The following is a 72,089-nucleotide window of genomic DNA, read 5'->3' as shown; positions in this document are numbered from 1 at the left end:
TTTACTTTTTAAATTGTTATTTGTATGGAGAGTTGTCTCATTGGCACTCACACCACATCTTCCTATATCAATAATGTTGTGACCAATTTTTTCGATGTTGCGTACTTCATTGATAAAGAAAGATCATGGTTAGGCAGATTAAAATGGTCATAAAGAACACTGAACAGCGAAACCTATTTTATCAGAACGGTGTTGTTTCATCTTTTTACGCAAAGTATTACCAACATAAAGAAGTCCACTCAAAATACATTCATTTCCTTAAACGACATTGTTCGTGGAACAGTCCAGAGGCTCAAATGATATAGTATGATAAGTTTTTCCTAAGCTTTTAATGAAATCAGGAGCCGTGACTAACATATAACTAGTCTTGCACATGCTACTTTTTCCTTCATTATGTTAACAAGAAAAACAAACAATGAAAAACGATTGAAGTTAATTCACTAAAAGCAGGTGTCTTTCAATAGTTGAAAATATTTATGGAACGTATCTGAATTTCAAAGCAGTAATTATCTTCTAGCTATAAGATCAATAAGTCAATCAGTGGTATCCCGAAGGATATTCCGTGAAATACACAAATCAAATGCACTGAGCTGTTTATCAAAAGATTACCTTGGTCACCTGAGCGACGTCTAAGCCGGTTTGTTCTTTGTATTCTTTGTATTCATCATGAATTAAGCTATCTAGTTCACAATGCCCTCGGGGAATAATTCAACAGCAGTAAAGTATCATCTAGGGAAGAAACATGACATCAACTTGGTTGTAGTTAAAAGTTAAATCACAAAAATGCCGAACTACGAGGAACATTCTAAATGGTTAGACCCTAAAGAAATGGCAAAATCAGATCTTCAAGCATATCAATGGAAATGATAACAACTGTCATATTTCTGACCATGTACATGTATATTCTGATGTATAAAAATGGTGGGTTAAAACTGGATTAAATACTAGTAGCTAGCTGAATCTTTCACTTGTATGACAGTTTCTAACAATTCCATTATATTGACAACGATGTGTGAACAAAATAAACAGACCCAGTAGGTCAAATGTCTAGGTACAGCAGTCAACATTGTATTATTGTCTTTATCATGAAAAACCAAACAAATATGTCAACAAAAACAGTCAAAAAGGCATACCGACAAGGCACGTTTACATACAAGACAAAAATAGAATACAAAAACATATCATGCAATACAGTAATGGCGGGGTGTATAAGGACAATGGTGATGTTAATTGATGTGATAGAATGTACACAGACTATCGTCCAGGAACAAATTTCGCAAAATATGAACACGGTTAAAATATTATCCTCTGTTGATTTGCATTTGTTGTTCCTATTTTCAGCTTTATCAAAGAAAAAAGACAAAAATATCAATTATTCCTTACAATATTTCCAACCTGCAAACAATCAACCGTTGGACTACTTATTATATCAAATGGTTGGAAACAACTAAATGTTATTTTTGTCATTTTAACCAAAGAATATATACATGAAACACGATTGAAAATAAGATTGGTAAAAATTCAATTGTCAGCTTTTGTTGTTTTATACTTTGAAAAAACGTCAGTTAAATCTTTCAAATTCAATCATTGTCTATTTTGAGTTCACAAAAATTGCTGAATTTCAAGTAATTTGACATAGTCAACTGCATTACGTTCGTACACATATATATACATATTTGTATTCCAGTAGCTTCAACATGTTCTATTGGATACAAAATCGAAGTGCAAGTTCAAATATACGTGCTTTATTTATGATAATACTTTATATATCTATTTAAATATTTTACTTTGTTGTGTAGTTGTTCGCACTCAAACTTTTATATAAGGCAAATCGGCTCACCAACTCAGTTGTCAATACCTTGGTACCGTCATGATTAATCATAAACAAATGGAATTTCTGTTCATAAATTAAGAAAACTAATGTTCTAAATTCCTCAGGCGAAGTCGACCGTACCAACATTAACAAATTCGATCCTCCCTTTGTTGGTTGATATATGACCAGTCCCTATAAAACATTGTTGTGACGTCATTCTATTATTCTACCTCTTCTTTATTTCAGTGATTGGTTTATCATTTACCTGTAAGAAACCATTATGTTACCTTTAGCTGTCCAATATCTTTAAGAATAGCCCTGAGGGCTCTTTCTTTAAAATATTGGACAGCTGAAGGTAGCATAACTGATTATTACAGGTAAATGATAGTCCAATGACTGAAAAAAAAATAGTTTCGCCAACTGTTTTTAACACGTGAATAGAAAAATACAATCAAATAACAAATGACTTTTACAAATAACATTTATTAAAGTCACCTTCCAATACAATAGTTTTGTCACTCGTCAAAACAGTTTCTTGAGAAAAAAAATCACTTTCAAATTGATTGTAACACTACCAAAATATTTATTCTCGTCCGTCTTTGGTTATCAAAATTGACCTCTGGTGTTGCTCTTATTCTTCCCAACATCATTTTCATCTATAGTTAAAAAAACAAACAATTAAGTAATGCTTCTAACGTTTGATACATTGTAGATCACGCCGCAATACAAGGACCATAAACAACATAAACCTCACCCTGTGTAAAAGTGCAAATCTAGAAACTTACATCATGAACTACGGGACTACAACAGTTGTTATAATCTTCTGATTTCTGCTTTGATTTACAACTTGTTGTTTTTCAAGTCTGATATTATTGCTTGAATATGAATATAATGCAACATTTCGCTTATGAACGACGATGGATATGGGAACCTAAGCAGAATTGAGGAAATTTTACTGCATGTTATCTGTTAAACAAATCAACCGTGTGTTCGATTCGCACTTTGTTAGTAGTGATTGGTGTGTGAAAGAGGGAGGGTTTTTTTTTGCAAAAGGAAATCGAGAGACAGAAATACACAAGGGAAAACAATTCACAAATAAACGAAAAAAGAGGTGGCACGACCTTACAGGAACATAATCGATACAAAAAGATGGATTATCAGATGGTACCGTTTAGGTAAACAATCACGTTCTTTTGAAAATTCTGATGAACAACAAACGAATGTAAAATGATAGCACGTTGTTATCTCTTCATTTGTTCCTATAAATTATATATTTGAAACAAAATCGACTGCGGTGCACTTAATATGGTTCAACGTGAACAGTCTCCACATGTGTTTTTTCTTTTCTTTTTTTCATTTACCTAGTAATAAATGAAACCCGAGAAGAAACAAGAAACTGAAAGAAGAGGACTACATTCTGAAATATAATATATATAAAACTTGCCTTTATCAGCTGCTAAAACTATATCCTCTTTGTAATCCACACTTAAATCAAATATATCTAAATACACATTTGATTTTAATCCAAAGTTTGAAACAGCACAATCACTAATCATCAATTTCTTCGTTTTTTTATGCATTAGGAATATACTTTCAACGTCTTAACCATTCTGGAACACAAAACGCATGTAAAGGTATTCACGGAGCTCATTTAGAATAGTCCTTTCGCACGCAAAAATCCTGATACACATACCCTGAATCTTAATCTACATCTAGTAATACATGTTGACAATGTTTACCTTCAACTGTACTTTCTTTTTTTCTATTGTTTAATTTGAGCTACTGTTTAAAAGGGGCAACATGTAGGATAAATTTCAATGTAAAGAAAGTTTATTCACAAAAAAAATTTCACAGTTGATGAAAATAAATCTTTTTTATTTGATTGTAATTTTTCGCCTTTTTGACGTGTTGACCAATGTTTTTAGTAAAATATAAGCCTCTAACAGTCCATTCTGTCCAATATTGTACGGAATGGACTGTTATCGGCTTATATCCTTTACTTAGTAACGTTTTAATACACCAAATTCTAATAAAGACAATATTCTATCATATCATCAAAGGGGACAAGTATAGCTAATGTCCAGAAAATACCTGCTGTCCACCTTATGATGTTAGAAGACTATTTGATGAAATAAATACCACGGGAATCCACTTTAATTAATGCAAAGGTCAATAACAAAAACTTGGAATATTGCATTTGTAGAAGTTGTTCAGTGTGAAATTGTTTTTACTGAATTTATAGACTTTTAAGTATTTGACACACCATATTAATTTTCTTAATTACGGTGTTGACTATTTTATTTTTCAGTCTTGTTTTATAAATATTTTAAATTTCAAATGGAATGTCAATGCTCGTGTTATTAGACATGTAATACCCTGCAGCGATGACAATTGAATAAACAGCAGTATCATTGATCGTATGCACAAGTGTGTCATCATTTACAGACATCTGCATACACACTTAATATAAATAATTGCAGACATTCTGTATGCAACAAGTTGAATTCACGACGTTATTTTTATTTATAGTTGATTTTGTCAATAATTAGATTATACAATACGTGGTTGTACTGTGCTTTAGTGCAAGTTGAGGTGTATAGGTTGAAATATGTAAATGAAGATCTAGAGATTTTAGCAATTCTGTTTTTTTCCTCAATTTACAAAAAAAGAAGTATAATGCCCAATCAACCAACTTCTAAATATTGGCCAAATTAAGTGAAAGATAACAACTTAATATCAACTTTTATAATTATGGACTATAGCAAAACTTTTACTGCATAGCTACAAATGGTTCAAATTGCCAGCTGTTAAGCAAATCAAAGGATCAAACTACCAGCATTATAGTTTGTAAAACAATTTCAGAAAAAATAATTATGATTAACAACAAACGAAATACACAGAAATACAGGCTCCAGATTTTGGATGAATATACAGAATGTGTCTGTGTTTTATATGTTTTCTGACGCCAAAAACTCCCATACCTCGGTTACTTGGTCTAAAAGTACAACATTAGAACACACTATAAACATTTGGTGGAAAGTGGCATAACTCATCAGATCGATACAAAGGACTATAACTAACAATTACACAAAAGACACAAAATACGAATCTGAAAGTATGATGTCTAATTTGGGCATGCAATATCATTTTTTACTGTACTGTTTGTGCGTATCATTTGTAATTGAGTTCATATATCAGTGGGTGTTTCAAAATCATCAGTAATTATAATTAAATGGCATAACGAACTGCATGTTTCAATATGGTTTCTGCTCTGGGCTGAAATAGGAATTAAACCTGAAATCTAACATGAATGTTGATTGTAATCGAGTTTTATGACTATCAGCTGTAAGGTAAACTCATACAACAAAGTTCATTGATATCATTTTCAGATACATTAATGAAGTTTCTCAATACCCATTATTTTAGTAAGTTCTATATATCATTTATCCCAGCGAACAATCGTATGGCTTTTGCAAATTTAATACATTACGCACGTGTATATTCACAATATACGGACCTCGTTAATAAGTGTGCTTCTGTAACAAAAACTGCGCCACATTGTACGTGACTGTCCCAAGTCAGGAGCCTGAAATTCAGTGGTTGTCGTTTGTTTATGTGTTACATATTTGTTTTTTCGTTCAATTTTTGTACATAAATATATTTTTATATCCAATAGAGTAATGCAGAAATACGACAAATCGACACTACATAATATTTTACAGTCACCATAACAAATGCGTAGACCGATACGATACGTTCATTTGTCAACTCAAAGGCGACATGCTTTAGCTGTTTCGGGTCTGTTAGTACAATAAAAGTCGTCTTGTAAGTAAATTACCGATAACATGTATATTTTATTCTTGGTAGTGACATGGAATTGATTCACATAACGGGTGATGCATGCATTGCAGGCAACACTCACTCTGTTAAAATATGAAAATTAATTGATCAAAATCAGCAATATGGAAATGGTTTACAATGAATGCTTTCTGATTGAGAAATTATTCTAACCATCGTCAGTTTATTTCAAAACAATATGAATGTTAAAGGCGCTATTTTAGAAATGCAAAGACAAGCATTAATCGTACATATTCTTACGTTATGTCGATGTCTGAACGCTGGTAAGTGTTATTTGAAATATTTCTGTTATATCACATGATAAGCTTTGATAACCCTAAGTATATTAACCTTTTTTTAAATCATATCGAACGAACTATATCACAAAAGTGTTTTCTTTATTGTCTAAATTTTATTTATTATGCTCAAAGTTAATATATTTGATATAATGTGTAAATACATATAAGTTCTCAGGCTCATCTGCATGTTCTTCAAGGATTTTGTGTATTTGCTTGACAACATTCTGTCCGCAGTAAAAAAAAAAAAAGAAGAAAAAAAAAGAAAGGGGGGGGGGTCTTCAAATACACTGTGAAAATATTTATTTGCGTAAAGTATTAACCATATGTGAATTCTAAAAACAAGTGAACCAGGATCATGTCAAGAACTTCGCGTCCTTTTTCTAAAATCGGAAAATACCAAGACCTTTGTACTGACGTTGTTTATCATCTGAATTGTTTTATGTGTTATAGTGTTCTTCTATTTGTCTATTATTAACCTTTAATGTTCAGAACATTTTTATAATTTCATTTTTGGCGATAATCGAATTGAGTGTTTGTGATATGGTCAGGTTTAAATAGCTGTAAAACCAGGTTCAATCAATGTTTTTCTACATATGGAATGCCTGTATAAAGTCAGGTAAATAACATGTTTTCCATTCGTTTGATTTGTATATATAAATTTATATATAATTGTATATGCTGTCCGTATAGTAAACATATATGAACATGCACAAGCATAACATATCAACTGAAATATATTAGCACCTTACGAGGGGGCAGAGGGTATGTTACTGTTGAGAAATGGGAAATTGATAATTGGGAACTTTGAACCGTATTGTTATTCATAGATTTTAGTGTGAAGTCGTCCATCTGTGTTCATATTAGAGAAGATATCAAGGTGCGAAGCAGTCCTTCTAGCAAGGTGCTTTTTCTTTTTGTCTTTTAGAAGGTTATGAATGAATTTTGCTTCATACGAGGACAAAAACAAATCGGCCAGTTGGGTTAGCAATTTTAGTTCCCATTGAAATACCGACTGTCTGTTGAAATATCAATCCTCCAAACTCAAGAAATATATTGTTCATCAAAAAGTCCAGCATTTTTATAATATCATCTTCAGTATATTTTCTGATAGAATCAAACTAAGAATTGTTATAACCCAAAACAAAGCGATTCCCAGTAACTCAGTCTTAACAAGACCTCAAAAACAAATTGCATTTTAAATAATCCCTTTCGGAAACATAGATTTTAAAAACAATATATAAATTTATAGTGAAAGAAAAATATCAAATAATTTTTATTTATTTTAATTTATATATATTCACTTTTTTCCACAGAGGCATCTTTGCTTTACAGACCAAGTTTTGTAAGTTCCTGGTACGAAGCCACAGCTCAAAATGTCAATTTGTCAAATCTAGTCATTAACCATAACCTTGGAGAATATCCCGTCAAGGTTGATGTGCAAGTTAAAATAAATGAAGGGGGGCTAGATTACATCTTCACAGGATTAGGATCTTCACAAAGAGATGACGATCTTTTCAAAGACTATGGTGGAGTTATATACAAGTACAATGACCAACATATCAAATTGTCTTTTCCGTATTCATCTAACGGTGCTGATACTGGAGGCTTAGCATATACCGGTAACTTAAGCTAACACTTAGATAAACCAACAGTAAAACACAAAATTCAGATATGTTGATTCTTTTTCGTTAACAATCCATACTTTGCTGATTGGGTTCCATTAATAAATCCTACATAACTAGAAATTAAAGAAGCGTAAGACACGACTTCCTCTGACTACTTTGAAACTTAAAACTCGAATTTGATATAAGCAGTCAGCCTCAGTAACAGGATCTGTGAGAAACGAGACGTTTTTTTTTTTAATTTTGAAGTTACCACCTTAGCAGCAATATACCAATATCATCTTTATATGTGATATACATCTCGTACTCTTTCGGTTATTTAGAGCTTGCATCTCTACACGGACTTTATAATACGTCACTTATGTCTGAGTAGAAAATTGACGAGCCATGGTTATGTCAAAGAACGTCTCGTTGATTTTCTAAAAGATAACTTCATTAGAAGATAACAAGACCTTTTTGAAAAAAATATTTGGTATCAACTTCACGAATAATACTTTGTATAATTGAAGTATAGAGTCTAGGTACAGTCGTGTTTTATCATCTTAATTATATTTCTTCTTTGTTGTGCTTGTATATGTTTATCCTTTACAGTTGATCCATTGTTTGCTTCTGTAGTCGATCGGTACTTATACGTCTCGCCACTGTTTTATCAATGTTAAGTTTATGCTATGTACAGTTGTGTGTCCTTGCCTTTCATTTTTGCTTATGTTGTTTGTAAATATGCCATTTTGTGTTGATTTGTTGAAACATCTATTTGTTTTTGTATTGATTAAGATTATATTATTTTGTTGACTGATGAACCCCAAATTTTGTTAATTTTATCTATTATGTCTGCTTGCTGAAAATAATTGAATTCTATGCATCTGTCATACAAGTGAGAAGTTAAACAAGCTATAAAATATGTTGTAATCTACCCTTTCAAGTAAATGCATGTATTTATTAAGTCAAGAATAAGACAGTTGTTTTACATTCGTTAGATGTTTTTGATCCCTTTATTTTGCTATTTAAAAAAGGAATTCCATTTTGAATTTCCATTGGTGTTCGATATTTTTTGTTATTTATTTTGGCTACTTATGGTTTTCCCCCTTAAATGCTCATCTAGCCTAAAAGGTCAAGTGAGCTTTTCTCATCCCTTGGCGCCCGTCGTCCACCGTACGTCGTGGTCGTTCGTCGTCGTCGTTAACTTTTACAAAAATCTATTCCTCTGAAACTACTTGGGCAAATTTAACCGACTTTTGCCACAACCATTATTGGGGTATGTAGTTTATAAAATTTGTCCGACGACCCTGTTTGCCTACTAACATGGCTGCCATGACTAAAAATAGAATAAAGGGGTTAATTGCAGTTTTTGGCTTTTATCCCTGAAAATAATGCTTTTATAGAAACATTGACCTGGGGACAAACATTCTCATCAGGTTGAGATCTATCTGCTTTCTAATTTACAGACGAATCAGACAACATTTTATTGGATTGCCGCCCCTAAATAAGTAATTTTAAGGAACTTTTGCAGTTTTTGGTTATTATTTTGCATATTATCAGATATGGAGAAAACTGTACACAGCAATAATGTTCAGTAAAGAAAGATCTACAAATAAGTCAACATGACCAACATTGGTAATTGACTCCTTCAGAAGTTATTGCCCTTTATAGTCATCTTTTAACAATTTTTCGTAAATTTTTGTAATCTTTACAAAAACTTCTCCTCTGAAACTAATGAGACAAATTTGATCAAACTTGGCCACAATCATCATTAGGGTATCTAGTTTTAAAACAAATGTGTCGGATGACCTCGCCTGTCAAACAACACGGCAAACGTGACTAAAAATAGAACATAGGATAAAATACAGTTTTTGCTTATATCTTTGAAACTACAGTAAAAGTGTAAAAGTTGCATTATATAATGCATCAATTATAACCAAAAATATCAGATGAGCGACACATGCTCATTGTAGCCTCTATATGTGTCTAGTCGTCGCTGTTTTTAAACCATAGACTTTAAATTCCTTTATGATTTTAACGTCTTTCCACCTTTTCATTAAAATACCTTTTGATCTTGTACCAACTACACATTCAGAAACTACCCTTTCTCAGTTGATTTTCTCAGGTCTTTTGGCACTTCATAGATTAACCATTTCATGTGTTAGTGCTAGAAATTTATCAAACATGTTTCACACCAGTGTGTCCTATACACATTACAGTCATATGAATTTCAAATATTATACAAATCTTGTCAAATGTATCTTTATTGAATTATTGGTTTCCAAGACGATAATTCGCTGATATTTTCCAGTATGCAGTAACCTTATCTACGAGTCATCTCGTTATAGCTTCTACCACCGAACAGCACCAGCACGAGGGGGGACCTGTGATGAAAAAGTGCAAATAGTGATAACAGATTCTTAAAGAACCAATTTTAATACAGCAAAACATTTTACATCTGTTAATGAATAATTTCATTAATAAATTGGAACGCATAGAAAATATAAGACAAATGTCGTGGATCTTTCAATTCACTTATCTGTCCTGTTGTGTACGTGCTGATCTAATACTTATCGATGTCCCGTTAAACTTTCGAAACACATTCGAAAGTTAATTAGCTTCAGATCAACACCCCTGAAAGAAATATGAAATGTCTATGATATGTTATAGTTGTGTAATAAATATTAAAAAAAATCATGTAAGACTTCATTTTGTATATATGCATACATTGGTTCAATAATTTTGATTAAATTAAATTTCCTAGAGACTCGTTTAACATGACTTTCTGTAAGAATAATTACAACATTACCTATTCATTATACAAAATCGATTTAGAAGATACAAAGGAAGAGTCCAAATCAAGGCAACAGTAGTATACCGTTGTTCGAAATTCATAAATCGATTTAGAAAAATAACAAATCCGGGTTACAAACTAAAACTGAGGAAAACACATCAAATATAAGAGGAGAACTACGACACAACAGAAACACAACACTAAAATGTAACACACACAGAAACGAACTATAAAATAACAATGGCCATTTTCCAGACTTGGTACAGGATATTTTAAGATCAAAAACGGTGGGTTGTACCTGGGTTTGTGGCTAGCCAAACCTCCCACTTTTATGGCAATGTTAAATATAACATTAAAATGACAACATTACATTGCAGGAATACAATACAAATAAATGGAAAAACATATAAGACAAAGAATCACACTAATTATAGCTATCAAAAGGTACCAGGTTTATCCAAAAGGGACCAAAATATGTATGTTAAAAGAATGATATAAAAATTACTAAAACACAAACAGCAAACTAAAAAAAACTCGACATTAACACTACAGAGGCCATCTAAGGTGATTTGACTTATCCACTTTATTTCACTTTAATTCAAAATTCCGTCTTATATGTTTACGTATTTACATGTCCATGGCTTGATAAGGTTTGGGTGCTCATTGATGATTAAATTAACACGAAAAGTGCCGCGGAAGCACGATATTTATAAACTATTTAGTGATTTTTTTCTCAATGTCATGCTTTTCAATGTGTACTTTTCTAAGTATCAAGTATAACGCTCTTATATCTTCATTGACTATTCTTTAATATTTTCATTTTTTGTTTTTGGCAGGATCAGATAACCTATATGTTGGACCAACAAATCTGTTAGGTCCTTACAAAGAGGGACATGTGAGGGCAAGAGTTTGGCTAGCTTCCGATATGCCATATAATGTTCTGAATACATCAGTGTATATGAATGGTATGTATTGTTATGCTACATATTGTTCTTATTCACCAGTTTATGTGAATAAACTCATCATAGATACCAGGATTGAAATTTTATTAGGATATGTAAACACTTCAAACTGTTGTTGAGTTAGACAGAACTGACACATCATAACAGGACACATTTCTAACGTGCATTTTTGCAATACGTTTGAAAGCATACATAGCAGTTAGCTGGAGTTGATTACTCTGTATCTGCCTTATCAATTGATCTGATTTTGACGTTGAAAAACAACAGATTTTCTGGAACTTAAATTTTGCCATTTTACAAAAATTAGTCGACAGATATCAAAGGGACTATCAAAATTTATAGGCCGAGGAGAAACAATGACATGACAAAAACCAAAAAGCCGAAAAACTAAGGATAAATTCTATGAACCACTTAGAAAACTGGAGACGGAACAACACGAAACCTTTCAAAATGATAATATGATTATATGTTAAATGTAAATTGTTTTATAGAGAAGGTTAATTACAAAGAGATTACCCATGAATTAGGATATTATCCAGATCTTGTAACTGTACAGACCCTGTTGTCAGATGGGTATATGTCAGACGGAGTCGGTAAGTCTTTAGCTCATACTTAAGGTAAGGTTTGCACGATACCTTGATTTTCTTCTTAACGATATTATACCAATATAATATATAATTTTCTTCTAGGAGGAGTGCCCGATCATTTGATGAAAAAACCGAACATCGGCCGTCCAGTTTTTTTTAGGTGAAAAGCTCCTAATTGCGCTTTTTGAAGTTTTTGTGAAAATTGTATTTGAACTCTTCTTAATTTATGATGTATGCAAGTGTCAATAAAAAAATCAAACTTAATAAAACATATACAAACAATTGTGGTCCATTTAAGGAATGACTGTAATATTTTGTTTCTGTCTATGAAGAAAAAACATGAATAACATGGTGCATATTGAATAACCCGCGCATTTCAACTCTGCATTTGTTTTGGCTTTCAACCGTTTTGTATCTAGGCGTCACTGGTTAGTCTTGTGTGGACGAGACGCACTTCTGGCGTATTAAAGTTTAAACCTGGTGCCTTTTCTTAGCTATTGTTCGAGTGTTTCTCTGTACAATATGTTCTCCTATTTATGTGTATTGTTGTCATTTTGATGTTATATTTAACATTGCCATTAAGGCGGAAGGTTTTGTATATGCCACAGAACCAGGTTCAACCAACCATTTTTTTCTTTAAATAAATGTCCTGTACCAAGTCAGGAATATGGCCATTGTTATATTATAGTTCGTTTCTGTGTGTGTTACATTTTAACGTTGTGTTTCTGTTGTGTCGTTTGTTTCCTCTTATATTTGAGTGTGTATTCTCATTGCTATAAGACGTGTCACGGTACTTTTCTATCCCAAATGCATGTATTTAGTTTTGATGTTATATGTGTTATTCTCATCGGATTTTGGCTAATGCTGTGTTCTTTTCTATGTGTGTTATATTTTAATGTTGAGTCGTTGTTCTCCTCTTATATTTAATGTATTTCCCTTAGTTTTAGTTTGTAACCCGGGTTTTTTCTATCGATTTATAAGTTTTAAACAGCGGTGTACTACTGTTGGCTTTATTCATAGTTTGCACCACATTTTTATTTCGAATAAATTTTAAAAATGTTGCAGTCATTTCTAATAATTTAATTCTAAATTCCATCTGAAACCGGAGTTGAAAATAAAAATACGTTGGTAACGTCACGGTCACATAATAAAATTATATCTATGAGCTGATGGACAAAACACTGTCAACCAATCAGAAGACGCGTCACATCTAAAATTAATTATTCATAATGATCAAAAGCTAATATTTTATTTTTTTTAAACATGATCTTAAAATTTTTTGATTAAAATAAAATTGTTCCTATGGCAAACAAAAAGCCGAAATTATTCTGTTTCCGGTTCGACCGTTTCTGTAAAAAAAAAATTGGAACTAAAGGATTTAATTCTTTTTTTTTTTTTATTATTATAATGAGCTAATAAAATTGATGTCCTTGAACTTGTTTTTACAGAATTGGTCGTTATATATGCATCGTGTCATTTCTGAAAACACAAAATAAAACAAGTTTCAGGTTGCAACACTTTAGGATTTATCATAATTAACCTGTATGCCCACATCTATCAGTCGGAAGAAAAGCATATACAAGTATGATCAAATATCTTTGACTAAGCGGGAGAAAGATAGATTACTGGTATGATTTGTACAATTGTTACATTATGTTTCGATTTTGAGGCTTCGATCAATCAAACAAACTGCATGCTCCTATACATGAAAATAGACGAAACAGAAAATGAACAGGCAATACAAATCAACAGTTTTATATGTATTTTTCATATATAATATAAGTCATTTAGTTATGTAGACCTATAACTCTATGATATGAAAATCTTTCACATACTTTCATTAAATCAAAATCAGTGCAATGCACGAGGTTCACAGGAATACCAGTAATGTAGCTGAGGAGTCACCACCGTCAATTGGAGGTTTGATGGTCGCAAACGCAGTTTCACTGTCGACGCGGTCCGGAAACAGTAAAACAGAAATTTGCGATCGTAAAATCAAAATTGACGGTCGCTTGTCTTTAACCACAATACTGTAATTCAAATTATAATGCATAACAAAAAGATATGATACGTTAGATATTGAAATAATGGTGAATGTGTCTATGGGACATAGATGATGCCCCCGCTTGCATAAAACATTATACAGCATTACGTAAGTTTTATAACATTTGCATTGAAATAAACTAAGTAGACTTTTTCAATTCTAAACGTGGTCATTACTTGATCATGATATATAGCGCTAATGCTCTCACTTGTACAGAACGGAAAACGTGACGACACCAAAGTTCAAATTTGATTTGTGTTTTGTGCTGATAAGTATTGTATACAAGTTTCATGACATTTGATTGATGCAAATTAAAGTGAATGAAAACCAATGTTGGACGAACGGACTAGTTCAATAACATATGACCTCGGGGGCATTGCTTTCTATTTCGATTTATTTCTGAAGTTTTCTTTTTCTAATTTCTATTTTATTTTATTTATTTTTATTTTTTTTACTCTCAATATATATGCAACCCGCATTAAAAACAAACAGAAAAAAAGATATAGGAAGATGTGGTATGAGTGCCAATGAGACAACTCTCCATACAAGTAACATTTTTTTTAAGTAAGCCATAATATGGCAAAGTACGGTCTTCAAAATAGAAACTTAGCTTAAACCACTTTACATCAGATTCATGACTTAGAACAAATCTATCAGTATTTAACGTTGAAAATTGAATAAGAATGTGAAGTTTTATGTTTAAAGACTTACGTACGGACGAACGGTCCAACAAGGATAAAACTGAATTGCCCATCTGTTTTCAAGCCAATGACAGGATTGTTGAACAAATGTCGGTATAAATCATAAAATTAAGACAGGATTCAACGCGTCACACAATTAACCAACAATCGTGCAAACAAATAATTTATTATTGTCAAGGATAAGCAATCTTTCTCGTATCCGTTCTAAAGTTTTATTTTTATTCTATCAGAATATTTTTATTTTTCAGGAGCCGTGTTTATGGCATCCACACCTTCTATGTATAACAGTTTATCGGGAGTGCTTTATGGCTATGATGAAAGTAAAATTAGATTGTGGGTTCCTTCAGACTATGTTGGCACGACAATGGGTAAGATAATAATTGGGATGTCTAATTATACAAACATAAATAAAAACATGGTGTACGTTTAAATGTTTGATAGAGTTGATAGTTGTAAAACAACAATTGAACGCCAAAATGTGTGAATGGCCTTTCCTTATATAGGTTTCAAAGAAGTCGCATTTCCACACATTTGGTGATTTTGAACTTTTGTTACTATTTGTGTTGAATATGCTTGAATGAAAACTCAAAGTTTATAGATACCAATTAATCGTAATTTAAAAGATACAAAAGACTATCCTATTTATTTAACATCAAGGTGCCCCTTCATACACAAACATGGTAGTATAAACTCATAAAAGATACAAGTCTTATCATTTTGTATGTCGAATTGATGAATCAATGGTAATGGTTCTAATTTAATCTATTTGTAATTTGAGAATTTCGATGGATGATTTTTGTCATATAAATCTACCCAATATTCCTTTCTTTTCCCAATTAAAATATCACATCAAATTGTACAAACAGCCACAAAACAAAACCAACTAAGCGAATACAAAAAACATATATAAAAATACTAAGATTAATATATGCAATAAATAAACAGTTTAAAGGACCTGTTTCATCCATAAACCAACAAGCCAATCTAATTAAGTTTCCAAATTCCTAAATCACACGTTTGTATAGATATACAAATGTCTAGACAAAAGCTACATATTAGATTACCACTCACGTAAGTTAACTCGTGTTTATGGTAGGGATCCCGTCTTCTAGTATACGTACCTTTTTTTGTTATATATTTCATTATTTTTGTTTCAGGTGGCGGAGTATTTATAGCGAATGACGGATACCAACTCGGAAACTTCAAATCTGGTGATGTCAAAATCCTAGCATGGAATATTCAGTGTTCACAGCAGGTTTTTTACAAAGCATTTGAAGTTGGAGATATAATTGATCATGACGATAAGATTAACTTTCCATGTTTATATGATTGGACGAGTTTTCTTGTGTCAGTTCAGGTACACATGTTAATGTGACTTCAGTGTATAAATCAAAAGGGGTGCCAGTGTTAGGATGGGGTCAATAAGACAAATGTCAGTCACTCTCTTTCTTTCGCATTCGTTTATAATATTTTTCACGATAAAGACTTAGTCTCGGAATTTTTAAACTGGTTGATTTGTCAAATTCGTTTTATAAAATGCACGAAGACAGAAAAGGTTAATTGAGAATATTTTCATCAGGTTGGATAAAAATGATTTTATCACCTTTTAAAAATTGTACTTTTCATATTTTGCTTTTCTATATTTCATTCTTGAATGCTAGTCAATGAGACAGATATTCACAAGGACAAGCACTAAACAGTCATTAGCAATAAGAAAGATTAATGACGTAAGCGGTTATTTTAATCAATATTCCTGATATACACTTAACTAAATACAACAAAAGTTTAAGTATTCCGGCAATCATGATAAGAGCCTCGAAATTAAAACTTGACAGCATGACAAATAATTTCTTTTTTACAACATTTAGATATGATGCATTCTATCTGAGGTAAATAAGTCGGCTACTTCATCAGTTTCTCGAATTAATACTGAACTATTAAAACTAAAAATAGTTTTCTTGACAAAAAGGTGTGTTTCTTTTGTTGATAAATAAGGTCATGCATTAAGACACACATTTTTTTAAACGAAAATATGGTACTATCATCAGATACACAAAATTAGAACAACTGACGAATTGTACTTAATGGTCTTAAGGAAAACTAAAATAACTCTTCACTGACATGTTGTACGACTTTGCCCCCCGCGGAGCTATAGAAAAACAGTACATTAACGGGTGTTACACGGACTCTTTTTAGATGATACACGGACTCATTTTAGTTGTTACACGGACACTTTTAAGAATAGAATCACTCGTGCAGTGAGTTCATGGGCACTTTAACTTTCAATTAGATTTGAACTTTTTGGTTCACCGACTTATTTCCTGTCTTTTTCTTGAACAAAATATTTACGTTAGCATCAATATCTTTTTCCAAACATTTCCAGTAAAATACTATTTATATCAGTACACTAAGGGATTAGACATTTAAATTCAAAAGGGGGGGGGGGGTATGGCTATCTCCTAAAAAAAATATTTTGATCCCAAATTTTATGAGAAAAAAATTATAATGGTCAATCAGATGACAAATTAATGTTTTGCATGATTCCTAATTTTCCGAATACCGTATATAGTGCTAATTTAAACAAAAACATTTGGGTGATGGCGTTGAAAAGGAAATAGTTAATATTCTCAAAATAGAACATACCGCCCCCTTTATGAAGCAAAATATTCGGTCAATAAATGTTTTCTTCAATATATGGATATGAATAGTATTTTGGACAATGCTGAAAGTAAAGAAATGATGATACTGACGTGTATGTTTTAATAAAAATAAGACAGGAATGAGTAAATAAAAATCAAATCTTTTCAAAAGATCAAATCCCTATCAACTCACCAATGCACGATTGAAGGAAATTCATTTTTTTGATACATTTATATTGTAATCGAATTTATATCAGTGGCGGATCCAGGTCCAAATCCAGGACAAAACAGGGGGAAGGGGGGGGCCAAATTTATGTCCCCATTTATATGCATTGATCATCCAAAAAAGGGGTGTTCCAACCCCAGGACCCACCACCACTGAATATTAAATTCATGTATTTGGCAACAAACGCGCGATTTTTACGAAAGTTTTTTAAGGGGGGTGGGGGAATGGAATGGAATGGCACATCCTGCATTTTTTCATAAAAGAAAAGATCACAGCCTGTTATTTTTAAAATTGACTTTTCTGTTTATACAGGGTAACATATCTAACCAAAACCCTCAATTTTCTTTTCACAGAAGTTTTCAATCGTTCTTAAAAAAAATTATGCCAAAATTCATGCAGAATCTTGGATTTGTTACTAACGATTTGATACAGCCTTTTCCTGCCAATTTTCGAAAATCAAATATCGCAAAAACGAGTTTTATTACTGAGAAATATTTTATTCCTTGACTAATGCTCTTCCGAATTATAGTATCGATTTTTGATTCTGTATTTTTTTTTTGTATCTACTTATATCCTTTAAAATATTTGATTGATATTTGTTGCACTTTGTTTACCATTGTCTACGTACATATCCATGTATAGGCGACCACACATTTATCCTTGGTCTTAATTACATCAATCATGGAAGTTCTTATCCTAAGTATGAAATTGTTCAAATTATTATGGCATATTGTTATTCTAAACTATTTCCCAAAATTGATCGCCCTGAAGGTCATAAAAAACATTTTCTTAAAATAAAGTATGTCAATAAAGGTTTTGATTTTGTAAATATTGCCGGTATATTTAACGACCATTCTGTTAAAAAACAAATTCCTGGATATTTTGACAATACTGAACTACCTCTTATTTGTTATATTTACAAGAAATCTACCCGGAAATTTGTGTTTAATTAAAGTCAATTGTGTAAAGATGTTAATATCAGTGAAAATACACCTACTTCATGTAATTGTAGTACCTCCGAATATATTTATGGACCCATTTCCCATGTTATAACAGGAGATCTTAACATCGTTCAAGACCGAGAGTTAAAATCATTCCTCAGTAAAGGACCTAAATATCGTCCCCCGTCAATTATTAATTGGAATGAGTGTCGTAATATCATCCACGACTCACTCCATACCTACTGTATAAAATGGATAAAACGGGAAAAAGCTGACAAAAAATATTTGGACTCTTTTTTTAATTCAGTAATGAAGATAGTTGATATACGTATTCAACATTTTAAAGAACATTTTACTATTAACAATAACCACAATAAACCTATTTCTCGTATCAAACATAAACTAAAAGAACTAGCCAAGAAATTTGTTTTTGTCCCGGCCGATAAAGCTGCTAATAATATTATTATTGTTTGACGTAAATTTTACATTGAGGTTCTGAAAAAAAAAATCACCAATTCACCAACATTCCAACTGACTCCATTTTCAGAAAACGACATCTGTAACAAACATAAACTTTTAGCAACCGCTTTACAAGCAGAGCCAAATACAATGAAAGTCCCAACTATGTATTGGCTTCTGAAGCTACACAAAACACCTTACAAATATAGATTTATTTCGTCCTCAAGTCATTGTTCCACTACTAAATTGTCTATTCTTCTTACCAGCACACTTGTTACTATTAAAAACCTGATAATAAATTGTTCAAATAAGGCCTTCGAAAATAGTGGAATTAATTACTTTTGGAGTGTCAAGAACTCGTTGGAAGTACTTGATAAATTGCATGCTTATATTGGTGATTTTGAATCTGTTCAAAGTTTTGATTTTTCTACCCTGTATACCACATTGCCTCATATTCTCATTAAAAAAAATCACACACCTAATTAAAGTCAGAATGTGAATATATATGTTCAAACTCTTTGAGGTCATTTTTTAGTAGCAATAAACAAAAAAAACTATGTCAATTGGACATGCTTTAATACTATATATGCCCTTGAATTTTAACTAGATAACATTTTTGTTCGCTTTGGGAATTCCGTATATTGTCAGATTATCGGAATTCCAATGGGGACTAACTGTGCACCACTTATTGCGGACCTGTTTTTGTATTGCATGAGTTACAATTTATGACAAAAATAAGCAAAGACCCATCGAAACAACATCTGATAAACAAATTTAATAATACTTTTAGATATTTGGATGATATTTTGGCTCTCAATAATGACGACTTCAGTATGTATATTTAAGAAATTTATCCTGTTGAACTTACTTTAAATAAAGCTAATACTAACAATGACCACTGCCCTTTCCTCTATCTTGATATCTATATCACTAACGGAAAGCTTAATACTAAAATTTATGATAACAGAGATGATTTTCATTTCCTATCGTTAATTATCCATTTTTAGATGGTGACGTTCCCTTGTCACCATCTTACGGTGTTTATATATCTCAACTTGTACAATTCGCTCGTGTATGTAACAATGTTTTAGATTTTAACGAGAGAAATTTATGTATTCCTGAAAAATTATTACACCAGGGTTTTCGATATCACAAACTAGTCAAAACATTTACTAAATTTTATCATCGGTATAAGGACATCATTCTTAAATATAGCTCAACATGCAGACTTCTTATACGTTCAGGTATTTCACATCCAATTTTTTATGGAAATATTCTTTATAAAGCACAAAGGTGTCAGTATTCACCTCAAAAACTAACAAAACCTTTGAATAGACTTATTAAGAAGGGATATAGTTACGATACTGTTGTCAGGTCATTAAAGATTGCATATTTTGGCGTTAATATTGATTCACTTATAGGGTCTTTGCATCGGAACTAAACACATTTATTCAAAAACCAGTTGTTGGCATGACACGGGTTATGTTCTTCTCATATATGTTATGATGGTATGATACTAAACCCCTAACGGGAAGGATTGTGCCTGATGTTCATATGATGAAATCATAATCTTTCAGTCAGTTTAATTGAAGTCTGGAGCTGGCATGTCAGTTAACTGCTAGTAGTCTGTTGTTATTTATGTATTATTGTCATTTTGTTTATTTTCTTTGGTTACATCTTCTGACATCAGACTCGGACTTCTCTTGAACTGAATTTTAATGTGCATATTGTTATGCGTTTACTTTTCTACATTGGCTAGAGATATAGGGGGAGGGTTGAGATCTCACAAACATATTTAACCCCGCCGCAATTTTGCGCCTGTCCCAAGTCAGGAGCCTCTGGCCTTTGTTAGTCTTGTATTATTTTAATTTTAGTTTCTTGTGTACAATTTGGAAATTAGTATGGCGTTCATTATCACTGAACTAGTATATTTTTGTTAAGTGGCCAGCTGAAGGACGCCTCCGTGTGCGGGAATTTCTCGCTACATTTAAGACCTGTTGGTGACCTTCTGCTGTTGTTTTTTTTTTCTATGGTCGGGTTGTTGTCTCTTTGGCACATTCCACAGTTCCATTCCCAATTTTAAGATCTATAGAATTCAGTTTGTTCATTTATTTTTAATATTTATCTTGATGAATTTATTCGTAAATACGTTCATATTCTAATATTTAGAGATTTTTAGGGCAGTTGTTATCTCATAGTTCGTTTTTGTGTATGTTTCATTGTCGTTTGCTTTTGTTGCACGTCAGTGTTCTGTTGTTTCGTTCTTTTCCTCTTATAGATGATGTGTTTTATTTAGGTTTAAGTTTGTACACCGGATTTATTTTTCACTCAATCGATTTATGACTTTTGAGCAGCGGCATACTACTGTTGACTTTATTTACACTGAAGTATATCAGTACATGCACACTTTGGCAAAGCTAGTTCGTTTTCATTATAGACGCTGTCAGCATAGAAATGCATGTGAAGATCCTTGGTTTTAACGAAAGCAACATCCCGGTATATGTGTTAGTCACGTACAAAAAAGTAAAACAACAAGATTACCGATTGCCGAGTAAAGAATTATAAACAAAAAGTGCAAAACAAAAGGTTTAAACACAGCAAACGAATGGATAACAACTGTGTAAAACGACGATATAGGTTTTAATAATCCCGCCATGTAATGTTGTCATTTTAATGTTATATTTAACATTGCCATAAAAACGGGAAGTTTGGCACGCTGCAAAACCAGGTTCAATACACATTTTTTTGTACCAAGTTAGCAAAATGTTAGTATAAATTTCATCATATGTTTGTTAACAGAAATTACATTATATCATACAGATTTGATTATAATCCGAGAGATTTATCATATCAAGATACATATGAATGTTGATATGTAAATCTTTAAACTGTTTTAAACTATAGATCAGTTTTAAAAACAGTCTAAAATTTTTGCCCTTTGACTTTTATTTTGGTACAATTACGTATCTCATGAATAGACACAATGCTTGTCTATTTTGCTCGTCTTGGTTATTCATGAAATAATTACCACTTGACATTAAGCAATCATCAAGATTTTTGTTCTCAGGTGTATGCTTTTAATGAGTTATTGAAACATATTGAAATATGCGTCACAAAGTGACATTATCAAATAATGACATGATGTATAGCAAAGCAACTCCAATTATGGATGATAAGTCAAATCAATATAGCAATTTGTAAATTCCTCATGTTCCATAATACATACTCTAGCTGAAGGACGACTCCGGGTGCGGGAAGACCGGTTGGTGACCTTCTGCTGTTGTTTGTTTCATGGTCGGGTTGTTGTCTATTTGCCACATTCCCCAATTTCCATTCTCAATTTTATTCGTCAAAAAATCAGATCATCAATTTTAAACAATATCAACACATGCTTCTGTAACATTATGACAACACCGTCTAAACTGTGTCTAACAATCTGGACCACTCTGAAAGTTAAATGATATTAAAATACAGACCTCATTGGTCGATCAAAATCCTCCCTTATCGGGTCTATCTAATGTTGTTACACTGAACATGATGCATAAAGATGATACCTTACACAGGTTACAGGGAGGCTGTTTTGTCCGTCGTAATGCATTATCTTACTTTGTATGAAGTTATTTTGATATATTTCTCAGTATGTGATAATTTTACGTCTATATCCCCATTGATTATAGGGCTAAAACGAGGAATACATTTTTTTTTAACAATTAACCCTACAGTGTAAGACCACAAATTTGAAGATATAACATTAGTGTGCTAAACTTCAGACGAATCATCATCTGGCTTCTAAAACATGCTGTGTTGATGATTGTTAACTTTACGTGTGTTTATCAAGTGCTTCTATGATTCATTCAGGTCTCATATTAAGGATCCGACACGACATTAGTTGCAGTTGTTTTTCAATATTGCTAGATTAAGTGAAAACATTGATATATGTTCTACGATGCCAGTAATAAGTGAATGAACAACAAAAAAACGTGAACGGTATTGTTAAGTTACTAGATTTGAAAAAGATGTAGTTGTCTATGGATATTTCTACAAATACAATTTGTTGCATGCAGTATTACACGTTTATTCTGTTATGTATTCCATAGTTGTATAATTTTCATTGTTTTTCTTTAAAAAAAGAAAGAAAGCATATATGAACTACAGGTAATTCCAATAATTCGAAACCTCATACATTATTTTGGTTTAATGTGTCCTATGATATTCGTAAAAAATTAACTATTGAACTTAGTTTAGACTGGTTCTTGAAAATTGAATGGATAGCTTCATTGTTATCATAGCAAAATTTGTGAAAAAATGTAGTATGCATTTTGTTTCAGATCACTGTCTATACCACACAAAAAGTCATGTGGTATAGTTTTTGTTCAAATTAGTAAATATAAACAAGGAGCATATCAGTATTCAGACTATTCTTGGAAACCTACTTAAATTGTATTATGCTCCTTACTTTCAATGAATTTTTATTCAACATTATCTAAGTTTATATGATTAAATGTGGTCAGTTCGAATTCGAATATATTATCAATTATTTTTTAACCAGTATAGAGTACCCAATGAAAGTAGTCCCAATAGAGGAATGGTATTCAATGCTGCAGGTACAACTCAAGCAAATGTTCTATCCAAGTATGGAGGAGTGATCTATGCTTACACTGAAAAGGAGGTTTTGTTATGGCGTCCCACTAACGGACCTGTAGTTTATATCGGTGACAGATGGGGGAATGGAAATTCAAACCAAATCGCTAATACGGCTCATTTCATCATAAGGGTATACCATCTTCGTGAAGCAGGTATTTAAGATTTATACAATTAAAAATATATTTTTAACAACGAAAACATAAAATAACTATGTCAAAGATCTGTAAAATAAGTACAAATTTAAATGTGATCATTATGATAATATAGTATATCCACCAACAGTAAATAGCTTTATATTACTAGAAATAAGTATATCCAGAAAAAATACTAATCTCCAAGGAAAATTCAAAACTGGAATTCCCTAATCAATTGGCAAAATCAAAAGCTCGAACACATCAAACGAATGGATAACAACTGTCATATTCCTGACTTAATACAGGCATTTTTTTATGTAGAAAATGGTGGATTGAACCTGGTTATAGAGCTAGCTTTACCTCTCACTTGCATGACAGTCGCATCAATCTCCATTTTATAATATTTTTGCATAAAATATTTTTTCTATTTTTTTTAGAAAAAATTAAAACAACGAAATAACCAAATGGTTTTTGTATGATGTCTGTATATCTGGATGTCGTCTTGTATACTTCCCTTACTCTTTCATACTTTATATATTTACATAATGATCCGTCTAATTATTTCATATTATTTATATTATTTTTAATTGTTTGCTTTCATTTGGATACTATGTTTTAATTAAATTCGGTTTGTATAACCACATTTTTGTTTTGATTTTCACTTGTTAACCCTGTCTATTTTGAGTGTAAATGTACTCAGGGTTTTTTTCAGATGTTAAGAAATCATAATCTGATTTGAAATGTAATAAATTCTGGATAACTAAACTCATCATAGATGACAGGGATAAATGTTGTACTTACTACACCGACGCACGTTTCGTCTACAAAAGATTAACCAGTGACGCTCCAATCAATGTGAATCAAAACTCTAGGAATTACTGTTCTTCCTTTGTTTTGAGAAAAACCTAGTTATGTCATATTTTTGTTTTTCGGTTGTTAAAAAAAGTCGACCAGTTGGCGTAACAAATTAGGGATAACCGAATTTAAATTAATCATCGAATAGCCATATCCCAACTGTTTTGCAATTGATAATATGATTTAAAGAGCTTTTTTTCGAAATCGATAAAAATGATGTATACATATTTTATATATGTATATTATTCGTATGCATTTTCATTTTTATGAGTTATAACTAGAGCATCGTTCAGAGAAAACGTAAACGACACCTACTATGTGATAGGTAACTAAATGAATAGCTTGTAAAGAATTAAAGTAATAACGTTATGTATATTGTATTTGAAGTTTGTCTTTTAAAATGGTTGATTACAAATATATTTTAATCGTCTAACAATACAAAATAGTACATTAGATCTTCTTAATGTGTTGAAGAATGTCCATACCCAGAAACAATCGGAAATGCAACTTTTAACGTCACTGGTGTGATGAATGGAGATCAAACAGTTTATTTATGTATATCCGGGTACTCCAATGTTGGCGGAGATTTAACGAGGATTTGTGAAAGCAACCGACAATGGAGTGGTAGTGTTCCAGCTTGCATAGGTAAGTCCGTATATTCTTTACGGTAGACATGTATTGAGGATTAATGTACGTATTTTATTATCAAATGTCAAAATCAAACGCTCAAACACATCAAACGAATGTACAACGACTGTTATATTCCTGACGACTAGGTATACGCACTTTTTAAGGTAAACAATGGTGGATTTAACCTGGCTTTATAACCACTTTGTACGTACATAATTCCATCATACCGAAAACGATGTGCGAACAAAACAAACAGAAACAATAGACAAAATGTCCACAAAAAAAGGCACAGACGTCAACATTGTATTATGATCTTAATCACAATGAAAACAAACGAATTTTTTTTAAAAGACATTTACCATGGCACAATAACACAATGATGTGATGTTTAACTACAGAGGCAACAAAAAAAAAACGACAAAGCATATTGGCAATACAAGTTTTCTGACCAGATGCACATTTCGACAATAAATGTCTCTTCAGTATGACTGGAGGCCAAAAAATAGAAAAATCCACAATAAATTATACGAAGGGCAAAGATATTTAGTTTAGATATTTAAAATTTGTTATATATTTATATTTAACTTGTGAATGTAGCATTATTTACCATATTGCATACGTATTGAAAATCATAAATACATATGTTATTAGAGATTCATTTTAGAACAATTTGAATCTTATTCAGTTTTTTAAGAAAAATATGCACATTATTTAACTTTGTCCAGTTAACAAAGTCACATTACTTGAGAAGTCACTAGTATCATTCTCAAAATTAATCAGTCAGGGTTCTACTTTGTCAAAATTATCTCCCCATTACGCCAGTTCATTTTCACAATCGTAGAAATGGAAGCCATTGTAGGGATGACGCGCTGCCAATTTATCTCTTGAAAACCGATAAATTTATCCATATAGCACCATTACGATCCTTATGTGTCAGTTGTATTTTAAAACAAATGTATCTACTAGCTAATGAGCATCAGTTAATTATCTTGTCTGCATTGATTCAACTTAAAACAATTGTCTGATCGGTTGTAAGGTGGAATTTTCAAAAATTCTTAAACATTAAAGAAATTCTAATTAAATATTTTGTGGAAGGGCAGACTACAAATGTTCAGTGGTTTAAGATTATAAACCCTAGTTATCACACACAAAAATTTATATCGAAGATATTTTCATCATCCAAATTAAAAGACTGTCGTCAAGTACTTTTAGTAAAAAAAAATAGCTATTCGAACACACCTACTCTGTTTTTGTGATTCATTAGATAGGTATTTCACTTGACCTATATATTTCATCTTTTCGTACTGTGATTTTTTTCATGTTATAAAGTCAACCTGTAGCTTTGATTTATAAAAATGATAGAATCTGAAGCGAAATGATATGTCAAATACTCTTGTTTTGTACGTTTTAAAGACAAAATATACACCTCAAACACGCAAAAAAACATAAAAAAAGTGCACTTGTTTTTCTCTTTTTGATACAATTGTTACTCATTTTTGGAATTTTTTCTTGAGTCACATAATGGAAGGGCAGACACGAAAATTACTGAACTAATAGATTGATATGTTCTTCGTCCGTGGTAAAAAAAAAATAAAAAATCGGAGGTTATGCATTTTCTACATCCAACTTGATAGATACCCATGTCGTCGACTTGATATCTAATTGTTCTGCATTACTATGTAAAAGATAAATTAAAAACTAATGCAAATGGTGTTTTTGAAATAAAACACTTCGTAATTGAGAAGAAAATTGTCGTTTTATTTGTTTCTATTAACTTTTAAAAATTTTGTTACTATAGTAAACATTACAGTAAGCATTTATCGCCTTCTCTAACAAAGAACTTCAAATCGTTTGTTCTATTTCAACTGGGTTGCCGCCTGTAATGTTATTGTTCGTATTCATATTATATTGTAAATCTGTTCTACACCTTAATCTTAAAAAGTAATATCACAAAAGTACTGAACTCTTAGGAAAATTCAAAACGAAAGTCCCTAACCAAATGGCAAAATCAAATAATATTCTTTACAGAATTGTCCAAATGTCCATACCCAGAAACAGTCGGAAATGCTACTTTTTACGTTTCCGGTTTGAGGTATGGAGATTACTGGAGAGTACTGTTTATACATGTAAATCCGGGTACTTTCATGGAGGTGGGGATTTGACGAGGGTCTGTAGTCATAACGGCCAATGGAGTGGAATTGTGCCCGCTTGTATAAGTCTTTCAACACTTTAAAATTGCAAACTGTTTTTGGTTTGGCTTGAATTTAACTTGTAAAGGACAAAGAGCAATAATATTATTTTATTTGTGTTTGTTTACATTTAAACCAAAAAATTACATTTATGAACTAGTAATATATTCGAGAATTTATAGATACGACGCAGTATTATTAAGCGTATAGCAAACGTAATGATAATCTAAAAAGGCATTTGTATTATGGATATCCATTTGAAATGTCTTCTACTGTTAATAAACATACACGTCACCTAAAGTTTGCCAGATAACCCAGAATCTACTCAAGAGTACATTATTATCAATTTAAATTTTTGCATGACAGGTGTTCCATGTATTGTAAAATGATGGCTGTTTTTTGCAATTTATAAAAAATTTGAATTAAAAATGAAAACATATTTCAGAACATACGTAATGCAAATTATTACATACATTTGAAATTGGAATCTATTTTAGAATCGTTTGAAAAGTTTTCTTTCTGTTAGTAAAAATATATATGTCTTCTAACCTTTTTCGAGTAACAAAGTAGCTACTTATGAATTCCTTATTATGAATTTTAAATTTTGCCGGATAGGTCTTGCTCCTATCTAAAAATGATAGTTGATATCTTACAATTTTGTGGATATATTACAGATGTTTCTGAATGTCCTTACCCAGAAACGGTCGGAAATTCTACTTTTAAGGTTACAGGTTTGAGGTATGGAGATAGTATTGTTTATACATGTAACTCCGGGTACTCACATGGTGGCGGGAATTTGACGAGGGTCTGTAGTCAGAAGAGCCAATGGAGTGGAATAGTTCCCGCTTGTATTGGTAAATTCATAAACATTTGTTGAGAATACTTGTATCGATTGTGGGTTTTTTTATTTTGTGGGCATTACGTTCAGAGCATAATTTGTAATGTATTATCATAAACAATCAAAGTAAAATATATTTATCAAAGGTACCAGGCTTATAATTTGATACGCCCGACGCACGTTTCGTCTACGTAGGACTCATCAGTGACGCTGGTATATGATATTAATTAAATATCGCATTTCTTCATTTAGCGAAACTATAAATAACTATCAATCAAGAAGGAGGTTAATTTAACCATAAAACCTTTTCTTCGGAGAATGCATGTACCAAGTTAGGAGTCTAAAAGTTGTTTACCACACGTTTCGCTGGTTGATAACATTTCATTATATTAGTGATTAATCTTAAGGTCGAATTCTGTACATTAGTTATTCTTTTTAACATACGTTTATATAATATGATATTTTATAAAGGTATATATATATATATATATATATATAATCGACGATCCAATCTTGAACTATTCGAATCTTTTCTGTTGGCAAAACCCGTCAAAATATATATTAAACATCACTTGAAATTTTTTAAGTAGCGACGTAGCTTTTTTAACAGTTCATTTATAAGCAAGTCACAACTTTTGCAAATGTTGCATTGGGAGTTAAGCTTCTTCTTACTTTTCAATTGTTAATTGCAACTCCATTTTCCTTTTTATTATAAAGATGATTCAGAATGTCCATACCCAGAAACAGTTGGAAATGCTACTTTTAATGTTACTGGTTTGAGGTATGGAGATAGTACTGTCTATACATGTAAACCCGGGTACTCCCATAGTAGCGGGGACTTGACGATGATATGTTGTAGGAACGGCCAATGGAGTGGATTTGTTCCCACTTGTAAAGGTAAAGCTTAAAATAAAGACGAGTTTTTATGGATTTACATTGTAACTATACGTGCATTACATAATGATCATAGATGTTCATTGAATGTTGTTTCAAATTTAAAATGTAATATTTATGTAAATATATGATATTTCTTGGATAGAGACACAGCATTACAATCATAACTTTATACATGTAAATCGTAAGCTTGCGATAGCCAATCGAGGCAAATGTATTCAAAGATCCCAATCTTGCCCATTCGAAGTTCTTCGCTTGACCAAAAGAAAGTATACGTTACCCCATGTGAAGGTTTGTACTAACAGGAGCAACACGATTAGCGCAACATGTGGAGAAGGATCTGCCAACACTTCGCGAGCACCTGATGTGACCCCTAGTATTTGTGTGGTTTGCGTTGCTCAGTCTAAAACTTTCTTTGATGTGTTTTGCGTAAAGCCGTTTGTTTGTTTGTCTTATTCCTTTTTAGCCAGGATGTGATCAGTTAATTTTCGACTTATAATTTGGATGTCCTTTTGGTGTTTTTCGCCTCTCTTTGATTTTGCATGAATAGTATACGTACATTACATCAACATAATAATATCAAAATATGTATTAAACGTAATTATAAAATTTCAAAAATATTAATTGAAATATGCTAAAAACTGATTTTTAAAACATCTTTTCCGAAACTAAAATGGTAGCTTAAATAAAACATTACTACCTGACAGTTTTGGACTTCTTCATTTTGCATTTGAAACGTTATTTCAACTCATAACATATATATAGTAAGAAGTCAATATTCATAACATATCAATCAAGTAGACATATTAAGGTGATATCTGCGATCATCAAATCCCTAAATGATGCTGTCGGAGCTTAAAATACAATATTGTTATCTCCATTCTAATGAGACTGACAGAAATCAACGTTAAAACAAGTATTTAAAATTTGTCATATGCCGTCTGCGCTTGCGTTTACGTCCCATAGCATCAATTGTCAATTGATCTCATGTAAATAAGTGACGTTATCTAATCAAAATGAACGTTACAAACGTTGTTGCATTAGAATTAGGAGATAACTGTATTGTATTTTGGCATGGTAGGGAACGTTTCTTAAAATGTGTAGGATTAACTTTTATTTGTGCTGTTTATGAGCTATCATTCTAGTGTTCCCTATATATGGATTCTACATTCATATACGTTTTATCACAACACTATGTATGTGTTTTATATTGAAAAGAATTTAGTTTTACTGTCCTTATTGTTGTGTGTTTGTTTAAATTACATTGGCTAGAAGAATAGGGGAGGGTTTAGATCTCACAAAACATGTTTAACCCTGTCGCATTTTTGCGCCTGTCCTTAGTCAGGAGACTCTGGCCTCTGTAAGTCTAGTGAGTGTGTTTTTTATTATTTTAATTCATTTTATTGAACTAGTACACATTTGTGTTTAGGGACCAGCTGAATCTCGGGTCCGAGTGAGGATTTTTCTCGCTGTGTTTAAGACCCTTTGGTGGCATTTGGCTGTTTTTTTGTTTGTTTTGATCTTTGATATGGTTTTTAGTTTTAGTTTTAAACATATTTATTTATAGTGGATTGGGAAACAAGTTATTGGAACTTATATTAATCCCTTTCCACTTCGAGGGTGCGAGTGCTGCCTTGTTGCGGCACTAGCCTGCTCTTTTTCAAAATCTACAAGGGTGTTTTTTACGTGCAAGAGATATGTCTCTCCCTTAACACGGGTCAGCCATTTATTGTCCCCTTCCAACGGACTATCATCGTTTCCTCAAGACCATACTCGAAAATGGTTCCAAGGGAGAGCCAAAAGTTTAGTCCCTGAAATTATCATCCCGGAACGGGAATCGAACCAGGAACCTTTGTGTTAGTAGTCCGATGCACTAACCACTACACCGCGGCTCTCTTTTGTAGGGCTGTTGTCTCTTTGACACATTCAACATTTTTGTTCTCTATTTTATGAAATAAAGGTAATACACTGATTGCATACGTTTTACATTATTTGTATATTATTTGATTCAACTTTTTAGAATCAAAACAACAAACAAAAGGAAGTTACGAAGATATTGAAGAAGTATTAAACAACATACGAGTTCAACGGAAGGACACATCAGCATACAGAAGATCCTTAATAAGTGTGAAAGACAAGAGGCTATCTTCCAAAGTTATAGGTATTACTGGCGTAATATGTGTTACTGTATTTATAGGAATAATTACTTTACCGGATCTGATGACGTTGCTTAAACACCTATGCTGTTCCAGAAGTATCAACAAATGAAAGGCTCTCCGTAATGATATTAAACAAGATTGACAAAAACAAACAGCCAATGCCACTTAGAACTGTAATATGAATGCATTGTGTATGTGTTGATAGTTGGTGTGGTCCAATAGTTTTGCTGTTATTGCTGACACAATTTTCTTAATTAAAGAAATCCTCTAAAGTTTACTTTGAAAATTTTATGAAAAAGTTTTGTTTTTAATCATGTGAATTTCGGGAAATAAACCACAGGTAGATGGGAAAATATGAAAGGACGCAAAAGGCTATGCATACTTTCTACAAAAATGAAATAAGCAATCAAGTTCATTTCCAATTACAATGTAAATACTTTGAAGAACAAACACATTTTGTATGCCGAATAATACTTTTTATATACATTTACTACTAGAAAATACCAGATACTGGCATCAAAATATAACTTTATCAAGCTTAACAAAAAAGAATTCGAGAAGAAATTGAGATTTTCACATTTTGTATAAGCGTTCTTTTTTTTTCTTTCTTTTTTTTTTCTTTGTGCTTCTTGAAAGTTCATGTATTATTGTATATTGAAAACCTTTTTTATCTATAATTGTACTGTATTAGAATTCATGTAAACTTTGTAATTTTATAACATAAAAACTTCATAAAACATCTATATTATCATCATTGTTGTTTGGTGATACTATATTAAACTATTTTCAGGTTTAAGAGATCTATTTTTTCATGTGTATTGATCAAACTTGGACATATTATTTTTCTTTAATTTATGATGCTACTGTTAACGTAGTTTCGAATTTCAAAATTTGGGATATAATTTGAACCGACATGTGACACAAATCTTAATGAAAGTACCGCTGATTGTGATTATCATGATAGAACATAAATGATATGGTTGCTCCACTTGTAATATACAGGAGTTGAGCAAAGAAACAATTAAGCTTTCTAGATATTTGCCATTTGCGCTCAAATCATAGGTTTTCAACGTATATACTATATTTTACTTTGTTTAATATTTTCGCTTATTTTCGTTCACATTTTCAACGCGTGTTTATATCTATATGATATTAGTGTGTCTTTTAGTGTACTGTAGCATAAAAATACAGAAAAGTCCATTTTCCTAGACTCTCACTCCTCTATTGAATAAGCCAGTAATTCAAATGTGCATTCACACGTAACCAATAGTTATAACTTTGTTTAAATCATCGATCTATGATAATTACATTACGTCTAACAAGTCATTCATTAGTGATATTTTTTTTTTTTTGTAAATTGAGGGAAAATTTATGCAACATGTATTAGGATAAAGACGAATAATTAAACTTCAACTTCATTATAACAGGTCAGAGTGCTTTGTAAACATGTTTGTTCCTGCCATATGTTATAATTCAGTTGTTGTCATTGTTTGATGCGGATAATATTTGTTTTTCGTTTATCGTTTTGTACAAAAACTAGGTGTGTTGGTCTTTTGATTGTTTCACATTTTGTCATGTCTGATTTATGAGGGTTTTTTTAAGTGGAGGCCCTATGTAGATCGAATCTTTCATCTGGTAATAAATACCATAGCGATACGAAGATACACACTTAGACAAAAAATAGTTACAAAATTTGCCATTAATTTTCAGACCTTAAGCTGTCGATAATTTTTGGTGTTACAAATTATATCATGTATAAAAATGTTCAAGACAAGGTTGATAAAGATAAAATTCACGATTTAAGGGAAGCTGCTTTTCGATGCATATAATATCTTAGAATTTCAGTCATAACGGCATTTAGTAAATATTTTGTTGTTGAAGCTTTCCTCACTACTAATAAAGTATTTGACATAAGTAAATATATATTTATATTTAATCAGCCGAAATTAGAGTGTTATCTTTTTTTGCAAAGGCTGTCCCCATATAGGGGAGTACTGTTCTCGACATTTTGGCCCCAAATTTAATAAATAAGTGTGAATGAGTACTTGATAATGTCGGTAAAGTTTGAAAATTGTCCCAAAAAATGCATTAAGCATATCCAGTTCCATAAATGACTTGAATTTTCACCTTTCACATTTGTACACAAATATATGGGGACAGCCTTTGCAAAAAAAGATAACATTCTAATTTCGGCTGATTAAATATATATATGGCATAAATGTGGAATACCAATGTCCTCAATTACAAAATAACACATGTAAGCTCATGATTTGGTAGAAATGCAACTCATAAACCTTATAATCCTATGGTATGCTGTATGAATAATATTTCTATTAAAGACAATATTGTTAGTTTGTTTTCCTTAAATTTACAAAGTGGCTGATTTTTTATTAATGTCAGTCAGAGGATTTTTGATTTTGCGATTACCAATTTAAAATACATATTCAATAGTAACATGTATTATTGACAGTGTTAGTTCTGAGCTCTGAGATTTTTTGGCCTAAAAGGCAGGATTTAACTAATGAATATTCCTGAAACTTCGGTAGGAGTTGTTTTATTTATCAAAGAATACATTTTCGTAGTTTAAAAAACAATATAGATTGTGTGAAGATGATTTTCATAAGTCAATAAGACCCTGTTTATTTTTCAACTGAGTAATGCTCATTGTGACCTCAGGCCATACAGATTTTTAAACCTATGTGTATCATCTGTAGTAAGGTATTCACGAATATTGATTATGCAAATTGACCTTTAAACTTGCATATAATTACCGTATCCGTTAGCTACAGTAAAAATGTCATTAAGTGAGACTTCCAAACTCCTTAAAGAGAGTAGAACTATTTTTGGAGTCGGACCATGGGCAGGAATATGTTAAATCTCCTCATCGGGCTTGTGACAAGCATATATAAAAAGCTACAAAAAAGTGAGAACGGTGTCGAAGGTATTGAAGAACTAAAATCTAGTATACTCTCCCACGGTTACAAAGTTCGTACAGTATAAAACGACGTAACATAAATCCGACAAACATGTGGTCAACTTGAAACAGACGTTGAAGGCATAAGTAACATTTTTGACGAAACGAAAAAAAAGTGTGAAATAAACACCAAGGAAATAACCAAAGTAACAAAAACTATCCAAGCTATAGATGAGAAAGTTAAGTCAAAAACAAACACAAATGAGCAACATATATCGCACGAAATAAAGGCATTGCAACAATCTGTACAATCCTACAGTGCTGGTCGATGAAAAAAAACCTTATTTTCACAGGTTTATACTCTGAGAAGTATGAAACACTATGGAAAAGTTACGCGTGTTTAAGGAGAAGAAAAACTCATACAACAAAGTTCATTCATATCATTTTCAGATATATTAATGATGTTTCTCAATACCCTATATTATAGTAAGTTCTATACATCATTTATCCCAGCGAACAATCGTATGGCATTCTCAAATTTAATACATTACGCAAGTGTATATTCACAATATACGGACCTCGTCAATAAGTGTGCTTCTGTAACAAAAACTGCGTCACATTGTACGTGCCTGTCCCAAATCAGGAGCCTGAAATTCAGTGGTTGTCGTTTGTTTATGTGTTACATATTTGTTTTTCGTTCAATTTTTGTACATAAATTAGGCCGTTGGTTTTCTCGTTTAAATTGTTTTACATTGTCATTTCGGGGCCTTTTATAGCTGACTATGCGGTATGGGCTTTTCTCATGGTTGAAGGCCGTACGGTGGCCTATAGTTGTTAATTGCTGCGTTATTTTGGTCTCTTGTGTAGAGTTGTCTCATTGGCAATCATACCACATCTGCTTTTTTTTATATCCAATAGAGTTATGCAGAAATACGACAAATCGACACTACATAATGTTTTACAGTCACCATAACAAATGCGTAGACCGATACGATACGTTCTTTTGTCAATTCAAAGGCGACATGTTTTCATTGTTCCGGGTCTGTTAGTACAATAAAAATCGTCTTTTAAGGATGTACACCTCTGAGGAGCCAAAAATTTCTAGAATTAAACTTTTTTTCTTAACCTGATTTTTGGGTTTATAAGACTGTAACAAAATAATTGATGAAGAAAAAATCATATGGTGGTGCACTTCTTTTTTTGCTACGGCCCTTTGAAAATGCCCAATTTTGATGATTTTCCCAGTTTTCATCGATTTTTACCTATTTTTGGGCTATTATCATGAAAAAAATCACAGTTCCACAATTAAACTTTTTCTCATACTTTCTATAAAGATGAAGTGGATCAATCTGAATAAATTTTACTTACAAAATCTATAGGTAGGTGTTAATATAAGAAAGTTTTATCATATTTTGACGCTTTTTTGTGTGAAATTTACTATGCTGTCAATTTTGTATTTTTGTGATTTTTCTCAGTTTTAAGAACAAAATGCATATTATTTCAACTTTTTTGTTATAAATGAATGAAAAAAGACATATCTAAGAAATTTGAAAAGACCAAAATGATATGGGATGTACATGATTCTTGTAAAATCCTTTTTTGTATCCCTCACCCATTTTCTCAAAATTTTGGCTAAAAATACTGACTTGATTGGTCGTAAAATTTGAAAACTAGATTACGCAAAAACCATTAATTGTAAATACACAATTTTTTCACAGATTTATGTTTGCTTATAATATTTTTAAAATTCATTGATATTTTCCACTTCTATCACATGCTTTGGAAATAATTCAAGAACGAGATTTCAACGAGACTGAACGAGACTGAAAAGTCAGAAGAATACATCCTTAAGTAAACTACCGATTATATGTATATTTTGTTCTTATTTGTGTCATTTTCACCCGAAATGGATTCACATAACGTGTGATGCAGGCAACCCTTACTCTGTGAACGCTTCTTGTCTTGTACGTTTTGAAGTTAATGTGTTTCTTTCGGCTTTTCGTATTTAACTTCATTTGTAACTTAATGGATTGGTAAAATTTTAACATAAATGAAATACAAACTAAAATATATATATTACTTGTTACTGTGAGTTTTAGTATCGACAAAAGTCGTTTGTTTTCTTTAAAGCAGCATTAATTATTCAGTGCTTGTGCAAATCATCTTCTTTATTACACAAACTTGATATAATTTACGAGAAATGTGACGATTTATTTCGTTTCCTTTTGTTGTCTTTTTCTTTTTCTTTTGAAGGATGATGCTCGTTTTGATCCATCTTACGTTGTTTAAAAATTCTTAATCAATCGCTATAGTATTTTCTCTCATTTTTTTCATATTTCTTCATCGGTGTGAGAAAAATATTTCTCCTTACTTGTAAATTATTTTTTTCGGCAAATGATTGGTTGAAATTACATTATGATGTCAAATTTTCTTGATTTCTTCTGAAATTTCCTAGTGTGACTTCAGGAACAAAGGCATCCATGTCTGATGATGTCACATATAAAGAACTAAGCTTTCCAAAATATCTTTGAAAAAGGGAAGAAAATATCATTTAAGAAACAGATTCCGCCACTATAGCTCGTGTATTACGACATTTCTCAACTCTCAACAGTTACATTTATTATTTTAAAGGCTCGGCAAGCCTCGCGCTTTAAATATTAAAAATTATATTGTCTCGAGTTGTGAAATATCGGAAAACACTTCTTGCAGTGGTGAAATCTATATGTCATCAATGATGCTTTACTTCAGTAATATAATTTAAGAACAACTGAAAAATTATTATAGTAATTGTTTTGTTAACACAAATTACTAACAACCGTTACTAAATCCGTTAATTAGGATTTTTTTTAAATTGACTGGAGCTGAAAAAAACTTACGGGATTGCATAGCATGATTCTTATGGTGATGTGGTTTATTTATCCTTCAGCTTAATCATGTAGGACCCGTTTTCGTGTTTATATTACAAAGAACACATATATTTGGAATAAAAGTACATTACAACATTATTGAGTGTTAAAAGAAAAGAAAGGTACATAGAAACATGTCAAATCAATCGTTAGTTTTAAAAAGACCATTGATCGAATGAAAGTTTACAATAAGAATGCATTATGTAGATCAAACAAAATCATTTGAACTGGCTAATGGTTTGATTGTGCCACTGGTAATTTAAGACCATATTACTGTTAATTTTATTATTGACAAAACATAGTGTCATTCCCTTATATGATTACTTAGCATCCTTATTAATTAAGTTATTGTTCAAATTATCGTTTTCATCACATATACTTAATATAAAACAATTCTATGTACACTGTATCTGTTATTAAATAACTGAGTCACTGAAACACGGAGCCTTGGCTCACACCGAACAGCATGAACAGATAAAATATGAAAAATAATTGAACAAAATCAGCAATATGGAAATGGTTTACAATGAATGCTTTTTGATTGCGTAATTCTTCTAACCATCGTCAGTTTATTTCAAAACAATATGAATGTTAAAGGCGCTATTTTAGGAATGCAAAGGCAATCATTTATCGTAAATATTCTTACGTTATATCGATGTCTGAACGCTGGTAAGTGTTATTTTAAATTATTCTGTTATATCACATGATAAGCTTTGATAACCCTAATTCTAACATGACGTCCTTCAAACGCTTTGAGTACACACACGTTGGAAAATATGAATATATTGTTAGGGCTGTTCCTATTGTACTTCCACGTCATATGTATTTTAATGAATGAGCTACCCGACGTCATAGAACAACGACGTCAGAATATAAGCATTTTACGGGAAAATACACGCTTGTGAAACCGAAAATCATCACAACAAGAAAACGTTAACAAACGATACTAAAAGTGATATAAGCCAATTTTTTTTAAACATATAAGACATATAAGTAAATTATCATTAAATTCATCCTAAACTATTTAAATACATTATTGTAAATAGTTTAAGCATGTCACTAATTCAGTTTGTTCCGTTCTTTTACGCCAATTGAATAGTGCGTTTATTTATGGGAACGGCAAATATCAGCCTCCACCTAGAGCGCTTCGATCCAAAAGAATAGCCGTATTTGTCCTATTAGAATCGAAATAATTCATGGAGGCTTGAATATATCGTAATTTTACCACGGGTTGGCCCTTTATGACAAATATTTGACCCTGAGCGATAGCATTATTTCTTAAGTATATTAACCCTTTACAAAAATCATATCGAACGAACTCTATCGCAAAAGTGTTCAATCCATGTTTTTCTACATAAGGAATGTCTGTATAAAGTCAGGAATATGAAAGGTTTCCCATTCGTTTGATTTTTATATATAATTTTATATGATGTCCGTATAGTGTGGGCAGAGGGTATGTTACTGCTGAGAAATGGGAAATTGATAATTGGGAACTTGGTATCGTCTTGTTATTCATAGATTTTAATGTGAAGTCGTCAATCTGTGTCCATATTAAAGAAGAGATCAAGGTATGAAGTAGTCCTCCTAGCTTTTTGTATTTGTCTATTAGAAGGTTATGAATGAATGTTGCTTCATACGAGTACAAAAACAAATCGGCCAGTTAGGTTAGCACTTTAAGTTCCCATTGAAATACCGACTGTCTGTTGAATAATCAATTCTCCAAACTCAATAAATATATTGTTTATCAAAAAGTCCAGCTTTTTGATAATATCATCTTCAGTATATTTTCTGGTAGAATCAAACTAAGAATTATTATAACCCAAAACAAAGCGATTCCAAGTAACTCAGTCTTTACAAGAATTTGAATGGTAATTAACTATAAAAACAAATTTCATATTAAGTAATCCCTTTTTCGGAAATATAGATTTAAACAATATATAAACTTATAGTGAAAGAAAAATATCAAATAATTATGTATTTGAAAAACTTTTTTTTTTATTTAATATTCACTTTTTTCTACAGAGGCATCTTTGCTTTACAGACCAAGTTTTATCAGTTCCTGGTACGAAGCCACAGCTCAAAATGTCAATTTGTCACATCTAGTCATTAGTCATAACCTTCGGGAATATCCCGTCAAGGTTGATGTGCAAGTTAAAATAAATGAAGGGGGACTGGATTACATCTTCTCAGGATTGGGATCTTCACAGAGAGATGACGATCTTTTCAAAGACTATGGCGGAGTTATATACAAGTACAATGACCAACATATTGAATTGTCATTTCCGTATTTAGAGAACAATGCTGACACTGGAGGCTTAGTATATACTGGTAAATTAAACTAATACTAAGATAAACCAACAGTGAAATATAACATTCAGATATGTTGATGATGGGTTTTTTTTCGTTAACAATCCAAACTTTGCTGATTGGGTTCCATTAGTTAATCCTACAGAACTAGAAATTAAAGAAATATAAGACAGCTTTCCTCCGACTCATTTAAGACTTATACTTCGAATTTGACGTAAGCGGTACGTCTCATTACCAGGATCTGCGACAAAGGATACGTTTTCAGTTTTGAAGTTACTATCTTAGCAGCAATATACCAAAATCATCTTTATATGGGATATACATCTGGTATTCTTTCGTTAATTAAGAGCTTGCATCTCTACTCGGACTTTATATAAAAGATAAGTTCATTAGAAGATAGCAAGACCTTTTTGGGAAAAAAATCAGTATCAATTTCATGAATAATACTTTGTATAATGGTTTTTGAAGTATACAGTCTAGGTACTGCCGTTTTTTGTCATGTTAATTATATTTCTTCTTTTTTGTGCTTATATATGTTTATCATTTACAATTTATCCATGATATGCTTCTTGCGTCGATAGATAATTATACGTTAAGCAAGCTATGAAATATGGTGTCATCCACTCTTTCAAGTAAATGCATGTATTTATTAAGTCAAGAATAAGACAGTTGGTTTTCATTCGTTAGATGTTTTTGAGGCTTTGATTTTGCTATTCAAAAAAGGATTTCCATTTTGAATTTCCATTGGAGTTCGGTATTTTTTGTTATTTATTTTGGCTACTTATAGTTTTCCCCCTTTTTAGCTCATCTGGCCTAAAAGGTCAAGTGAGCTTTTCTCATCACTGTCGTTCGTCATCGTCGTTCGTCGTCGTCGTTAACTTTTACAAAAATCTTCTACTCTGAAACTACTTGGGCAAATTTAACCGACTTTTCCCACAATCATTATTGGGGTGTCTAGTTTATCAATAAGTAATTTTAAGGAAATTTTGCAGTTTACGGTTATTACATTCTTAATTGACTCCTTCAGAAGTAATTGCCTTTTAATTTTTAACAATTTTTCGTAAATTTTGGTAATCTTTACAAAAACATCTCCTCTGAAACTACTGAGACAACTTTGATCAAACTTGGCAACAATCATTCGGGTATCTAGTTTTAAAACAAATGTGTCGGATGACCCTGCCTGCCAAACAACATGTCAAATGTGGCTAAAAATAGAACATAGGATAAAATACAGTTTTTGGCTTATATCTTTGAAACTACAGTAAAAGTATAATGATTGCATTATTTTATGCATCAATTGTAACAAAAATACCAGGTGAGCGATACAGGTCCCTTTGAGCTTCTAGATGTGTATAGTCGTCGCTGTTTTTAAATCATAGACTTTTAATTCTTTTATGATTTTTACGTCTTTCCACCTTTTCATTTGAAGACTTTTTGATATTTTGCCAACTAAACATTCAGAAACTACCCTTTCTCAGTTGATTTTCTCATGTCTTTCGGCACTTCATATATTAATCTTTTATATGTTAGTGCTTGAAATTTATCAAACAAGTTTTACATCATTGTAGCCTATACACATCAAAGTCATATAAAGGAGTAAGTCCGGTTTTGGCCTCAAATTTCAGGTTCATCTAACGTAAGATTTTGGACACTTTTGAAACACTTAATTGTCTATTTCTATTGATTCAATTAGTTAATGTGAAAGATTTTAACTGATATCGTCATTAAAAGCGCTCCGATTCAAGCTAAAATACGAAAAATCTATCAAATATGCAAAAAACGTAACTTTTCAGATGATTTTTGTCAAAATTGAAAGTACAACCTTTATATATGTTATGTATTATCATCAAGTACAACTTACATTTCAATATTATGAATAAACACCAATGCGGCCACTTTCATTTAAGACGGAAACCGTCTAACATTTAACTTAAATGCTAAGATTGTGAAGATTTCATTAATTTAGCATGATTTAATGCTGCTAGTACCCGATATATGTGCATTGTATTGTCAAAAACAGCCCATATTTATGTAGAAGAAGCATTCTACTTTTCAAAATTTTGTAAAACTGCTATATTTTGGGGCCAAAAAGGGGTCTTACGGAACCTACTCCTTTCAAATATTATACAAATCTTGTCAAATGTATCGATATTGAATTATTGGTTTCCCAGACGATAATTCGCTGCTATTTTCCAGTATGCAGTAACCTTATCTACGAACCATCTTGTTATAACTTCTACAACTGCACAGCACCAGAACGAGGGGACCAGTGATGAAAAAATATATGCAAACGTGCAAATAGTGATAACATATTGTTAAAGAACCAATTTAAATACAGCAAAACATTTTAAATCTGTTAATAAATAGTTTAATTAACAAATTGGAACGCATAGAAAATATAAGACAAATGTCGTGGATCTTTCAATTCACTTATCTGTCACTTTGTGTACGTACTGTTCTAATGCTTATCGTTTTCCCGTTTAAATTTAGAAACAAATTCGAAAGTTAATTATCTTCAGATCGACACCCCTTCAAGAAATATTAAACGTCTATGATACGTTATAGATGTGTAATAAATATACAAAACAATGCATGTAAGACTTAATTTTGTATATATGCATGCATTGGTTCAATGATTTCGATTAAATTAAATTTCCAAAAGACTCGTTTGACCTGACTTTCTGTAAAAATAATTACAAAATTACCAATTCATTAAACAAAATCACTTACGAAGATACAAAAGGTAGAGTCAAAATTCATGAGTCAAAATCAAGGCAACAGTAGTATACCGCTGTTCGAAATTCATAAATCGATTGAGAGAAAAAACAAATCCGGGTTACAAACTAAAACTGAGGGAAACACATCAAATATAAGAGGAGAACTACGACACCACAGAAACACAACACTAAAATGTAACACACACAGAAACGAACTATAATATAACAATGACCATTTTCCAGACTTGGTACAAGTCAACTTAAGAACAAAAATGGTAGGTTGAACCTGGTTTTGTGGATAGCCAAACCTCCCGCTTTTATGGCAATGTTAAATATAACATTAAAATAACAAAATTACATGACAAGAATACAATACAAATAAATTGAAAAACATATAGGACAGAGAAAAACACAAATAATAGCTATCAAAAGGCACCAGGTTTATTCAAAAGGGACCAAAATATGTATGTTAAAAGAATGATATAAAAATTACTAAACACAAACAGCAAACTAAAGAAACTCGATATTAACACTAAAGAGGCCATCTAAGGTGATTTGACTAATCCACTTTATTTCACTTTAAGTCAAATTCCATCTTAAATATTTACGTATTTACATATTCATGGCTTGATAAAGTTTGGGTGCTCATTGATGATTAAACTAACACGAAACGTGCCTCGGAGGCACGATATTAATAAACTATTTAGTGATTTCTTTTCTCAATATCTTGCTTCTCCATGTGTACTTTTCTAAGTCTCAAGTATAAAGCTCTAATATCTTCCTTGACTATTCTTTAATGTTTTCATTTTTATTTTTTTTGGCAGGATCAGATAAGCTATATTTTGGACCAACAAATCTGTTAGGACCTTACAAAGATGGACATGTGAGGGCAAGAGTTTGGCTAGCTTCTGATATGCCATATATTGTTCTGAATACATCAGTTTATATGAGTGGTATGTACTGATATGCTACCTATTGTTCTGAATACATCAGTTTATATGAGTGATATGTACTGATATGCTACATTTTGTTCTGCATACATCAGTTTATATGAGTGGTATGTACTGATATGCCATAATATATTGTTCTGAATACATCAGTTTATATGAGTGGTATGTACTGATATGCCATATATTGTTCTGAATACATCAGTTTATATGAGTGGTATGTACTGATATGCTACATATTGTTCTGATTCATCAGTTTATGTGAATAAACTCATCATAGAAACCAGGATTGTAATTTTATTAGGATATGCAGACACTTCCAACTGAGTTAGACATAACTGGCACCTCATAACAGGACACATTTCTAAGGTACATTGTTGCAATACGTGTAAAAGAAGGCAAAGCCGTTAGCCGGAGTTGATTACTCTGTATCTGCCTTATCAATTGATCTGATTTTGACATTGATAAATCACTTTTTATCTAATATGTGATTAACGTTAATCTATCCATCATTGTTGGTAAACAGATTTTCTGGAACTTAAATTTTGCCATTTTACAAAAAATTACTCGACAGATATCAAAGGTACTATCAAACTTTAAAGGCCGAGGAGATACAATGACACGACAAAACCCAAAAAGCCGAAAAACTAAGAATAAAATTCTATTAACCACTTAGAAAACTGGAGGCGGAGCAACACGAAACCTTTCAAAATGATAATATGATTATATGTTATATGTAAATTGTTTTATAGAGACGGTTAATTACAAAGAGATTACCCATGAATTAGGATATTATCCAGATCTTTTAACTGTACAGACCCTGTTGTCAGATGGTTACATGTCAGACGGAGTTGGTAAGTCTTAAGCTCATACTAAAGGTAAGGTTTGCATGATACCTGGATTTTCTTCTTAACGATATTATACCAATATGATATATCATTTTGTTTAGGTAGGAGTGCCCGATCATTTTATGAAAAAATCGAACATCGCCCGTCCAGTGAAAAGCTCCAAATAGCGCTTTTTGACGTTTTTGTTAAAATTGTATTTGAACTCTTTTTAATTAATGATGTATGCAAGGGTCAATAAAAAAATCAAACTGAATAGAACATATACAAACAATTGTGGTACATTTAAGGAATGACTGTAATATTTTTTTCTGTCTATGAAGAAATAGCATAAATAACATGGTGCACACTGAATAACCCGCGTACTTCAACTCTGTACTTGTTTTGGCTTTCAAACGTTTTGTATCTGGGCGTCACTGGTTAGTCTTGTGTGGACGAGTCGCACTTCTGGCGTATTAAAGTTTAAACCTGGTGCCTTTTGTTAGCTTTTGTTCGTGTGTGTTTCTTTGTACAATATGTTCTCCTATTTATTTGTATTGTGGTCCTGTAATGTTATGCCACAGAACCAGGTATAACCCACCATTTTTTTTCTTTAAAAACTGTCCTGTACCAAGTAAGGAATATGCCATTGTTATATTATAGTTCGTTTCCGTGTGTGTTACATTTTAACATTGTGTTTCTGTTGTGTCGTTTATTTCCTCTTATATTTGAGTGTGAATTCTCATTGCTATAAGACGTGTTTTTCTATCCCAAATTGTTTTGATGTCATATTTGTTATTTACATCGGATTTTGTCTAATTCTTTGTTCTTTTCTGTGTGTGTAACATTTTAATGTTGTGTCTTTGTTCTCCTCTTATATTTAATGTATTTCCCTCAGTTTTAGTTTGTAACCCGGGTTTGGTTTCTTCTATCGATTTATGAGTTTTAAACAGCGGTGTACTACTGTTGCCTTTATTCACCACATTTTTTTCATCTTATTTCGAATGAATTGAAAAAAATATTGTAGTCATTTCTAATAATTTAATTCTAAATTCCATCTGAAACCGGAGTTGAAAACAGAAATACGTTGATGACGTCACGGTCACATAATATAATTATATCTATGAGCTGATACACAAAACACTGTCAACCAAACAGAAGACGCGCATCTAAAATTAAATTATTCATAATGATTAATTTCATTTCAAAAGCTAATATTTTTTTTTTTAAACATGATCTTAAAATTTTTTGATTAAAATAAAATTGTTGCTATAGCAACAAAAAGACGAAAATATTCTGTTTCCGGTTCGACCGTTTCTGTAAAAAAAAACCTTGGAACTTAAAGATTTAATTCTTTTCTTATTATAATGAGCTTGTAAAATTGATGTCCTTGAACTTGTTTTTACGGAAATGGCCGTTATATATGCATCGTGTCATTTCTAAAAACACAAAATAAAACGTTTTGGCAAAAAAATCATTTGGTCTTGCAAGTTACAGGTTGCAACACTTTAGGATTTATCATAACCAATGAGAGAAAATAGTGATCATAATTAACTTTTATGCCCACTTATAGCAGTTGGAAGGGGAAGTGTTTAACTTTCGTATTACTTGTGTAACTTCATATATCTGATTTGGAAGGAAACACTTATCACCTTTCAGTGCTGCAAACTGTAATATTGTGAATCTTAGGATAGAATTCTAATTGCCATTAAAAGTATTGAAAATGTCTTTATTGCCCCATGATTGGTAAATTGTTTGTATGTATCAATTGGATGATAAAAGATCAGTTTTCACTAGTAGAGTCATTTACATCAGGCGTGTTTATTCCATTCACTTCATCTGGACACCTAAAAATCATATACAAATATGATAAAATATCTTTGACTAAGCGGGAGAAAGATAGATTACTTGTATGATTTGTACAATTATTACACTATGTTTCGATTTTGAGGCTTAGATCAATCAAACAAACTGCGTGCTCCTATACATGAAAAAAGACGAAACAGAAAATGAACAGGGAATACAAATCAGTTGTATATGTATTTTTCATATATAATATAGGTCATTTAGTTGTGTAGACCTATAACTCTATAATATGAAAATCTTTCACATACTTTCATTAAATCAAAATCAGTGCAATGCACGAAGTTCACAGGAATATCAGTACTGTAGCTGAGGAGTCACCACCGTCAATTGGCAGTTTGATGGTCGCAAATGCAGTTTCACTGTCGACGCGGACCGGAGACAGTAAAACAGAAATTTGGGACCGTAAAATCAAAATTGATGGTCACTTATTTTCAACCACAATACCTTAATTCAAATTATAATGCATAACCAAAAAATATGATAGTTACAGCTTGACAAAATTGGGAATGTGTCTATGGGACACAGATGATGCCCCCGCTTGCATAAAACATTATGCAGCATTACGTATAAGTTTCATAACATTTGTATTGAAGTAAACTAAGTAGACGTTTTTCAATTTTAAAAGGGGTAATTACTCTAGAAAAAAATTAAATCACAAAAATACTGAACTCCGAGGAATTCAAAACGGAAAAATCATAATCAAATGGCAAAATCTAATAATAAAACACATCAAATGGACGGACACAAACTGTCATAGTCCTGTTTTGGTACACGCATTTTCAAATGTAGAAAATGGTGGATTGAACCTGGTTTTATAACGCTAATGCTCTCATTTGTACGGAGCGGAAAACGTGATGACACCAAAGTTCAAATTTGATCTGTTTTTTGTGCTGATAAGCATCGTATATAAGTTTCATGACAATTTATAGATGCAAACTAAAGTTAGAGAATGAAAACCAATGTTGGACGAACGGAAGTAACAATTTTTAAAAAGTAAACCATAATATGTCAAGGTACGGTCTTCAACATGGAGCTTTGCCTCACACCAAGTAACAAGTTAAAAAGGGCCTCAAAACATTACTAGTGTAAAACCATTCAAACGGGGAAACCAACGGTCTTATCTACATAAAAACGAGAAACGAGAAACAGAAGACAACCATTTAAATCATATTCCTGACTTAGAACGATATATCAGTATTTAAGGTTTGAAAATTGAATAAGAATGTGAAGTTTTATGTTAAAAGACTTACGTACGGACGGACGGACGAACAAGGGTTAAACTGAATTGCCCATCTGTTTTCAAGCCAATAACAGGATTGTTGAACAAATGTCGATATAAATCACGAATTTAAGACAAGATTCAACGCGTCACACTTTTAACCAACAATCGTGCAAACAAATAATATATTATTGTCAAGGATAAACAATATTTCTCGTATCCGTTCTAAAGTTTTATTTTTGTTCTATCAGAATATGTTTGTTTTTCAGGAGCCGTGTTTATGGCATCCACACCTGACAAGTATAACAGTTTATCGGGAGTACTTTATGGCTATGATGAAAGTAAAATTCGATTGTGGGTTCCTTCTGACTATGTTGGCACAACAAAGAGTAAGATAATAATTGGGATATCTAATTAAAGAAATATAGATTCCACAACTGCAACAAGTTTGTTACGATATTTCTTGCCTAGCTTTTAATATAATTAAAATTTAACTGTCGAGAGTGCAGAAATATTGTAACACACGAGTTATAGTGGTGGAATCTGTTTCTCTAATGATTGTATATATGTCCTTCCTTTTCAAATATATGAAAAAAGTTGTGTACTTTTTATGTGACGTAATCAGGCACTGCCGCCTTTTTTCATGACGTCACAATAGAAAACTCAGAAGAATCCTAGAAAAAGTAACGTCACAATTAAATTTCGACCAATCATTTGTCGAGAACAGATTTTTCACTAGTGCATTAGAGAAACATGAATATAAACATGGTGTACGTTTAAATGTTTGATATCGTTGATAGTTGTAAGACAACAATTGAACGCTAAAACGAGTGAAAGGTCTTTCCTTGTCTAGGTTTCAAAGAAGTCGTATTTCCACTCTTTTGGTGATTTTGAACTTTTGAAACGACTTGTGTTGAATATGCTTGAATGAAAACTGAGAGTTTATAGATACCAATTAATCGTTATTTAAAAGATACAAAGGACTATCCTATTTATGACTCATATTAACATCAAGTTGCCCCTTCATACACACACATGGTAGTATAAACTCGTAAAAGATATCTGTCTTATAATTGTGTACGTCGAATTGATGAATCAATGGTAATGGTTCTAATTTAATCTATTTGTAATTTGAGATTTTCGATGGATGATTTTTGTCATATAAATCTACCTAATATTCCTTTCTTTTCCCAATTAAAATATCACACCTAATTGTACAAACAGCCACAAGGCAAAACCAACTCAGCGAATACAAAAAACATATATACAAATACTAAGATTAATATATGCAATAAATAAACAGTTTATGAGACCTGTTTCATCCATAAACCAACAATCCAATTTAATTAAGTTTCCAAAATCCTAAATCACAAGTTTGTATAGATATACAAATGTCTAGACAAAAGCTACATATTAGATTACCACTCGCGTAAGTTAACTCATGTTTATGGTAGGGATCACGTCTTCTAGCATATGTACCTTTTTTGTTATATATTTCATTATTTTTGTTTCAGATGGCGGAGTATTTTTAGCGCATGACGGATACCAACTAGGAAAATTCAAATCTGGTGATGTCAAAATCCTAGCATGGAATATTCCGTGTTCACAGCAGGTTTTTTACAAATCATTTGAAGTTGGAGATATAATTGATCATGATGATAAGATTAACTTTCCATGTTTATATGATTGGACTAATTTCCTGGTATCAGTGCAGGTATACATGTAAATGTGACTTCTGTGTATGAATCAAAAGGGTACCAGTGTTGGGATGGGGTCAATAAGACAAATATCAGTCAATCTCTTTCTTTCACATTCGTTTATAATCTTTTCACGATTAAGACTTAGTCTCGCAATTTTTAAACTGTTTGATTATAAAATGCGCTAAGACAGAATAAGTTAATTAAGCATATTTTCATCAGGTTTGGAAAAAAAAATATTTTATCACCCTTTAAAAATTGTACTTTTCATATTTTGCTTTTCAATATTTCATTCTTGAATATTAGTCAATGAGACAGATATTCACAAGGGACAATGACGTAAAATGTAAATGAGCACTAAACAGTCATTAGCAATAAGCACGATTAATGACGTAAGGTGTTATTTTAATCGATATTCCTGATATACACTTTTTTTTAAAGTATTCCGGCTATCATGATAAGAGACTCGAAATTATTACATGACATCATTTTACGACAAATATTTTATTTTTACAACATTTAGATATGATGCATTCTATCTGAGATAAATAAGTTGGCATCTTCATCAGTTTCTCGAATTAATACTGAACTATTAAAACTAAAAATAGTTTTCTTGACTGACAAAAAGGTGTGTTTCTTTTGTTGATAAACATGGTCATGCATTAAGACTCACATTTTTTAAAAACGAAAATATGGTATCATCAGATACACAAAAATAGAACAACTGACGAATTGTACTGTGTCTAAAGAAAATCAAAATAAATCTTCACAAGCATGATATACTCATGTCTTGTTTATGTATTTTTGTCAGATATTCGGACTTCTTGAGGTTTTTCCGTTGATACTGGGTAACATAGTGTAACGTTCCGGGGTTCTCTTGTCAGGATGATACACCCGTATTTACCTTTGTGGGCCTCCGGTGAAGGAATTAATAATAAAGATCATAATGGAAGTTCATAAATTGTATTATTATTATCAATATAAATTCAGCATAAGTAATTCATGATCACAACAGATACAGTGGTTCATAAAACACATGAATAGAGTTATAAACAAAGATACATTTTATTCTTAACTGCAATACAATCTAGTCGGTGCTAGAAATTTAGTCGGTGCAGAATCTAGTCGGTGCTAGAAATTTAGTTGGTGCAGAATCTAGTCGGTGCTAGAAATTTAGTTGGTGCAGAATCTAATCGGTGCTAGAAATTTAGTCGGTGCAGAACCTAGTCGGTGCTAGAAATTTAGTTGGTGCACACCGAGCAAATAATTTTAGATACTGCTTGGTGCAGGTTATATATTGTTAACCTCATAATTTTAGAAGGATCATAAAATATTATTATTTAAATAATTAGAAGCTTTTTATATTAAGAAAAATACTTTTCACCAAGTAATTCCACTTGGTGCAGCACCGAGCAAATCTGCTTGGTGCTAGCCAAAAATTATGTCAACACCGAGTACGCTACTTGGTGCACTACGGCAGACGCAGGTTTTATTAAATTCTCCGAACAGTGAATTAAATTCTCTTTACAAATAAAAATAAACAATTACCAATCTCGGTTTGAATCTTAAGTGATTTTGTGTCATTTTACTGCATGAAATAAAATATAAAAGTTGCTTGGTGCAATATAATTTTGACTGCAAGTAAAAGAGCTGCGATCGTTCTGCATTGAGGTGAAAAATCCTACTCGGTGCACGCAAACCTAGCTATTTATACTTTGGCCCCGCCCACAAATCTGACGTAGTACACAAGAAAAACAAAACATGAAGAATGGCGCCGATAAGTGAAAGTAACGATAAACTGAGACAATATTGGGCAAATGCACTGTCAAATGACGATGACACATCGATTAAATAGAATCATTAGATAGGTTTAAGTACAGGTAAACCACTCCTCTCATAAAAATACCATACAAGGCGTACTCGGGGACATCTGCATGGAGAAGTGTGGAACGGGGGTCACAAATTACACGTGAAGAAAAATACACATTTAAGTTATATCAAATAAGGCCAAGGGCCAGAGCGTAACAATATCTATCCCAAACACTCAACTTTCTTTTCACAGAAGACTTCAATCGTTCTTGAAAAGAGTTTTGCCAAAATGCAAGCAGATTCTTGGATTTGTTATTTACGATTTGAGACAGTCTTTTCCTGCCAATTTTCGATAATCAAATATCGCAAACATGAGTTTCATTACTGTTAAATAGTTTATTCCTGGACTAATGCTTTTCTGAATTAAAGTATTAATTTTTGATTCGGTATTTTTTTATTATTATTTCATCTACTTATATCCTTTAAAATATTTGATTGGTATTTGTTACACTTTCTTTTACCATTGTCTACATTCATATCCATATATGTATAGGCGATCACACATTTATCCTTGGTCTTAATTACATCAATCATGGATGATCTATAGAATTCAGTTTGTTCATTTATTTTCTGTTGCTTCGTTGTTTTCCGCTTATAGATGATGGGTTTTTTTTCGGTTTTAGTTGTAACCGATTTTGTTTTCACATAATCGATTTATGACTTTTTAACAGCGGCATACTGTTCTGTTGTGTCGTAGTTCTCCTCTTATATTTATGCGTTTTCCTCAGTTTTTGTATGTAACCCGGATTTGGTTTTTTTTTTAAACCGATTTATGAATTTCGAACAGCGTTATAATAATATTGCCTTTATCTTAAAAGTCTGTCATTAACTAATCGAAAACCTAGATATTTGCTAAACTGTTTATAATTTCCCTCTCCTCCGTAAACCCTTTTGGCAGGGATATACTAGTATGCAAATGTTCTTAAACTTCATACTTTGTTTGACCTTTTTAACTTTGTTGTTTTGAGTGTCGCTAATGAGTCTTTTGTAGACGATAAATGCGTATGGCGTACACAATACTTACCCTGTTATATATGATAAGTATATATACAGCTAGGTGCTAAAGCTATTGCACTAAGACTCTTTCCAATACACTCGATTGATTCATGTTGAAAATACACAAACTACAATGCTTTATTAATTTCATCATGTGTTTGTTAACAGAAATTAGATTATATCATACAGATTTGATTATAATACGAGAGATTTATCATATCAAGATATATATGAATGCTGATATGTAAATCATTAAACTGTTTTAAACTATAGATCAGTTTTAAAAACAGTCTAAAATTTTTGCCCTTTGACTTTTATTTTGGTACAATCATGAATAGACACAATGCTTGCCCAGATTTTGGATTTGTATCGGTTTTTTTTTATTTAGTTTTCTAAAGGAACATTACATATCTGTGAACCCATGGATAACTACAATTCCTGACATTCTCTATTTTGCTCGTCTTGGTTATACATGCAATAATAACCACTTGACATTAAGCAATCATCAAGATTTTTGTTCTCAGGTTTTTGCTTTTAATAAATTATTGAAACATATTGAAATATACGTCACAAAGTGACATTATCAAATAATGACATTGTTTATAGCAAAGCAACTCCAATGATGGATGATAAGGCAAATCAATATAGCAATTTGGAAATTCCTCATGTTCCATAATACATACTCCAGCTGAAGGACGCCTCCGGGTATGGGAAGACCTGTTGGTGACCTTCTGTTGTTGTTTGTTTCATGGTCGGGTTGTTGTCTATTTGCCACATTCCCTAATTTCCATTCTCAATTTTATTCGTCCAAAAATCAGATCATCAATTTTAGACAACATCAAGATTTATACACATGCTTCTGTAACATTATGACAACACCGTCTAAACTGTGTCTAACAATCTGGACCACTCTGAAAGTTAGATGATATTAAAATACAGACCTCATTGGTCGAGCAAAATCCTCCCTTATCGGGTCTATCTAATGTTGTTACATTGAACATGATGCATAAAGATGATACCTTACACAGGTTACAGGGAGGCTGTTTTGTCCGTCGTAATGCATTATCATACTTTGTATGAAGTTATTACAATATCATTTTGATATATTTCTCAGTATGTGATAATTTTACGACTATATCCCCATTGATTATAGGGCTAAAACGAGGAATACATTTTTTTTAACAATTAACCCTACAATGTAAGACCACAAATTTGAAGATATAACATAAGTGTGCTAAACTTCAGAAGAATCATCATCTGGCTTCTAAAACATGCTGTGTTGGTGGTTGTTAACTTTACGTGTGTTTATCAAAGTGCATCTATGATTCATTCAGGTCATATTAAGGATCCGACACGACATTAGTTGCAGTTGTTTTTGGAGATAAATCAATATTGCTAGATTAGGGAAAACATTGATATATGTTCTACGATGCCAGTAATAAGTGAATGAACAACAAACAAACGTAAACGGTATTGTTAAATTACTAGATTTGAAAAAGATGTAGTTTTCTATGGATATTTCTACAAATACAATGTGTTGCATGCAATATTACACGTTTATTCTGTTATGTATTACATAGTTGTATAATTAGGTCTTTCCACTTTTCCGTGGAAAGACCTATTGGTTTTCTTCTGATTATTATTAGGTCTTTCCACTTTTCTGTGGAAAGACCTATTGTTTTTCTTCTGATTATTAGGTCTTTCCACTTTTCTGTGGAAAGACCTATTGTTTTTCTTCTGATTATTTTTTTTTTTTTTTTTCTTCCGCCTAATTTTGTTCTTGCGATAAACATTTGTTTCGCAATATGTCGCTTAGATATTTTGTATATGATATCGAACAGTTTATGCGCTTTTGAAATTTACCCTGCGTAAACAAATACTTTTCTTTGTAGGAGTTATCTCCCCAAACACTGTTTTCCTTGTTAGCGCATCTCCTTCGCAACCGTAAAAGATTATGACAAATTTATTTTACAAAATTGCTCGTTATATCCTTCGCATGATTTGTCCTATTTTGACCGAAGCGATATGACCGCTCCATATGAGAGTTATTTCCCCTTATGCATCTGATATAAGTGATATGAATTTCTATCTTATAAACCATAAGTGATAGAGACCTAGGATCTTTTGATTTGAGGTCCTTGGTCCCAAAAAATGAAAATTAGGTCAAGGTCAAAGGTCAAGGTCATATTTTAATATTTGAATTTGGCTTATTTTCACTTATATCCAAAGACTGTATAAGATATCAACAAATTTTTTTTACTAAATTGTTAGTTGCGACATGTCGTAAGATGTAAATTTTGATTGCAAGCGTACGTTGAATGTGAAAGGGAGTTTTCTCCCCTCTTGTATTAAAAAATACGCGTTTGGTGATATAACTCATTAACTAAATATAATTAAGACCTATGGTCTTTTGATTTGAGGTCCTTGGTTTATGACCTTGAAATTGATCTCAAGGTCATAGCTTAATTTGACGTTCTATATTTTGACCTTTGCTTTTATTCTATATGTATACATGATAAAGATATACAACTTTTAGAAAAAGGTATCAAGCCATTTAACCTTGAAAAAAAAAACCGGAAGTGACCTTTTGTAAACCGGAAGTAGCTATTTTTTGTACTTTATTAATATAAAAGTATATAGAACCAGATATTTTTGGAATCGGTTTCAAGTAAATATTTAAATATAATCGGAAGTAACATTTTTCAAACCGGAAGTAACAAATTATCTCCCTTATTTAAAAAAAATGTATGGAAACAATATATTTTTGGAATCAGCTTACTAGGAGCTATCATTTGACAATTGAAATGACATTTTAAACTTAGTTTCACAACTTTTCATATCAAAAAGGATGGAAAGACCTTCAATTGTTCTCTGAATTTTTATTTTTTTTTCTTCCGCCTAATTTTGTTCTTGCGATAAACATTTGTTTTGCAATATGTCGCTTAGATATTTGGTATATGATATCGAACAATTGATGCGCTTTTGAAATTTACCCTGCGTAACCGAAAACTTTTCTTTGTAGGAGTAATCTCCCCAAACACTGTTTTCCTTGTGAGCGCAACTCCTTCGCAAACGTAAAATATTATGACAAATTTATTTTACAAAATTGCTCGTTATATCCTTTGCATGATTTGTCCTATTTTGACCGAAGTGATATGAATGCTCCATACGAGAATTATTTCCCCTTATTCATTTGATATAAGTGAATTGCATTTCTAACTGGTAAACCATAATTGATAGAGACCTAGGATCTTTTGATTTGAGGTCCTTGGTCCAAAAAAATGAAAATTAGGTCAAGGTCAAAGGTCAAGGTCATATTCTAATTTTTGAATATGGCTCATTTCCACTCATTTCCAAAAAACGTTTAAGATATCGACAAATTATTTTTTCTAAATCGTTTGTTGTGACATGTCGTAACACGTAAATTTTGATTGCAAGGGTACGTTGAATGTGAAAGGGAGTTTTCTCCCCTTTGGTATTTAAAAATACGCGTATGGTGATATAACTCATTAACTAAACATAATTAAGACCTATGGTCTTTTGATTTGAGGTTCTTGGTTAATGACCTTGAAATTGATCACAAGGTCATAGCTTAATTTGACGTTCTAGATTTTGACCTTTGCTTTAACCCCATCTGTATACATAACAAAGTCATGAGACTTTTTGACAAACGGTATCAAACCATTTAAACTTAAAAAAACAACCGGAAGTGACCTTGTGTAAACCGGAAGTAGCTATTTATTGTACTTTATTACATAAAAGTATAAAAAACAAGATATTTTTGGAATCAGTGTCAAGTAAATAGTCAAATATTATCGGAAATAGAGTTTTTCAAACCGGAAGTAAGAAATTAACACCCTTATCTAAAAAAATATTGTTTAGAAACCATATATTTTTGGAATCAGCGTACAATAAGCTATCATTTGACGATTGAAATGACATTTTAAACCTATTTTTACACCTTTCATATTAAAATACATTGTTTTGGTGGAAAGACCTTCAATTGTTCTCTGAACAATTGGTTTTTAATTTTTTTTTTTTTTTCTTCCGCCTAATTTTGTTCTTGCGATAAACATTTGTTTCGCAATATGTCGCTTAGATATTTGGTATATGATATCGAACAGTTTATGCGCTTTTGAAATTTACCCTGCGTATACGAATACTTTTCTTTGTAGGAGTTATCTCCCCAAACACTGTTTTCCTTGTTAGCGCATCTCCTTCGCAACCGTAAAAGATTATGACAAATTTATTTTACAAAATTGCTCGTTATATCCTTCGCATGATTTGTCCTATTTTGACCGAAGCGATATGACCGCTCCATATGAGAGTTATTTCCCCTTATGCATCTGATATAAGTGATATGAATTTCTATCTTATAAATCATAAGTGATAGAGACCTAGGATCTTTTGATTTGAGGTCCTTGGTCCCAAAAAATGAAAATTAGGTCAAGGTCAAAGGTCAAGGTCATATTCTAATATTTGAATTTGGCTTATTTTCACTTATATTCAAAGACTGTATAAGATATCAACAAATTATTTTTACTAAATTGTTAGTTGCGACATGTCGTAAGATGTAAATTTTGATTGCAAGCGTACGTTGAATGTAAAAGGGAGTTTTCTCCCCTCTTGTATTTAAAAATACGCGTTTGGTGATGTAACTCATTAACTAAATATAATAAAGACCTATGGTCTTTTGATTTGAGGTCCTTGGTTTATGACCTTGAAATTGATCTCAAGGTCATAGCTTAATTTGACGTTCTAGATTTTGACCTTTGCTTTAATTCTATATGTATACATGATAAAGATATACAACTTTTAGAAAAAGGTATCAAACCATTTAACCTTGTAAAAAACAACCGGAAGTGACCTTTTGTAAACCGGAAATAGCTATTTTTTTGTACTTTATTAATATAAAAGTATATAGAACCAGATATTTTTGGAATCAGTGTCAAGTAAATATTCAAATATAATCGGAAGTAACATTTTCAAACCGGAAGTAACAAATTATCTCCCTTATTTAAAAAAAATGTATGGAAACAATATATTTTTGGAATCAGCTTACTTGGAGCTATCATTTGACGATTGAAATGACATTTTAAACTTAGTTTCACAACTTTTCATATCAAAATACATTGTTTTGATGGAAAGACCTTCAATTGTTCTCTGAACAATTGGTTTTTAATTATTATTATTTTTTTTCTTCCGCCAACTTTTTTTTCCTTCGCAGGTTTTTTGTTTCGCAAGATGTCGCTTAGACATATGGTATATGATATCGAACAGTTATTACGCTTTTGTAACTGACACCGCTTAAGCAAAATCTTTTCAATGTAAGAGTTATCTCCCCGAACACTGTTTTTCTTGTGATCGCTTAATATTCGCAACCGTATAAGAAACCAACAAATTTATTTTACCAAATTGCTCGTTATATCCTCAGGATGATTTGATTTATTTTGACCGAAGCTATCCAGAGACTCCATATGAGAGTTATTTCCCCTTTTATATTTGATATAAGTGATATGCATTTTTAACTGGAAAACCATAAGTGATAGAGGCCTGGGGTCTTTTGATTTAAGGTTCTTGGTCCAAAAAAATGAAAATGAGGTCAAGGTCAAAGGTCAAGGTCATGATTAAATTTTTGATTTTGGCTTGTTATCTCTTATTTTCAGAAATCTTATAAGATATCGACAAAATATTTTCACATATTGTTAGTCGCGACATGTAGTTACACATAAATTTTAGTCGAAAGGGTACGTAAACATTTGCTGCGAGTTTTTCCCCCTTTTATATCTAATATCTTGTATGGTAATATAACTCATTAACAATATAAAGTAAAGACCTAGAGTCTTTTGATTTGAGGTCCTTGGTTCATGACCTTGAAATTGAGCTCAAGGTCATATGTTAATTTAACGTTCTAGATTTTGACCTTTGCTTTTACCTCATATGTATTCATGTTAAAACTATTAGACTTTTTGCAATAGGTTGCAAGCAGTATGACGTTGAAAAACCTTACCGGAAGTGACCTTTTGTAAACCGGAAGTAGCTAATTTTTGTAATAAAATATTGTTAAAGTATGTAAAACCATAAATTTTCGGAATCAGCGTCAAATAAACTCTAAAACAGTACCGGAAGTAACAAATTTTGAACCGGAAGTAAAAAATTATCTCCCTTATTTATATCTTATTGTATAGAAACCTTATATTTTTGGAATCAGCGTACAATAAGTTGTCATTTGACGCTGAACTTGACATTTAAAACCAAATTTTAATATTTTCATATAAAAAAAATCATTACTGGTGGAAAGACCATCAATGGTTCTCTGAACAATTGGTTTTTAATTTTCATTGTTTTTGTTTTTAAAAAAAAAGAAAGCATTTATGAACTACAGGTAATTCCAATAATTCGAGACCTCATACATTATTTTGGTTTAATGTGTCCTATGATATTCGTAACAAATTAACTATTGAACTTAATTTAGACTGGTTCTTGAAAATTGAATGAATAGCTTCATTGTTATCATAGCAAAATTTGTGAGAAAATGTAGCATACATTTTGTTTCAGATCACTGTCTATACCACACAAAAAGTCATGTGGTATAGTTTTTGTTCAAATTAGTAAATATAAACAAGGAGCACATCAGTATTCAGACTATTCTGGGAAACCTACTTAAATTGTATTATGCTCTTTACTTTCAATGAATTTTTATTCAACATTATCTAAGTTTATATGATTAAATGTAGTCGGTTCGAATTCGAATATATTATCAATTATTTTTTAACCAGTATAGAGTACCCAATGAAAGTAGTCCCAATAGAGGAATGGTATTCAATGCTGCAGGTACAACTCAAGCAAATGTTCTATCCAAGTATGGAGGAGTGATCTATGCTTACACTGAAAAGGAGGTTTTGTTATGGCGTCCCACTAACGGACCTGTAGTTTATATCGGTGACAGATGGGGGAATGGAAATTCAAACCAAATCTCTAATACGGCTCATGTCATTATAAGGGTATACCATCTTCGTGAAGCAGGTATTTAAGATTCATATAATTAAAAATATATTTTTAACAACGAAAACATAAAATAACTATGTCAAAGATCTGTAAAATAAGTACAAATTTAAATGTGATCATTATGATAATATAGTATATCCACCAACAGTAAATAGCTTTATATTACTAGAAATAAGTATATCCAGAAAAATACTAATCTCCAAGGAAAATTCAAAACTGGAATTCCCTAATCAATTGGCAAAATGAAAAGCTCGAACACATCAAACGAATGGATAACAACTGTCATATTCCTGACTTAATACAGGCATTTTTTTATGTAGAAAATGGTGGATTGAACCTGGTTATAGAGCTAGCTTTACCTCTCACTTGCATGACAGTCGCATCAATCTCCATTATATAATATTTTTGCATAAAATATTTTTTCTATTTTTTTTAAATAGAAAAAATTAAAACAACGAAATAACCAAAAGGTTTTTGTATGATGTCTGTATATCTGGATGTCGTCTTGTATACTTCCCTTACTCTTTCATACTTTATATATTTACATAATGATCCGTCTAATTATTTCATATTATTTATATTATTTTTAATTGTTTGCTTTCATTTGGATACTATGTTTTAATTAAATTCTGTTTGTATAACCACATTTTTGTTTTGATTTTCACTTGTTAACCCTGTCTATTTTGAGTGTAAATGTACTCAGGATTTTTTTCAGATGTTAAGAAAACATAATCTGATTTGAAATGTAATAAATTCTGGATAACTAAACTCATCATAGATAACAGGGATAAATGTTGTACTTACTACACCGACGCGCGTTTCGTCTACAAAAGATTAACCAGTGACGCTCCAATCAATGTGAATCAAAACTCTAGGAATTACTGTTCTTCCTTTGTTTTGAGAAAAACCTAGTTATGTCATATTTTTGTTTTTCGGTTGTTAAAAAAGGTCGACCAGTTGGCGTAACAAATTAGGGATAACCGAATTTAAATTAATCATCGAATAGCCATATCCCAACTGTTTTGCAATTGATAATATGATTAAAAGAGCTTTTTTTCGAAATCGATAAAAATGATGTATACATATTTTATATATGTATATTATTCGTATGCATTTTCATTTTTATGAGTTATAACTAGAGCATCGTTCAGAGAAAACGTAAACGACACCTACTATGTGATAGGTAACTAAATGAATAGCTTGTAAAGAATTAAAGTAATAACGTAATGTATATTGTATTTGAAGTTTGTCTCTTAAAATGGTTGATTACAAATATATTTTAATCGTCTAACAATACAAAATAGTACATTAGATCTTCTTAATGTGTTGAAGAATGTCCATACCCAGAAACAATCGGAAATGCAACTTTTAACGTCACTGGTGTGATGAATGGAGATCAAACAGTTTATTTATGTATATCCGGGTACTCCAATGTTGGCGGAGATTTAACGAGGATTTGTGAAAGCAACCGACAATGGAGTGGTAGTGTTCCAGCTTGCATAGGTAAGTCCGTATATTCTTTACGGTAGACATGTATTGAGGATTAATGTACGTATTTTATTATCAAATGTCAAAATCAAACGCTCAAACACATCAAACGAATGTACAACGACTGTTATATTCCTGACGACTAGGTATACGCACTTTTTAAGGTAAACAATGGTGGATTTAACCTGGCTTTATAACCACTTTGTACGTACATAATTCCATCATACCGAAAACGATGTGCGAACAAAACAAACAGAAACAATAGACAAAATGTCCACAAAAAAAGACACAGACGTCAACACTGTATTATGATCTTAATCACAATGAAAACAAACGATTTTTTTTTAAAAGACATTTACCATGGCACAATAACACAATGATGTGATGTTTAACTACAGAGGCAACAAAAAAAAACGACAAAGCATATTGGCAATACAAGTTTTCTGGCCAGATGTACATTTCGACAATAAATGTCTCTTCAGTAAGACTGGAGGCCAAAAAATAGAAAAATCCACAATAAATTATACGAAGGGCAAAGATATTTAGTTTAGATATTTAAAATTTGTTATATATTTATATTTAACTTGTGAATGTAGCATTATTTACCATATTGCATACGTATTGAAAATCATAAATACATATGTTATTAGAGATTCATTTTAGAACAATTTGAATCTTATTCAGTTTTTTAAGAAAAATATGCACATTATTTAACTTTGTCCAGTTAACAAAGTCACATTACTTGAGAAGTCACTAGTATCATTCTCAAAATTAATCAGTCAGGGTTCTACTTCGTCAAAATTATCTCCCCATTACGCCAGTTCATTTTCATAATCGTAGAAATGGAAGCCATTGTAGGGATGACGCGCTGCCAATTTATCTCTTGAAAACCGATAAATTTATCCATATAGCACCATTACGATCCTTATGTGTCAGTTGTATTTTAAAACAAATGTATCTACTAGCTAATGAGCATCAGTTAATTATCTTGTCTGCATTGATTCAACTTAAAACAATTGTCTGATCGGTTGTAAGGTGGAATTTTCAAAACTTCTTAAACATTAAAGAAATTCTAATTAAATATTTTGTGGAAGGGCAGACTACAAATGTTCAGTGGTTTAAGATTATAAACCCTAGTTATCACACACAAAAATTTATATTTTTTCGAAGATATGCATTTTCATCATCCAAATTAAAAGACTGTCGTCAAGTACTTTTAGTAAAAAAAAAATAGCTATTCGAACACACCTACTCTGTTTTTGTGATTCATTAGATAGGTATTTCACTTGACCTATATATTTCATCTTTTCGTACTGTGATTTTTTTCATGTTATAAAGTCAACCTGTAGCTTTGATATATAAAAATGATAGAATCTGAAGCGAGATGATATGTCAAATACTCTTGTTTTGTACGTTTTAAAGACAAAATATACACCTCAAACACGCAAAAAAACATAAAAAAAGTGCACTTGTTTTTCTCTTTTTGATACAATTGTTACTCATTTTTGGAAATTTTTCTTGAGTCACATAATGGAAGGGCAGACACGAAAATTACTGAACTAATAGATTGATATGTTCTCCGTCCGTGGTAAAAAAAAAATAAAAAATCGGAGGTTATGCATTTTCTACATCCAACTTGATAGATACCCATGTCGTCGACTTGATATCTAATTGTTCTGCATTACTATGTAAAAGATAAATTAAAAACTACTGCAAATGGTGTTTTTGAAATAAAACACTTCGTAATTGAGAAGTAAATTGTCGTTTTATTTGTTTCTATTAACTTTTAAAAATTTTGTTACTATAGTAAACATTACAGTAAGCATTTATCGCCTTCTCTAACAAAGAACTTCAATTCGTTTGTTCTAATTCAACTGGGTTGCCGCCTGTTATGTTATTGTTCGTATTCATATTATATTGTAAATCTGTTCTACACCTTAATCTTAAAAAGTAATATCACAAAAGTACTGAACTCTTAGGAAAATTCAAAACGAAAGTCCCTAACCAAATGGCAAAATCATATAATATTCTTTACAGAATTGTCCAAATGTCCATACCCAGAAACAGTCGGAAATGCTACTTTTTACGTTTCCGGTTTGAGGTATGGAGATTACTGGAGAGTACTGTTTATACATGTAAATCCGGGTACTTTCATGGAGGTGGGGATTTGAAGAGGGTCTGTAGTCATAACGGCCAATGGAGTGGAATTGTTCCCGCTTGTATTCAACACTTTAAAATTGCAAACTGTTTTTGGTTTGGCTTGAATTTAACTTGTAAAGGACAAAGAGCAATAATTTTATTTTATTTGTGTTTGTTTACATTTAAACCAAAAAATTACATTTATGAACTAGTAATATATTCGAGAATTTATAGATACGACGCAGTATTATTAAGCGTATAGCAAACGTAATGATAATCTAAAAAGGCATTTGTATTATGGATATCCACTTGAAAAAAAAACTATTTGAAATGTCTTCTACTGTTAATAAACATACACGTCACCTAAAGTTTGCCAGATAACCCAGAATCTACTCAAGAGTACATTATTATCAATTTAAATTTTTGCATGACAGGTGTTCCATGTATTGTAAAATGATGGCTGTTTTTTGCAATTTATAAAAAAATTGAATTAAAAATGAAAACATATTTCAGAACATACGTAATGCAAATTATTACATACATTTGAAATTGGAATCTATTTTAGAATCGTTTGAAAAGTTTTCTTTCTGTTAGTAAAAATATATGTGTCTTCTAACCTTTTTCGAGTAACAAAGTAGCTACTTATGAATTCCTTATTATGAATTTTAAATTTTGCCGGATAGGTCTTGCTCCTATCTAAAAATGATAGTTGATATCTTACAATTTTGTTGATATATTACAGATGTTTCTGAATGTCCTTACCCAGAAACGGTCGGAAATTCTACTTTTAAGGTTACAGGTTTGAGGTATGGAGATATTATTGTTTATACATGTAACTCCGGGTACTCACATGGTGGCGGGAATTTGACGAGGGTCTGTAATCAGAAGAGCCAATGGAGTGGAATAGTTCCCGCTTGTATTGGTAAATTCATAAACATTTGTTGAGAATACTTGTATCGATTGTGGGTTTTTTTATTTTGTGGGCATTACGTTCAGAGCATAATTTGTAATGTATTATCATAAACAATCAAAGTGAAATATATTTATCAAAGGTACCAGGCTTATAATTTGATACGCCCGACGCACGTTTCGTCTACGTAGGACTCATCAGTGACGCTGGTATTTGATATTAATTAAATATCGCATTTCTTCATTTAGCGAAACTATAAATAACTATCAATCAAGAAGGAGGTTAATTTAACCATAAACCCTTTTCTTCGGAGAATGCATGTACCAAGTTAGGAATTTAAAAGTTGTTTACCACACGTTTCGTTGGTTGATAACATTTCATTATATTAGTGATTAATCTTAAGGTCGAATTCTGTACATTAGTTATTCTTTTTAACATACGTTTATATAATATGATATTTTATAAAGGTGTATATATATATATATATATAATCGACGATCCAATCTTGAACTATTCGAATCTTTTCTGTTGGCAAAACCCGACAAAATATATATTAAACATCACTTGAAATTTTTTAAGTAGCGACGTAGCTTTTTTAACAGTTCATTTATAAGCAAGTCACAACTTTTGCAAATGTTGCATTGGGAGTTAAGCTTCTTCTTACCTTTCAATTGTTAATTGCAACTCCATTTTCCTTTTTATTATAAAGATGATTCAGAATGTCCATACCCAGAAACAGTTGGAAATGCTACTTTTAATGTTACTGGTTTGAGGTATGGAGATAGTACTGTCTATACATGTAAACCCGGGTACTCCCATAGTAGCGGGGACTTGACGATGATATGTTGTAGGAACGGCCAATGGAGTGGATTTGTTCCCACTTGTAAAGGTAAAGCTTAAAATAAAGACGAGTTTTTATGGATTTACATTGTAACTATACGTGCATTACATAATGATCATAGATGTTCATTGAATGTTGTTTCAAATTTAAAATGTAATATTTATGTAAATATATGATATTTCTTGGATAGAGACACAGCATTACAATCATAACTTTATACATGTAAATCGTAAGCTTGCGATAGCCAATCGAGGCAAATGTATTCAAAGATCCCAATCTTGCCCATTCGAAGGCCTTTGCTTGACCAAAAGAAAGTATACGTTACCCCATGTGAAGGTTTGTACTAACAGGAGCAACACGATTAGCGCAACATGTGGAGAAGGATCTGCCAACACTTCGCGAGCACCTGATGTGACCCCTAGTATTTGTGTGGTTTGCGTTGCTCAGTCTAAAACTTTCTTTGATGTGTTTTGCGTAAAGCCGTTTGTTTGTTTGTCTTATTCCTTTTTAGCCAGGATGTGGTCAGTTAATTTTCGACTTATAATTTGGATGTCCTTTTGGTGTTTTTCGCCTCTCTTTGATTTTGCATGAATAGTATACGTACATTACATCAACATAATAATATCAAAATATGTATTAAACATAATTATAAAATTTCAAAAATATTAATTGAAATATGCTAAAAACTGATTTTTAAAACATCTTTTCCGAAACTAAAATGGTAGCTAAAATACAACATTACTACCTGACAGTTTTGGACTTCTTCATTTTGCATTTGAAACGTTATTTCAACTCATAACATATATATAGTAAGAAGTCAATATTCATAACATATCAATCAAGTAGACATATTAAGGTGATATCTGCGATCATCAAATCCCTAAATGATGCTGTCGGAGCTTAAAATACAATATTGTTATCTCCATTCTAATGAGACTGACAGAAATCAACGTTAAAACAAGTATTTAAAATTTGTCATATGCCGTCTGCGCTTGCGTTTACGTCCCATAGCATCAATTGTCAATTGATCTCATGTAAATAAGTGACGTTATCTAATCAAAATGAACGTTACAAACGTTGTTGCATTAGAATTAGGAGATAACTGTATTGTATTTTGGCATGGTAGGGAACGTTTCTTAAAATGTGTAGGATTAACTTTTATTTGTGCTGTTTATGAGCTATCATTCTAGTGTTCCCTATATATGGATTCTACATTCATCTACGTTTTATCACAACACTATGTATGTGTTTTATATTGAAAAGAATTTAGTTTTACTGTCCGTATTGTTGTGTGTTTGTTTAAATTACATTGGCTAGAAGAATAGGGGAGGGTTTAGATCTCACAAAACATGTTTAACTCTGTCGCATTTTTGCGCCTGTCCTTAGTCAGGAGACTCTGGCCTCTGTTAGTCTAGTGAGTGTGTTTTTTTATTATTTTAATTCATTTTATTGAACTAGTACACATTTGTGTTTAGGGACCAGCTGAATCTCGGGTCCGAGTGAGGATTTTTCTCGCTGTGTTTAAGACCCTTTGGTGGCCTTTGGCTGTTTTTTTGTTTGTTTTGATCTTTGATATGGTTTTTAGTTTTAGTTTTAAACATATCTATTTATAGTGGATTGGGAAACAAGTTATTGGAACTTATATTAATCCCTTTCCACTTCGAGGGTGCGAGTGCTGCCTTGTTGCGGCACTAGCCTGCTCTTTTTCAAAATCTACAAGGGTGTTTTTTACGTGCAAGAGATATGTCTCTCCCTTAACACGGGTCAGCCATTTATTGTCCCCTTCCAAAGGACTATCATCGTTTCCTCAAGACCATACTCGAAAATGGTTCCAAGGGAGAGCCAAAAGTTTAGTCCCTGAAATTATCATCCCGGAACGGGAATCGAACCAGGAACCTTTGTGTTAGTAGTCCGATGCACTAACCACTACACCGCGGCTCTCTTTGGTAGGGCTGTTGTCTCTTTGACACATTCAACATTTTTGTTCTCTATTTTATGAAATAAAGGTAATACAATGATTGCATACGTTTTACATTATTTGTATATTATTTGATTCAACTTTTTAGAATCAAAACAACAAACAAAAGGAAGTTACGAAGATATTGAAGAAGTATTAAACAACATACGAGTTCAAAGGAAGGACACATCAGCATACAGAAGATCCTTAATAAGTGTGAAAGACAAGAGGCTATCTTCCAAAGTTATAGGTATTACTGGCGTAATATGTGTTACTGTATTCATAGGAATAATTACTTTACCGGATCTGATGACGTTGCTTAAACACCTATGCTGTTCCAGAAGTATCAACAAATGAAAGGCTCTCCGTAATGATATTAAACAAGATTGACAAAAACAAACAGCCAATGCCACTTAGAACTGTAATATGAATGCATTGTGTATGTGTTGATAGTTGGTGTGGTCCAATAGTTTTGCTGTTATTGCTGACACAATTTTCTTAATTAAAGAAATCCTCTAAAGTTTAATTTGAAAATTTTATGAAAAAGTTTTGTTTTTAATCATGTGAATTTCGGGAAATAAACCACAGGTAGATGGGAAAATATGAAAGGATGCATACTTTATACAAAAATGAAATAAGCAATCAAGTTCATTTCCAATTACAATGTAAATACTTTGAAGAACAAACACATTTTGTATGCCGAATAATACTTTTTATATACATTTACTACTAGAAAATACCAGATACTGGCATCAAAATATAACTTTATCAAGCTTAACAAAAAAGAATTCGAGAAGAAATTGAGATTTTCACATTTTGTATAAGCGTTCTTTTTTTTCTTTCTCTTTTTTTCTTCTTTGTGCTTCTTGAAAGTTCATGTATTATTGTATATTGAAAACCTTTTTTATCTATAATTTTACTGTATTAGAATTCATGTAAACTTTGTAATTTTATAACATAAAAACTTCATAAAACATCTATATTATCATCATTGTTGTTTTGTGATACTATATTAAACTATTTTCAGGTTTAAGAGATCTATTTTTTCATGTGTATTGATCAAACTTGGACATATTATTTTTCTTTAATTTATGATGCTACTGTTAATGTAGTTTCGAATTTCAAAATTTGGGATATAATTTGAACCGACATGTGACACAATTCTTAATGAAAGTACCGCTGATTGTGATTATCATGATAGAACATAAATGATATGGTTGCTCCACTTGTAATATACAGGAGTTGAGCAAAGAAACAATTAAGCTTTCTAGATATTTGCCATTTGCGCTCAAATCATAGGTTTTCAACGTATATACTATATTTTACTTTGTTTAATATTTTCGCTTATTTTCGTTCACATTTTCAACGCGTGTTTATATCTATATGATATTAGTGTGTCTTTTAGTGTACTGTAGCATAAAAATACAGAAAAGTCTATTTTCCTAGTTCCCACTCCTCTATTGAATAAGCCAGTAATTCAAATGTGCACTCACACGTAACCAATAGTTATAACTTTGTTTAAAATCATCGATCTTTGATAATTACATTACGTCTAACAAGTCATTCATTAGTGATATTTTTTTTTTTTTTGGTAAATTGAGGGAAAATTTATGCAACATGTATCAGGGTAAAGACGAATAATTAAACTTCAACTTCATTATAACAGGTCAGAGTGCTTTGTAAACATGTTTGTTCCTGCCATATGTTATACTTCAGTGGCTGTCATTGTTTGCTGTGGATCATTTGTTTTTCGTTTATCATTTTGTACAAAAACTAGGTGTGTTGGTCTTTTGATTGTTTCACATTTTGTCATGTCTGATTTATGAGGGTTTTTTTAAGTGGAGGCCCTATGTAGATCGAATCTTTCATCTGGTAATAAATACCATAGCGATACGAAGATACACACTTAGACAAAAAATAGTTACAAAATTTGCCATTAATTTTCAGACCTTAAGCTGTCGATAATTTTTGGTGTTACAAATTATATCATGTATAAAAATGTTCAAGACAAGGTTGATAAAGATAAAATTCTCGATTTAAGGGAAGCTGCTTTTCGATGCATATAATATCTTAGAATTTCAGTCATAACGGCAGTTATTAGATATTTTGTTGTTAAAGCTTTCCTCACTACTTATAAAGTATTTGACATAAGTAAATATATATTTATATTTTATCAGACGAAGTTAGAATGTTATCTTTTTTTGCAAAGGCTGTCCCCATATATTTGTGTACAAATGTGAAAGGTGAAAATTCCAGTCATTTATGGAACTGGATATGCTTAATGCATTGTTTAGGACAATTTTCAAACTTTACCGACATTATCAAGTACTCAATCACACTTATTTATTAAAGTTGGGGGTCAAAAAGGCGAGAACAGGGGAGTACAGTAAAGCACAAAATATGGTCTTTTCAAACTCAGCAGTTTGTAGTGTAGTTCATGTTTGGCCAACAAATACAAGACAACTTTTACCTCATTTGACGATAATGAATCTATAATACAGTACAACCTGTGACATCCTCTTAATTATGTCCAATCTCTTGCATAGTCAACATCCAATGGTGAACATTTATTGAAGTTATCAATCTTGAGATGTTAGCCATTTATTGGGATCATAAAACATAGGTTGATGTTTTATCTAATTATGATACCTGTTAAAATCAATCAGGGTTGAAGTTTTCAGCTTGCATGTTTCATTAAAATTTACCTGTACAAGTAAGTCAGGTTTCTTTTATAATTGACATTTGATCCATTTTTGAAAATGTAGAATAAGATATTGTTTTAGTTTTTGTTAATTTATATTATTTTTAATTTTTCTGTCTAAATTTAATTAAATTATTTGTTTTTATTCATTTTTGTATGTTTTAAAAAAGATAAAGAACACTTTGATGGTCTATTAATTAAATCATTTTTTTTTTTTTTGTAATATATTGTCGCAAGTGCTGGACTGGCATTCATACACATTCTTGATATACATTTGCAAAGAATATTTCACTCAACCCAGTCCTTTTAGATAAAGTTGATAATTGGAGGGACTTGATCGAATTAAGACTTTTTGAAGCCCTTGATTTAAAATGAATTTAGAGAAATATAAATGAATATTTATTTTTTGAAAACAGATTTAAAAATTACAAAAAATATGACAAAAACTGCTTACTCAAATGTGTCACTAAGTAGAGAATAAGTGGTCATTAATAATTTAGAAATAGAAAAAAGTGGACAATATCAAATTCTTAGAAAGGTTATAATATGTAAACTGGGCCACTTACTGCAAAAAAAAATACATGTAAAAAATAACTTATAAAATTGAGAATGGAAATGGGGAATGTGTCAAAGAGACAACAACCCGCCCAAATAAAAAACAACAGCAGAGGGTCACCAATAGGTCTTCAATGTAGCGAGAAATTCCCGCACCCGGAGGCGTCCTTCAGCTGGCCCCTAAACAAATATATACTAGTCCAGTGATAATGAACGCCATACTAATTTCCAAATTGTACACAAGAAACTAAAATTCAAATAATACAAGACTAACAAAGGCCAGAGGCTCCTGACTTGGGACAGGCGCAAAAATGCGGCGGGGTTAAACATGTTAGTGAGATCTCAACCCTCCCCCTATACCTCTAACCAATGTAGTAAAGTAAACGCATAACAATACGCACATTAAGATTCAGTTCAAGAGAAATCCGAGTCTGATGTCAGAAGATGTAACCAAAGAAAATAAACAAAATGACAATAATACATAAATAACAACAGACTACTAGCAGTTAACTGACATGCCAGCTCCAGACTTCAACTAAACTGACTGAAAGATTATGATTTCATCATATGAACATCAGGCACAATCCTTCCCGTTAGGGGTTTAGTATCATACCATCATAACATATATGAGAAGAACATAACCCGTGTCATGCCAACAACTGTTTTTAGAATAAATGTGTTTAGTTCCGATGCAAAGACCTTATCAGTGACTCAATATTAACGCCAAAATATGCAATCTTTAATGACTTGACAACAGTATCGTAATTATATCCCTTCTTAATAAGTCTATTCAAAGGTTTTGTAAGTTTCTGAGGTGAATACTGACACCTTTGTGCTTTATTAAGAATATTACCATAAAAAATTGGATGTGAAATACCTGAACGTATTAAAAGTCTGCATGTTGAGCTATATTTACGAATAATGTCTTTATACCGATGATAAAATTTAGTAAATGTTTTGACTAGTTTATGATATCGAAAACCCTGGTGTAATAATTTTTCAGTAATACATAAATTTCTCTCGTTAAAATCTAAAACATTGTTACATACACGAGCGAATCGTACAAGTTGAGATATATAAACACCGTAAGATGGTGACAAGGGAACGTCACCATCTAAAAACGGATAATTAACGATAGGAAATGAAAAATCATCCCTTTTATCATAAATTTTAGTATTCAGCTTTCCATTAGTGATATAGATATCAAGATCGAGAAAAGGGCAGTGGTCATTGTTAGTATTAGCTTTATTTAAAGTAAGTTCAACAGGATAAATTTCATTAATATACATACTGAAGTCGTCATTATTGAGAGCCAAAATATCATCCAAATATCTAAAAGTATTATTAAATTTGTTTATCAGATGTTGTTTCGATGGGTCTTTGCTTATTTTTGTCATAAATTGTAACTCATAACAATACAAAAACAGGTCCGCAATAAGTGGTGCACAGTTAGTCCCCATTGGAATTCCGATAATCTGACGATATACGGAATCCCCAAAGCGAACAAATATGTTATCTAGTAAAAATTCAAGGGCATATATAGTATCAAAGCATGTCCAATTAACATAGTTTTTTTGTTTATTGCTACTAAAAAATGACCTAAAAGAGTGTTAAAAATTATTTAAAAGGTACAATATCTATACAAATAGTCATAAGACAATTAATATAAGAAATATTATTAAGCTATTTTTTTCAACTAGTTTTATTATTTCATTTTATTTTTGAATTTTCTTGTCATAATCCCAGTTATTATATTTGACAAACACATTCATGTATATGTTACCTGAGTCACTTTACATGAAAGTTATATAATTTTAACACTTCAATGCAGCCAAGCTTTCCCTTATTCTTGACTCGTTTTTTTATTAATACCTTGTGTATTAATTAACCAACAAGGGGTATAATGATGGACATATAGGGCCATCATAATGGACATAGTTATTATGGCCACCATGAATAAGATAATGTCACAGGTAGTACTGTATCTCTGGATGTTTTTTTGGCAAACCACAGACGATATTCACTCATATTTCTTTATTTATATTGTATGGGATGCATACCATAAAGATTTCACTGCAGTAAATGTTTATTTTCTTAAAACAAAAATACATCACGGATATTCATCTCAAATTGTAGTAAATATGGAATAAATGTGGAATACCAATGTCCTCAATTACAAAATAACACATGTAAGCTTATGATTTGATAGAAATGCAACTCTCATAAAACTTATAATCCTATGGTATGCTGTATGATTAATATTTGTAATAAAGACAATATAGTTATTTTGTTTTCCTTAAATAACAAAGTGGCTGATTTTTTATTAATGGCAGTCAGAGGATTTTTGATTTTGCGATTACCAATTTAAAATACATATTCAATAGTAACATGTAGTATTGACATGACGTTCCTCTAGATCATACATTTTATTAACACTCTAAAATAAATAAAAAGAGTCTACTAAAATAATTTACTTGTCAGTTTAGAAGTACATGCAACACCAAAGGAATAAAATGTAAATGTTTTATTATTACACATAATAGGCAAAATCTTTTTAATAGGATTGTAAATATTATTGCCCTCTAAAATAAGTTTCACCAAAGGAAGTTTGAAAGATTATCACAGATGTTCATCATGAAATTTGATTCAGAGCATGTTTTCATAAGATAAAATGTTATTTAACTTTAATGCTTTGTACACAGAATGAGCTACAGGAGATAAAGCTTCATAAAAATTAATGCTATGCACACAGGACAAACCCAATACAAGATTTTTAAACTTGTTATATCATGGGTACAAACTTTTCCACCTTTCATAGTATTTGTGACATTTTGAATGAATAGAATATAATCAGTAACTATATATGAGCCGCGTCGGATAGAAATCGACCTTATGCAAAAAAAAATCTCAATTTGAGTTTTGTTCATATTAATTTTGCTGATAGTCATACAATATGAATACAAAAAACCGTTTTACTCTAAC

The 72,089-nt window shown here is 31.6% G+C and overlaps 1 protein-coding gene across 1 annotated transcript; it reads left to right on the top strand.

The window, feature by feature from the left end:
- The first annotated feature begins 25,063 nt into the window (after nt 1–25,063).
- On the top strand, nt 25,064–66,321 carry LOC143049572 (uncharacterized). Its single transcript, XM_076223174.1, has 8 exons — nt 25,064–25,181; nt 43,790–43,891; nt 47,216–47,335; nt 48,461–48,660; nt 58,288–58,534; nt 59,849–60,019; nt 65,961–66,101; nt 66,305–66,321. The coding sequence occupies exons 1-8, from the start codon at nt 25,064–25,066 to the stop codon at nt 66,319–66,321; spliced, it is 1,116 nt and encodes a 371-aa protein (XP_076079289.1).
- The last annotated feature ends 5,768 nt before the right edge of the window (nt 66,322–72,089 follow it).

Source organism: Mytilus galloprovincialis, chromosome 10 (genome assembly GCF_965363235.1).
Source record: "Mytilus galloprovincialis chromosome 10, xbMytGall1.hap1.1, whole genome shotgun sequence".
NCBI lineage: Eukaryota > Metazoa > Mollusca > Bivalvia > Mytilida > Mytilidae > Mytilus > Mytilus galloprovincialis.
Note: the sequence above shows the minus strand (reverse complement) of the source record. Positions and strands in the feature narration are given on the sequence as shown.

What these genes read in the sequence shown, in the direction of transcription:
- LOC143049572 (XM_076223174.1), top strand. Translation starts at nt 25,064, where the DNA reads ATGAATGGAGATCAAACAGTTTATTTATGTATATCCGGGTACTCCAAT. An exon ending in TAGTGTTCCAGCTTGCATAG is followed by an intron (nt 25,182 to 43,789) that starts GTAAGTCCGTAT and finishes ATTGTTTTATAG; the next exon opens with AGACGGTTAATTACAAAGAG. An exon ending in TAGTGTTCCAGCTTGCATAG is followed by an intron (nt 60,020 to 65,960) that starts GTAAGTCCGTAT and finishes TCAACTTTTTAG; the next exon opens with AATCAAAACAACAAACAAAA.